Source organism: Protopterus annectens, chromosome 2.part1 (genome assembly GCF_019279795.1).
Source record: "Protopterus annectens isolate FY-2018-M chromosome 2.part1, PAN1.0, whole genome shotgun sequence".
NCBI classification, from domain to species: Eukaryota; Metazoa; Chordata; order Ceratodontiformes; family Protopteridae; genus Protopterus; species Protopterus annectens.
In genome coordinates, this window is record NC_056729.1 from 1123581395 (window position 1) to 1123653483 (window position 72089).

Sequence of the window (72089 nt, forward strand, 5' to 3'; positions counted from 1 at the left end):
TTGTAAATAAGGTAAGGAAGATAATGGATTTTGCATAAATATATAAGTCATATGTCAATATGTAACATGATGTATATATACTTAATGTAACTAGAAATACAGAATTTTACATTCTGAAAGTATTTTGGAGACCATATTACACTGCAGTAGAGTACAGACTCTCCTTAAAGCAAATGTATTATTGTTTTATTTTTGTGGGATAAGGTTTGTTACATAGTACATTGGGTTGAGGCTAAGGAAGACTGAGTAAGGGTCGTAGTACAGTGAGAGGAATTTAGAGGTGATTAATTAAGGATATATTAGAAAAATTGACATTTATATGGTGTGGATACTGTTAAAGATGGAGAAGGAAAAGAGGGCATAATGGATAAAGTCTTTTCCTTACAGACACAAGGTACAGAGTTTGACTCTCAGATGGGGTACCTGGCTAGGATTAAAATGGCCCACGGGGAGTAGTTATCCGAGTTCTGATTTATGAACCTATGAAGATTTATGCAAGTGGAGTGAAACAGTGAAAGATTCAAGTATTCTTGAAATATGATTTTACTAAGGACTTGAAGAGGTTGAGTTTGCTGATCACTCAGATGGCCATTAGTAAAGATTTTAACAAAGTAGTCAAAGTAAAGGAAGGTACCATGTGAGTGATTTGAGGGAGTGACATATGTAAAAAAATTATAAGAGGAACAACATTTTCTACTGGTACTATACTATTGTGGAAAACTATTAAAGGATGGGCATCATCTGTGATGTATAAAATTTTATGAATTATTTAGGGCTGACAGTAGTTGAGATAATTTGATTAGTCAAGCCAGTAGAATTATTTCGTGGCAATGCAGTGGTGGGCTGTGTTTGGTCAAGAACTTATCAACTTTATTGTAGCAATGTTCAAGTTTTGCCAGCTAGGTTGAATGCAGATTTATGAAAATGGGGCAGTATATCAAATTGTGGGAGTAGGTAGCCAATTATGCATTTGTCAATGTACTCTCTTAAATAGGATTTTGCCCTGTATAGCAGCTGAAATGAAATTTTGGGTTTATTTTCTTGATTAACTGTTGGACATGAATGTCAAATTTTTATCAATGATGACACCTACAAACTTTGTGTGGGAAACAGATTCAATGGTTGTACCACTGGACAAAAAGAAGGAAAACGTCACATTTTATGTCAGAGTTCAACTTGGGGATAAAACAGCATTAAATTATTTTTCTTTTTAGGCTTTAGAATAACATTGGCCTGTTTGATTCATTATTCAATGGAGGTGAAAGAAAGTTGGCTGATGTTCTGAAACTCAAGGATTGTTTTGACTGTGCAGATAACGGTTAAATCAACATACTGGATATTGGCTGAATTTGTTAATTAATTGATTAAAATGCTGCTTATTAAATTGTCATTTTGAATATGAACTTCATCAAATAATTTTATAAAATACTTTTAGAAAAAAAAAAGAAAACAGTTCAAATGGAACAAATGTTTACAAGTTACTTAATCTATGAACTCACATTGATAAAATAGGATTATTGCAATCTACATAAAATATACAATGTTTAGAGAGCTCCTAAATGAGGAACCAGTGCTGTTTAGGTTTTTCGAAGATGGAAATTCTTGACTAACTGTGAAATTAATAGAACGTTTCCTTTGTAGGGCCAGTGTGTATTGAGTAAGGGTATACAACATGCTAGCATGACTTGGGCATTTTTAGTTATGCAGAGTTAAGCATACTTACATCATCCCACTATAACAATCATTACAGGAGAGCTAAATAAGCTTTCATTGTTCTCCAGTAACATTAGTTACAGTTCAGTGAACAAGTGTACAGGCACATAATGGTTGGTAAGGCTTATCCCCTTGTTAAAGTATATCATACTTTTCACTGAGTGATGATCCATTGATGCGCCATTTTATTAACAGTTAACAGAAAGAAAATAATGTATTGGCTCTGTCTGAAGTTGAAAGCAAGAGGCCACACCACTATTTAAGGGGCTTAGCCCCCATACATTCTGGCTTAAAGTAATATCTTCTGCAGTCACACACCCTAGGTTGAAGTTTGTTAAATTTGGTAATGCAGTCAGTCAATGGATTGGGACTTTGTGAACTGCATAGCTGCTGATAGAAAAACACATTATTGCACAATCCATGTCATTAAAATTATAAATGAATCACAAGTATTCTGAGGCTAATTATAGCCTTCTCCTTCATCCAGCCCTGCACTTATTTGTTATCGTGTATGTACACATGCATGAAAACAGGTTAATGTTGTACCTTTGAGCTTTGCAAACAATAGAGTTGCAAGCTGCTTGTTGAGCATTCATATTCAATTGTAAACATTCTGATCAGTAAACAGATTCCCATGAGTATTGAGGGCTTTCCTGATTTTAAAGACTGAAATATATTTTCATTTAGAATGCTTAGAATAAATAATTCATTTTTGCAATATATCCTTTATTCATCATCATCATCATCATCATCATCATCACCATTATTTTCAACCCCTTTTTCCCCATTTTCTTCATGGAGTTGGGTTGTCATGTTAAGTGTCCCTGTCTCTTTCGATTCAATGCCACTGTCCTACCTTCTTTGACAGTCATGCCTGACTGTCACAGGTATCCTCTCACACAATCTAGCTATCTCTTTGCTGGATGCCCTATTTCATTGCCTTCTTCACATCTGTCCCAAATCCTCTTCACTAGATTACCTTCTGTGTTCCTGCACATGTGCCTGAACTACTGCAATCTGTTCTCTTTAACCTTCTCTGCTATTGAAGCTACTTGGACATCTACTCTGATGTCCTCGTTTTTTCATCTGTCTAATAGTGTTCATCCTACCGCACATTTGAAGCACTTTATCCCCATCAACTCTAGCTTTCTCAGTTTCTCTGCCTTCCCTTCCCAGATTTCTTCTTTGACATTTTTATGTCTCACTCTACCCTTGACATGCTATGCCAGATGGCTTCAGCCCAACTGATTCTATGTTTGACCTCCTAATTCAAACTTTTTTTTCTCCTCAGTCACTCCTCCAGATACCTGAAGCTGTTAAAGTGTTCCATTATTTGCCCTTATTTCTCAGATGTCAACTTCTTCTGATTTTTCCCCATTTGCTGCCATTACATCTGTCTTACCTGTACTCAATTTCATCCTGTATACCTTCAGCTTTGCATTCCATTCCCCTGTCATTTGCTCAAATTCTTGTTCAGAGTTTGCCAGTAATGCCACATCATCTGCATACAGCATCTTTCTTGATCTGTCTCCTCTGACCTGTTTGCTAATGTAGTTTAGCACCAGTATGAATAGCAGTGGGTGCAAAGCTGAACCCTGGTGCACACCCACTTCTACCTCCACTTCCAGTGGGAACCCCTCGTTGAGTCTGAATACTATACATACTTGTGTACTTGTGTCATTTGGTCTTTGTACATAGTCTGCACTAATTCTAACATTATTTCTGGGACTTTGAACAATCACAGGACTGCTCAAATCAGCTTTCTTGGGACCCTGTCATATGCTTTCTCAAAATCTAGGAAGGCCCATTTGGACTCTTTCCTCATCTCTAGCTTCTTTTCAACTATCTGTCTCACTGAAATCATTGTGTTGGTTGTACTGCATCCTGATCTGAATTTAAACTGCTCATCGCCTGTCTCACTTTGTACTAGAAAGCATATTCTTTTTTCAGTGACACTCTCCAGGTCTTTCATGCAATGTGGCAGGAGTTTGATATATTTGTACTGCCCACAGTTGTGCATGCCCCTTTGTTTTTGTACACTGTGACTAGAATGCTCATTTTACAGCCATCTGGGATGCAGATTTCTCTTCATACTGCTATGAGTGCCCTCTGGATCCATTTCCTCCACACCTCACCCTACATATTTATCATATCTGCTGTGACCTCATCTCAGCTTGCTGCTATCTTTAACATCATTTTTCATGATGGTTTTCTTATTTCTCTTAGGATTGGCTCCTTCTGGGGTAATACAACTTCCGTGGGATTTTCTTAATTTAGAAGCTGTTGAAAGTACTCATTCCATCTACCTTTGATGTTCTGTGGACTGTTGAGCAGATTGCTGGTGGCATCTCTCAGATGGTGCAGTGGTAGCGTTCTTGCCTCACAGCCAGAGGTTCTCCGGTTCAATCCTTGGCTAGGATGTCTTCTGTGTGCAGTCTGCATGTCCTCCCTCTGTTTGTTTGGGTTATCTCTAGGTGCTCTGGTTTCCTCCCACATTACAAAAATATGCATCTGGAGCATTTCTCCCTGGGCCTTTGCTGAAAATTGGCTTTGTTCCAAGTCAGACTTTCCCAGTTAAACAAATGTTAAAAAAATAAAAATATCCTAAGCAGGATATCTGGTGATTATCTTCTTTATATTTCTGTCTTTGCCTTACAACTTGATAGAGTTTCTTTGTATCATCTTCTGATTCCCTTTACAGAATCTGGTAGAATGCCTCTGATGCCTTGTTCTTTGATATTGCAAGTGCTCTCTTAGTCTTTTTGATAGCCTATCTGTATTTCTTCATAGCCTGTTTTTTTTTTATCTATCTCCCACATTTTATTTACAGTCAATTCCAGATTTTCAGCCTGGTCTGTATTGACCTTATCACTTTCTTGACCACTGAATTCAGCTGATTATGGAAACCAATGGTTTATCATGTGTTCTAACTGTTGCACTGGGGCTGATTTTGCAACCGCTGAAATACTCCAATGCCATCTCTTTTAGGAGAAAGTCTACCTGTGTTGCTGGCTGGCCTCTCTTGTATATCATCTTGAGACTGTCTCTCTTGCTAAATCATGTATTAATCACCATCAAGCCATTTGCCTGACAGAGATGTAGAATGGTCTGTTCCTTATTCCAGTTGACCCATCCATGTGGATGCAGGCAATCCTCAAATCCTGTTTTGTCTGTCTTAATATGTCCATTCGGCTCTACTATTATCAACACTAGCTCATGTTGTCCTGCTTTTTTTTGTAGGTCCTGATTGAATGTCCTCTTTTTTTCACTATCACAACCCTGTTGTGTGGCATAGGCAAAGTTTATGAATAGTGCCCTAGCCTTACAGTGGAGTCTAGTCTGATTACTATGACTCTATCTGTGATTCCTCACCACAGTTTCCATACAATTTCTATTCTATCCTCACCCTGAGTAATACACTGTTGGTTCCAAGCAAAGTGGCACTGCACTGCCCTTCCATCTTGTCTCCTGAATACAGAGGATGTCCTGCTTCATCCTTAACATAATGCCATCCACGTCTAAGCTGCAACCTGTCAGTGAATCAACAATTCTTAGTTCATGTTTAGATAAGCCAAGCTGGGCAACTGGACACCAGCTGGCCAGTAGCTTATTGACCCAGGGTTGCTGAGTTTTATGGCCAGCACACACCTAGCCAATAAGATCACATGGACCTCTTCCACTGTTATCATGGGTCCCTTGCTTAGATAGGCTGGATTCTCAACCACATGAAATCTGGACAAAGCCATGAATAAAAGTGGGACAAAGGCCCCAAAATAGGGACAATTTTGAAATGTTTCTTTTACAAACTTAAAAAGTTGATAGAGTAACAGGTTTTGCATTAGCATGAATTTTCTGAATGGTATATAGTCTGAAACTCAAACGTCTGTCATTATTTTCTAAATTCACTCTTTAATGATTTGTGCTAATTTGCCAGAAAACCACACTTTTATGAAAAACAGACCAAAAATATGAGACAAAAATCTGGACATTATGTAAAAATCTGTATAGTTGAAAGGTATGTTCTCAACCCACTTATCACTGGCAAATATCTGTATATTTTTTTTTAAGCAAAATTAGTCAGTACAATCAAATCAACTTAGACCCAATTTTTACAACACAGTGAGTAGCAAGTTCTGCCATGATGTGCAGTCTGTGATCCATGTTCAGCTAACTATGCCCAATGCGAATGGTCTGTACAACTCTTCAGTTCCCTTGATAGGCATTGTATAGAGCCTGTGATGCTGTCATCCACATCTCTAATCTTGGGTAAGTTTGGTTCAGAAACAACCTGCATATTTTTGGAAGGAACCCCCACAGAGACTCAGAGAGAACATGCAAAATTCACACAGGCAATGGCCAGAGGTTACGAATGAACCTTGTACCTTACACCTTGTATGTGAAAGGTAAAAATATTATGGATTATTTGTGGTTTTTCCAGAGGGTAGGAGGATGGCGTAATGGTTAAAGTGTTTACCTTATGAACACAAGGTGCAGGGTTTGATTCTCACATGGGGTAATTGGCTAGGCTTGAAATGGCCCACAATGGTAGTTAGCCTAGTACTAACCTATGAACTGTGTCTTCTTCTGCATTGTCATTACTTTTTTTGTTTCTATGTTCATCAGGGCTTTTTGTAGTGTGGATGCTGGAGGTCTGGAGGACCTCCTGTTGTACATGTCAGAGGCTGTGAAAACTCCCCCTTCTGAAAGAAATCTGATCAGCTTGATTGGAAACATAGTGCTTCATTAGCTAAGACACCTTTTGCTTCTGCAGATGAGAGAAAAATTGTGAGCGATAAAATTTCTCACTTGACAGTAAGAGTCTATGCAATGCCAGAAAAGCTTCGACTTCTGGAAAAACCACAAATAATCCATAATGTTGTAGTCACAACAAATCACTTCTTGAAAGTGCAGTGCAAGTTTGTTTTCCAGGTTATGTATCTACCCTGCAGAGGGAATGAGCACTTATCACTGACTGTGCATATAGTGTAGTTTCGTACAGGCTTCACCTTGTGAATATCTGTTATTTCTTATTGGGTTTTGCAGTAGAAAATTGAGGAATTCTTCTTTCTGCCTTTAGTCAAGGAAGTTTGTGGTACTATACCAGTGGTATTGCAGATTAGACTTTCTTCCATGCAGCATTCTGTGCATTTCTTCATGCTGACCCTTGTGTTTTACACATTAGAGATTTATAACATTAAAATACACACAGAGGAGATGCAGTTCAATACCTCTGGCAGGTTCAATAAGCATATATTGCTCTGACTTCTCCACTTTCAATGTCATCCTCCTATTGCCACAAGCACTTCAAAATGTCATTCTATGTCATTTACTTAGCTGATTATTTTATGGACAATAGTTTTCTTTTTCTGTACCCGAAACTGTACGCGAGACTGGAGTTTTAGCTAGTGCTTTGCATTTATTCTTTGTTGTTTCCACTTTTGAGCCTGTCAGACTGTTTTAGACTCTATCAGCACACTTTAAACTGGTGCTGATAGGCTACTCAGGGTTTCAATGATTTATTCTTCTTCGGATATTTTGATATGCATGCCGAATATCATGGTTCGGTAGCAATTCTCATACCACCTTCACACTTCATAGGTTAAATTCAAAACTTAATTTTTAAGGCAGGCCATTTGTTTATTGTATTTGGTTAGATTGCTCACATTAGTTCAGTTTTTAAGTACAGTTCCATAGAGTTATTTAGTTAGAAAGCCATACTCACCCACAAAATGTTATCATCTAACCACTTACACAGCATGGTCTGAATGGAGAGATGATAAGTTAGGAAGCTAAGGAGAGTAGCATTGCTGAAATTGAATTTATCCTCAAGTCTTGGTGAGTACCTTCACAAGGCGGACCCTCTTTTTCACAAAATCTCACCAAGATGACACTAATGTATAGACTGTATTTTATATAGCATATATCATGGACAAAAGTAGGTCAAAAATAAAGAAAGATAGCTGGGTGCAAAAGACAGAGGATAAAAAAAGTGCCCAATCCTGATAGGCGCACTGGTGCCAGGACTGAAAAAAATGACAGTGTAGAATGCTCAAAATATGGAAACATTCCTACAATGGGGCTAGGCCAGGCCCAAGGGGAGGATGGCTCCCCTGTTATAGAAGGAAGTAGCAGTCCACAAAAATCACAAAAAAGAGCCATAAAGACGATAGCGTGAATTATTGAGGATAAGAAAGAAATTATGTACTATTACTATTAACACTGGGCGGCACAGTGGTGCAGTGGTTAACATTCTCACCGCACAGCAAGAGGTTCTCCGGTTCGATTCTCAGCTGGGGTGCCTTCTGTGTGGAGTTTGCATGTTCTCCCTGTGTTCGCGTGGGTTTCCTCCGGGTACTCCGGTTTCCTCCCACATTCCAAAGACATGCATCTGGAGCATTTCTCCCCGGGCCTCCGCTGAAAACAGGCTCTGTGGAACCTAGTCGGACATTCCCGGTCAACAAATAATAAATAAATAAATAAATAAAAATTATGCAAAAAGCCCAGAATTTCCAGACATGATATATACAAAAAGATTAACAGAGAAATTGGAGGAAAGAAAAATACTTCCACAAGAAAAACTGTCAGAAGCCTCAAATAAAATGTTGTGTTCATTAATACAACAGATTTGTGAAAAACATTATGTAGACCAAGAAACGTTGACCTGTTTGGAAAAATAAGCATCTGAAGTGTGAAAATATAAACAATAAAACTTAGAGATTTTTGAGAAGTATAAAAAACAAATATGAACATGGAAAAGAAACAGAGATTTGATATGATGCAATATTTATGCAAAGTTGAAAACTAAATTAATCAATACAAAAAATGCACCCCCAAAGATATTCAAAGAGAAATACAAGTGAGTGCATCCAGATATGGAAAACTTCACAATAAAAACATAATATCACGAAGAAGAATGTAGAAAAGAAGACTAGTAAAGTAGGCGTTAAAAAATAGAAGCTGAAGTTATGGAATGCCTGTGAAGTGAAGGATTTGGTGTAGAAAGTCTAACACAGGTTACATCACAGCATGATGGAACAAGTCCCCAAAGTAAGAAGAAACAGGGAGATCAGGAAATATCTGAAAAAGAAATATGGACATAGGAAAGAAAAAGAGATTTAATATGGTGTAATATTAATGCAAAGGAGAAAGCAACATTAATCAATTCAAAAAGAGCAACACCAAAGATATTTCAAGAGAACTGTAGGCAAAGGAATCCAGACATGGAAAAGTTTACAATACAAAAAACAAGAAGACAAAGAGGAAAAGTAGAAAAGAAGATTAGTAATGGAGAAGTTAAAGAAATAGAAACTGAAGTTATGGAGAACATGTGAAGTGAAGGAATCAGTGTAGAAAATCTAACTCAGAAAACACCACAGCAGGATTGAGCAATATACATCCAAATTAAGGAGAAACCAGTGGAACAGGAAACAACTAGGCAGTTGCCATATGAAGATATTTAGGAGCCTTCCACATGGAGCCATTATAAACATTCATTTGAAGCTGGACAGCAAGGGAAGGAAAAGGAAACTGTGGCAACTCTGATGCAGTCAATGTTGGGGAGTGATAGGTCAGTGAGTTCCCATATAACCGAGCATCTTATGACACAAGATGAAATTGAGGAGAATGTGCTGCAGGAAAATGCAATAGAACTCCCTATAGAATGCCTGCAGGAAATGGAGAACAAAGAATGTACCCTTAGTTTAGAAGAAAATGAGCTAAGAGAAGAGCTGTTTGATTTAATAGAGATAGACATATTAAGATCAATGCAAGAAATAGGTTGCAGAAGGTCAATAAAACCCAAAAAGTCTGATAAAGCAAATTAACACAGTAATTAAGACTGTCCATAGAGATCCATGCAATATAACAGAAGTAAACAGGATATATTATATTACTGTGCAGCTAAATTAATAACAGATACAATTCTACTACATGAACACAGGGTAGTAAGGGAAAGGAAGGGGACAAATCAAATACCATCATGGAAGTACCGAACAGAGAAAACTATAAAGCAATTAAGACAAGAAGTCACTGGTAGAAGAGTATAGAAGAGGGAGCAGATCAAAAAAATACTCAGAAAGATAAACGTGACAAATCAATGTGCAGTATTATAATGGACCAGGATCTATCTTGCACTATTGCAAATAATAAACTAAAATTTCAACACAGGCAGAAAAAAATTAGAAGATACACAGATAAATATAAAGGAAAAGTACAAAATAAGCACTTTATTGATGACCCCAAAAAGTTCTATATAGACTTGGGAAACAAGGCAAAAGGAATTGAAAGACCACCCTTAAAAGAAGAAATAGATACATTTTGGATAAATATATATGAAGATACTGTGGAACATAACAAAGGTGCTAAATGGATAGAAGAAGTAAAATAAAGAATAAGAAGTTCAAAGGTATAGGATGTGAAATGGGATGAGGTAACAGCCAGAGAGACTGAGATAAAGTTAAGAAAAGCCTCCAACTGCAAAACTCCTGGCCCAGATGAAGTACCTAACTTGTGGCTAAAAGTATTAACATCTTTACATGAAGATTTAGCCGTGAGTAAGAACTATTTATATGCACACCCAGAATAGAGACCAACCTTGGTAATAACAGGAAAAGCAATGCTGCTACTTAAGAGTGAACCTGCAAGTTACCATAAAAATTATAGACCAATAACTTGCTTTTCGACGACTTATAAACTATATACTGGAATTGATGCCGACAACGTTTATAGTCATTTAGAAGAAAATTCAATCATGGTAATGAACAAAAGGGTATTAAAAGAAAGTTATATGGAACAAAGGATAATCTGTTGCTAATTAAAGTCATAATAGAGAACTGTAAAAATTGGAAGAGTCCCCGGGATTCAGCAAACTTCCATGTAGGAATAGTCTATTCTTGCATGGAAGGGACTAAACGAGAGCAGCACCACAGCGCTCCATGCATATGCATGAAGGCATGCTGCCATGCTGCAATATGTACACAGAAATGTGTACAAGCACAGGGGGCATGTCTGAGAGCAGTGCTCTCACAAGATACACTCCCCCTGCCCACCAGAATTGCCATATGGCAATGTAAAAAGAGTGAGATTGCTCTTTTCACATAATGTAAACCCCCAACAGGAGAGATCCCCAGAGAATGTCCAGATTCCTGCCGTATAGTGTACGGCCATGAAATAAATAAGTGGCCACTGCCAAAGTAGTGGCATGTCATTAAAGAATGAAGTCAGAAAATAATTACAGAGCTAAGTTTTAGACGTCATGTCCTTCAGAAAATGCATGCGAATGCAAAACCTGTTATTCTAACAACTGTCTAAGTTTGTAAGAGCAATATTTAAAAAGTGTCGACAATGTTTTTTTTTTTCACATCAGCAGGAAAGTTTAAGCATATCTGTGTGGGTGTGCACATTGGTTAGCTCCGCTTTGGCCAGCTTTAATGGCCCAGGAAGTTAAATAGCAATAGACAGCCACCATAAGCAATAATGTAATAGCATAGTGGTTAGAGCGTATGCTTCACATGTAGTCAGTCAGGGGTATGACTAGTATTCTAGTTTGTATGTGAAATCACCACAGGTGTAATATTTTATTATATTTATGCAGTAAGTAACTTATATTTCCCAACCAGAGCAGTGTATTAGGGTCAGATGTGAGGTGTCAGTGTACTGAAGTTGTGAAACCCCCACATAAAAACAAGTGTCCCATACATGCAGTCACACAAAATGTAATATGTCAGAAAAGCACATGGGGGATGTTACGGAAGGTCAACATACATATCATAAGCTATGCTAAATGATGAATGAAACCCACCATCATGATAGTCCAAAAAATGAAAGGTAAATAATGCTACGTTATGCTTAGCTAAGCTGAGGCACTGCAAGCATTGCTAAAATGTAAATGCTAAGCAGAAAGTACTATAGCTAAGTAGATGTGTACACCGGCAAGCTATGCTTAGCACCTGCCCCTTTAAGCACTGCCAACCTTAGCTAAGCAGGTTTGCCCGTACCTTAGCATATTCAAAACTATCCAATCATGGCAAAGGGTAGAAAATCAGCCATATTTAAACCCCGCAGGTAGGAATACAATTCATAACTGGTTGCATCTCCCCACTGTAGGCAGTATGGCAGGTGTTAGAGAGGGCATGTGCTTTCGGGCACAGCGTTGGGGCATACAGGAGTCCAAGGTCATGGTAGGACTCCTGGTAAAAAAAACATGATGTGAAACTGCTGCAGGACCAGTACTGGGGCTCCCAATATAAAGCGGAAGCCTGGGATTGTCTCGACCATGATCCCACCAGTGCCATTGGTATCCCTCGGATTGGTGACCAGGTCCGGCAGCACTATACAGACTTGAAGTGGAGGAAGAATGAGCTCTTGGATGCATGGGGCCAAGAACCAAGACAGAGGGGTAATGTCCCAGCAGTGCGTCAGTATTCATAGCAATAACTGCTTACCAAAGTCCAGCCTGTGTATGTGATGAATAGGTATGCCTAAACGTTTCTCTATTTCCATTGCAGCTGCAGCTGAGCAGGCTGTGGATCAGAAAGACCATGCCAGTAGGTTGCAAAGGCTGCATCGCGAAGCTGGTGAGTAACAATCCTGCTTGTTGTAGTCATACTAAATAAATATAAAGGAGTAGAATGTCACCTGGTGGTATAAAAATGTGTATGGTTTGTACTGAATAAACCAGACAATATGACAGTAATAGTCCCATATAGGTCATACTTAAATAAAACTGTAACTGCCTGGCAATAAAGTTCTAAATCCTGGACTGGTTGTGTTTACTCTGGTGTTGTATGGCTTGACATGTTGCATTTACCAAGATCTAATATCTGAATAGTAATGTTGTTCCAACCACTGTTACCCACACTGTGCTACATAAAAAATATGTCTAGAATAATGTTGTAATTACAAGGTCAGATTGTACAACCAAGAGAGACTTAGACAGAAAACACTGAAGGAAGAAACAGCAGTTTTGCCATAGCTCACTCTGATGAAACATAAATTGTTGTATTTTTAGCAGACACAGCCATGGTTCGAATCCGGGGAGTGGTAGTAAGCTGTATGCATAAATAATTTTAACTAGGAATCTGGGAATATGTGTAGAAACAGTAAGGTAGTGCTAACAAACATTCCCCCCACAGGTCTACCAGGTAAGAGAAGTAGAATGTAGCTGTAAGACGGTTGAAGTATACACTGTGTACAAACATACCACTGCCCAAACCAAGACCATAGGGTATTGTAATAATACCTGTAGAGTAATGATTAGAGCAATGATCATTAACATTGTGAGTACTGCAAGGATATGCAAGTTGTTAATTGACAGCTCTCACTCCCCCCACCATATCTGCAACCGTAATCTAAACACACAAATCAATGGATATGTTTTACGCCAAACCTACTGTTGGGACATATGTCCTATTGTTAAACAAATACTGAAATGTGTTTCTATTAATGTTCCATGTTGAAATACTATCATTGGTGGCTTGTTGCTATCAATGAAACCTGCATGCCATTGTAATGGCTACTGTGGTTCCATATATGCATGTGTTCTGTTTGCTATGCAACTGTTCAAAATCTGTTGTTTGGGGTTAATGGGAATATCTATGCATGCTGTTATAACTAATCCTGGATTGCATTGACTATTACTAAATCACATATGTTCTAAAACTGCAACATCATAGCAAGTTTGAGAGGACCCACCTCTTCCACCTCATCTGACCATGGCACTGGGCCCCAGCATGTCTGGGACCCACCCCGGGACCTCCTCATCCACTGGTCCTGCACCACCTTTGGATGGAACTACCTCAGGGGATGAGGCTCGTCCCCCCTGGGAGTGGGCACAGACAGGATGCCATCACCGGAAGCCAGGTCCGGGGAGTGGTGTGTAGCAAGCTCCAAAAGGAGTTTGGAGATCTTCTATGCCAGCTTGAGGGCCGTGTGGTGCAATTAGAGGGTCAGCATGCCCCTCCTGCTCAGCCCCAGTACAGCTACCTTTGGGACCATGAAGGTACAGTGGTGACTGCTGATGGGTGGGGACCTCAGTCCCACTGTTTCCATTTGGGGGCTCATGGGCTTCTGATTTACAAACACCCCTCCCCATCCAAGGTATTTACCCCCCACATGTCATATACCACCCCTGTATGCTGTCTTGTCTGTTTTCCTACCCAAGCTACATCCCCAAATCTGCTTACTATCCTTCCCCAACATCCCATTCTCACCTTAAAAAAAGGGCAATCTGTTCCCCAGAAAAATAAAATCTCGCCCCATACATAGCTTTCCATTTCACACATGTCCACTGGACACATGCAATCTGGGCTAATTGGCTTAACAATACATTATCATTGTCATCACCCCTCTCTCAGGGGTTTGAGTGTCCAAATTTACGTACAAATTCAGTATATATGCACAGCTGTTGCTGTAGAAGACATGGACAGCTATGGACCTTCCCAACACCCATCCTGCATATCCTAGCTATCTGTCATATTGTTTTACCCCTCTTTGTGCCCCATTTTTCACCACTTTCCTATCACCCATTTTTCCTTTTCTTTTTAAGAAATTAGCGTGGGTTTAAGCAGTAAGCCTGTTTGCATGGTGCTAAGCGATACCTACATAGATTAAGCACTTTTAAAGGCTAACTGTCTGTAAGCCTATTTAACTGGAAGTTAGCATTACTTACCACCTCACAAACCTGCGCAGACCCGCTAATAATTGCTTAAAAGTGCCTTAATCACTCTGTATCCAACAGTCCTTGTTCTGCCCAGCAACAAAGTAATCAGCCCTTGAAAGTCTTGAACCCAGGACCCTGCACACCATAGCCACAGCAAGTTGCCACTAAGCCATCTGAGCTGCAAAGTGTTGGGATGATTTTTTCCAACAAATCATTCAGAACAGTCAGTCTACCATAGAGAATGTACATTGTAGAAGCACTAAAACATTCAAATGAAATACACACACATACACACATATATAAATATATACATATATGAATACTTATATATATATATATATATATATATATATATATATATATATATATATATATATATATATATAAAGAGAGTATATATAGAGAGTGCACAGGGTATCAAACAGGCATCATTCCTACAGTTGCCACCTTCACAAATGGCCAGAGTATCTGATTCTTTCCTAGAAATGAGAATTATTGCATTAGAACATATATCCACACTCGGTGCAAAGGACATCACACCACATCTTTTGCATAAATATAAATGTTTATTTGTGTATAATTTATGTTGTGTATGACATTTCTTATAGCATGTAGATGTTTGAAATACAAAATAACTGATTAATGCAACTATCAAAGTAAACATATGATACAATAATCCGCAAAATATAAGATACTCTGCTGTCTTGGTCAAAGCCTTCAAGTAGTACAACAGTAAAAACTCACACATGCCTTGAAGACAAAAATCAATCAACACTTAAGTACAGCCTCCAATTGCACTATGTAGTTAACCCCTAGGGGTAAAATTAGCAAGTGTTACAATGTAAATAGATCCTTTACATAACAATGCTTGACTTCAAACTGTACTATCACACTGACAAACAGAACTGTATGCAAAACTGTAAGCTCTAACCCACCACTGTCCCCATTGTGAAATGTATGAAAATACACAGCCATATACCTTTATGTTTCTGAATAGTAATATCCCTCACATTTTCTAACACCCTAGGTTGTAATACCCCTCCCCCATAAAATATATTACAAGGGGATATAACAGCGCTCTCTATAAACTGACCTCTTGACTGAACAGGGTCACACATGTTGTCCAGTTGTAGCCCTCATATATATGGCACCTACCCCATAACATGTGTGGAAGTCCATACTATCACTGGAATGATAGCAGGAATGTCAGCACTAAATAATGATAGACCATATACCTATCAACCTCTTACTGCAGGACATCTGGTCAAAGTCTGGTATATAAGTGGAGGACAGAGGCCAAAACACGGGGCCATAGTTGAAATATTGCTGTAATACAAGTTGCTGGTGTTACAGGATTGGTTGCAACATACCCTTTCTGAGGAATATGATGTCAGAAACACAAATGGATGTTGCCATGTACTGATAGCAAGCAACAGAGACAATATCACTCATTTGTCAAAGACAACACCTGTGTGGTGAACAGGCAAAGCATAACAGCCAAATCTCTGGCCATCATGTGGATAGCCCCACAGTTGAGAGTTATGCAGACAGACTGCATTCCATGCAAAACAAGCACATACACACAAACCCTGTAAAACGAATAGTATTCAAAGCATATAACAGCAATGTTCATACTATGCCCCTATGTCTGGAACCTTATACAAACATGTAGTTGCCCTGTGTCCACAAGTCTTGTTGTAAGAGGTATTCCTACCTGCTGTCTGTAACACTGCTGCCCACACTCATGAAGGATGTCTTCCATACAGGCAAGGTAAAGGGAGAATGCCCATATGATATAGTAATTTATAGTACTGGGTTGCTATGACATTGGCTATTGGAAGAACTACACAGCTGCCTGCATGCAATTAACAAGTGGGGAATACCAATTGGTGCAGATTCCATCACTTGATCAGGACCATCACCTACAAAAGCCATGCTGCAACATATTCAAACCAGCTCAATCCCTCTAGTGGAGAGGGAGAGGGAGAGAGAGAGAGAGGAAAGAAAAAGAAAGAAGAAACAAGCATATTACTAAAAAAGAAAAAAACAAACAAAAAAAGGAACACATCAACAGGAACACAGAAGAGCATAATAATACAAGAGGTATGTGAAACATGTAAGCATGTAAATGAATGTAGCATTCAGTCTGTAATAATGGGAGAGATGAATTTGAAAGATTTATATGTGCCATCAAGACTTGCTGTAATGATGTTCTGCTGAACAACTGCTATGGACATAGCATCTGGCTCTGTCTTCAGTGGGCCATACCTGTCAACTGTGCAGATCTTCACAGAATGTCAAGATTTACCCATCATAGTGTTTGGTCTGTTCCTCCTAACATCTGTATTAGTCTGGCAAATAGCTGGAGATGGAAGTCATTAAGTAATGACAAACACTTGAGATCTAGACCCCGCCACCATCATAACTGTCATGGTAATGCAAAATGTATTACGTTACAATCTTCATAGGTTTGTAACAGGCATATTTACAATCTGTCCCTATATATCCACCCCTAATGTTAGGCTTTGTCCACATGTGATGCTCCAAGAGGTGGAGAGGTCGGATCACAGCTGAGGAGCCTAACTCACCCTGGGAAAGGACAGCTCACATATGGCAACCACTACAGTGTCTGTCAAAGAGTCGCGACTGTGCCACTGCTAGGCCAGTTAATGGGATGTTGCCCATATCCATATGTTACCTGTGAATATGAGTATTATAGGTTCATAGGTTCATAGATTAGTACTAGACTAACTGCCCCTGTGGGCCATTTTAAGCTAGCCAATTACCTCCTGTGAGAATCAAACCCTGTATCTTTTGTCTGTAAGGTAAACACCTTAACCATTATGCCAGCCTCCCACCCCATTATACATGTTTGTGTTGTAAATCTGAGATACCTGTATAGGGCATGTGCATAGTACTATTGCAGATATGTGTGTTAAAATGTATGTGATATATTGAATTAATAATATTCAACTGTACAGTGTTCTGCTGGACAATATTCACAGTTGTGACTGATATCTGTAGTCACATACACATATATTCATGTTATGTCAACTCTATTATTAAGTTATCAATATTGATTTCCCTGTTGGCACCCATTGATGTAGACCATTGCCCAGAAGTCTTGGTATAACAGGTTGAGACGTATGATTGAGCTGCAAGACTGTATATACAGTGTGCCATACTGACATAGAACACAAATGTATACCAGTTATCCCCTGAACATGTGTATGTATACGTATGTTCAGCTGAAAGCCACAAAAGTAATAACATGTTGCACATGTGTATAATATCAGTTTCACTGCATACAACAAAATAAAATGTGTACAGCTACTGATGGTTGCATTGCCATGACACTGATATGGGTACTACAGTAGGCATGATTAGCAGGTAGTAATCAGAGAAATGTACAACTGTGTTATGACCCACTGTCCATGCCTACCACTAACAGCTATATCAACACACATATACATTGGATATCCAAAGTGTACACAACCCTGTTGGAATGCCAGGTTTGTGTGCTGTATGCCAATGAGACCACAGAAGTAATTTCAAAAATGTTCTCACCTCAAATGTGACCTGTAACCCATACAATTCCATTGAAAAGGAAACAAAGCTGTTTCATGGAGGGTGAGCAGCCATTGCCGAGTGAAGATGTGACATGATGTTAGAATACAAACCAAGACAAATGGATGCTGTAATCATCTTAGCAGGTGTTTACACAACATATCCCTTTAAGTGTGTGCACACACATTCACCTGGCTTACTGTACTGAGTATTATCTCCCATATGTGTCCACAGGTCAGAGTATGTTCTCTATTGAACTGAGTAGGCTATAGGTCATATTACAGGGGGGATTGTGTTGACTTGAGCTTTTTTGGGGTCATGTTTCAATTGCACAACTAGCAGGCATTGTAACAGGGTTGTGTACACTTTATATCCTCTGTAGCTATATGGAATCAGCAGTACCTGACCTGTACAACAAGCCTCCACCAACGATAAAGTAATCCCCCTTGGTGAACAGCAGCAATACACAAAGCACATACTAGGTTGCTATAGTGGCTATACAGGGACACATAGGTGCAGACCACAACTTGGAAGCAAGTCCACCTCTATCTGAGCAAGCATGTAGGTTCACAAGTGAATTCTTGTAAGGCTGACTAACTATAAATGTGACATATCCACACCACCAAGGTAAATTGCAACAATGACTCTGATGTCTCCGCATATGTAGTCAGTCTTAGAGGCAGTAACACAATTCAACCTGTACTGGGGGTAAACCAAACCTCATACACACATGCTATGGATACAGACAACCTGCAGCAGACAGGTTAGGTGGGAACAGTGCCACCCTGTCCACAACATTTGTACAGGGGGATATGCACATAATCCACACCCTTGTCTGCATCATTGGTGAGCATGTACATAATGCCGACTGATGGCAGCAATAGTAAGTCTCCATGGGGCATAAGAACATCACAGTCTGCCACCTACATGAACCCAGGCATGTGCTGTCAGCTCCATCACACACTACAATCATACACAGACTTGCCACTATCCACTCACCATCCGCATGAAAGATTAGGTTCATAGGTTCATAAGTTCATACTAGGCTATCTGCCCTAGGGCATTTATAAGCCTAGCCAAAGTGTGTTTGGCTTTCGCCACCCATTTTAAATTTATTTTGCTATGCCCTTTTTTGAGGTTAGTATACTGTGCCTCTGTCTAACAGTGACACAGAAGTGATACCCAGGGTAAACCTATGGTCTCCCATCCACTCATCAAGATTCCTCTTGAAGAGAGTCAATGAGGGACTCTGCCTAACCTGGACTGGGATTTTATTCCAGAGTGAAGGGAGCCTCTGGGTTATGAATATGTCCCTCCAGCATGTCCTATTTATTTCAATGCTGAGGTTCAAGTCTCTCGAGTGCGTAGCTCGATGGGATTTGGATTTTTTGAGGTGCAGCATGTCCATTAGTTCCGGGTTGGACATGGCTTTATACGTCAGGCACAGATTGCCTCTGAGCATAAGGTATGCCACTGAGTAGAGCTGGAGTTTCTTTAACCAGGCAGCATATGGCATCTGTTTGAGCCCTTTGATCCTCTTGGTGAGGTACTTTTGGGGTCTTTCCAGTTGCTGCAAGTGTCTGTTAAGGTACATCCCAAAAGGGGCATTGTACTCAGTTATGGGCCTGATGAGGGATGAGTAAAGAGGCATGATGACCTCCCCTGATCTAGATGTGAATCCCTTCATGATTAGGTGGGCTATATAAAATGTTTTTCTAACCATGTTGGCCACGTGGTTGTCAAATGAGAGATTGCTATCAACTTGGGTCCCCAGGTCCCTAATTACTTCTTCCGTACTTAATGGATTACCACCTATGTGGTAATTTGTGGGCACTTTGTTTTTACCAAAGGGGATGATTACACACTTTTTGGCGTTTAACTTGAGGCCATGGCTCTGGGACCAGTTGTCTGTTTCTATGAGGCCCTTTTGGAGGATGCTTGTGTTGGCTGGAGAGTTGATTATGGCGCCCAGTTTGCAGTCATCTGCGAACTTGGTCAGCCATAGTCCTTCCATGTTGGCCTGTATCTCCGATAAATATATACTGAACAAGAGAGGTCCCAGGACTGAGCCTTGCGGGACACCACTTGTAACTGGTTTGGAGTCTGACATGGCTCCAGCAATTCTAACCATGTGGGTTCTGTCCTTGAGCCAGTTTGCAACCCATCTAGTGACAAAGGGTTTTATATTTAAGCTGGTGAGCTTATCTATAATGCCCGAGTGGGGTACTGTATCGAAGGCTTTTGCGAGGTCCAGGTAGGCTGTGTGGACCACCTTCCCCTCGTCAATGGCCTTGGTGACTGTTTCAAAGAAATTGACCAGGTTTAAGAGGCAGGATCTGCCCTTAACAAAGCCAAACTGGGTAGGATCCAGTGTCTGTAGGTCCCCAATATTTTTATTTATGAGGTCCATAATGATCCTTTCCATAGCTTTGCAGACCAAGCTAGTCAGGCTTATGGGGTGATAGTTTCCAGGATCCATTGAAGCACCACCTTTGTGGAGAGGGACCACTGTTGCTGTACGCCACTCTTTGGGTACATATCCTGTAGTAAGGCTGTGATTGAACAGTAGTTTTATCTTTGGGTTTAGCTCTTCTTGGAGTTCATGTAGGACGCAGCCCGGGACACTGTCTGGTCCCATTGATGTTTTGCTTTGGAGAGGGCGGCTGTTACCTGAGCATCTGAGATGTCAGGGGGGCAGCACTCTGCTGGGATAGATATTTGCCCTTTTGGTGGGAGGGGAGAAGTTTGTGCTGAACCTGTCAGCTAGGATGTTGGCAATGTCTGTGGGTTCAGTGTATTTTTTGTCATTTTGGACTAATTCTGAGCATATCTGGGAATTACCACCCAGGTTCCTAACATAACTAAAGAAAGCCTTGTGATTATCTTTAGTGTCCTGTGCAATTTTTCTCTCGAAGCTGGCCTTAGACGATTTTATGAGTGCCCGTAGTTTTTTGCTAATAATGATCAGAGATGCCTTCCCTTTTTGGGATTTTTTTCTATCATGTAGTAGCTTCCTCCTTCTATTGTATAGTTTGTTTATGGCTGGGGTCCACCAGACAGGACGTCTGCCTTTGGAGGATTGGGTCTTGATTTTATTTGGGATTGCATGATCCATGCATTCCTGAAGGTGTTCATAGAATGCGTTTATAAAGGATTCTGCGGTCTGGGCCATATTTTCCACAGGCCCGGGGGCTTTGAAGGATTCCACCTCGGTTCTGAGGAGTGTGAAATTTGCTTTAGAGAAGTTTTTCACTGTGGTTTTCTGGGCAGGGGGTGGGGTCGGGATGTGAATATCCAGTGAGATTAGTTTATGGTCTGATCTTACCAGTGAGGGATACACTTCTGGTCTGGAGCATAGAGTCCCCATGTTGGTGATGATCAGGTCCAGTATGTTTTCCCCTCTTGTGGGAGTGGTAACAAGTTGTTCCATAGCATTTGAGTTTATAAATTCTAGGAATCTTTGGGCTAGGGTGTTGGAGCTAGAGTAATGCTCCCAGTCTATGTTTGGGTAGTTGAAGTCTCCCAATATAATGGTGTTTGGAGAGACCTTCATAGGTTCATAGGTTCATAGGTTCATAGATTAGTACTAAGCTAACTGCCCTTGTGAGCCATTTGAAGCCTAGCCAATTATCCCTTGTGAGACTCAAACCCTGCACCTTGTGTTTGTAAGGCAAACACCTTAATCATTAGGCCACCCTCCCATTTTCCATTGTTCTCAGGAAGGCTGAGTGGGGTTCCTGGGTTTGGGAGGGTGGTCTGTAGCAGGCTATAAACTGGAAGGCAGTTTTACCCACTGTTAGTTGTACATGAATAGTCTCCTATGTTTTGTGCTGTGCCACCAACCTGGAGGTGTGGGTATCTTTGACGAATATTGATACCCCCCTCCTTTTGCGGTTCGGTGCAAGTTTTGGGGTGAAAAGCATGGTATGAGGTATAACCTGGTAGTGCTGGGGTGCTCTCGGGAGCCTTGAACCAGGTTTCTGTTACTGCACAGATATCAATGTTCTCCATGCTAAGGAGAGTTTCGAGTGCGTGCATCTTGAGGTTTAGACTTCTGGTGTTTAGTAGCATTACTCTTAGTTTCTTATCCCTTGTGATACCTAGGGAGGTGGGTTTGTCTTTTGAGCCTTGCCTAAAAAAGGCACTATGGGGGTAGCAAGAGCCTTTGCCAATATCCGAAAGCCCAGGGGTGACAGGTGCAAGCCATCCCTAGCGAAGCAACGTGGCTTGTCAAGCATGTCATCCCAGGCTGACAGGCATTGGATCCACTTTGAATGACACCAATACTTAAGTCAATTGTTGAAATTGATCATCTTGTCTTCATATTGTGGCATCATTCTTGGTGACGGTAAGATGCTACTCAAGGCCAGCGTCATTCCGGCCTGGGCTACATGCTCAGAGCGCTCCTCTATGTCTCTCTTCATGTAGTCCAGGGAGGTACGTCTCAGGTCATTCACACCAGCATGGACAATGACTGAGTCATATTTGTACTTGCCTTGGAGTGACCTGAGTGCTTGTGTTATGTGGTGGATCCTAGCGCCTGACAGGCAGCTCACCGTGACCTTCTCCTTGTTCAGCCTGGTGAGTGGGACGTCAGTGTGCCTGACGATAGAGTCACCTATTACAAGTGTATCAGGTGTGTTGTTTAGCCTTAAGGGCTGTGACTGTTTGGCACACTGGCTTTGTGAGCTATGTGTTGCACGTGTTTTGTTTTGGGGTAGCGGTTGCTTGGGTGTCTGCTTTGGAGGTCTCTGCTGCTTAGGCAGATATTTATTTAGAGCCTCTGAGTATGTTTTTGTGTTTTTATGTGTTTGGTTTGCTGTCGTGGTAGGTCTATGTGAGACTGGAATTGTAGTGAGTGTGGTTTCCTTCTCCTCCTGACTGGTTATGCCAGTACTGAGTTGAGAGAGCTTAGCCTCCAGTTTGGCTATATGGTTGAATCTCTCACATGTGTTGGAATTTGTTGGGAGGAGGAGAGGGTTGTCTGTGTACATGAGGCAGTTGTAACATTGCCTCAAGATTCCCAGATTCACCAGCTGGACCGGAGAGGAGATTGACAACTGACCTTTGGACATGCTAGAATAGTATTGGGAATTCCTTTATAATTGAAAAAAAGGGCCAGTGGGGAACAAGGTACTCAAGGGGAATTTGTGAGGGTGTAGTGCTTTTAATTTTTTAGTGCTGACTTATACAATTCCTTTAGTGAGCAAGTGCCAGGTAACTTAAATGCAATGTGTTACAAGTAACTTAAATGCAAAAATGACAAACAGTAACTTTCTTTCAAGTGAAACAAGGAAATAAGTACAGTAAGCAATGCAGATATCACTAAGGATCCACAGAGGCGCTGAAAAGCTGCATTTTAGGTGGAATTAGTGTTTCAGGGAAATTACAAGCATACAAACAAAGCTAGATTCAGCAGGCCTGGATCTAGTCTATGCTACAGCAAACAAGGTGTACCAATTTCAGTAAGAAACAGTTCATATATGCAGGCACTATAAGCCTCTAACCAGAAATTCCCAGCTCAGAAGGGCAGAGTCCAGCCTCTCCTCTTGCCCCTGTCATCCCGCTACACAGAAATGAATGGAGATTAGTGTATTATGACATTAAGTGTCCAACATTGGGGGAACTAGACAAGTCAGGGCCAGGAGTGTAATGCAAGATGCCAAAGCCTTGATAGCTTACAGTGTTATGGTATAGTCTGGATGAGTTGCAAGTAATATCCACTGTTGATGTGCAAGTGGACAACAATATGAGGTCCTATGACCATTTATCCTGTTTATGTCTTCCAGGTAATATGGAACATCCAAAAAACCAGCTGCAAAACGTGGAGCAAGTAACACAAACTTGTAGGAAAAACCACCTTTAATAACAAAGCAAAGCTTTCGGGCAGAACCCTTCTTCAATACTAATACAATCAAGTCTGCATACTAGAAGCTTATATACAGGTCTAGAAGTCACATGATTAGCAGCCAGGGATCATGTGACAAACAAGTCTTAAAGTGCAAACAACATAATAAAACTTTAAAAAAATCAATTAATAATATTACTAATCTAGTTAAAATTGGTTTTAAACTAACTTTGCTGTTAATTCCTGGATATGAATCAGCAGCTAGTCTTAAAATCCATTCAAATTCCTTAGTCTCAAGCGATTATTCAGATCTCCACCTCTGGCACTAGGACAATTAAAATCAATAACTCTAAACTTAAAAGAATGTTCAGAGCCATGAATACTGATATGCTTATATAGTGCATTATTTTCACAACACTGTCTGATTTCTGAATTATGATCAATAACACGATCTTTCAGCTTACGAATAGTTTTTCCTACATAGAACGAGGTGCAGGATTTACATGTAGCCAAATAGATAACACCTGAAGTGTTACAAGTAGCTGAAATTTTAAAATTGAATACTTGACCAGTGCTAGGGTGTGTGAAAATATCACTACCATTACCAAACATCTGTGTACAAGCAATACAGTTAAAACATTGAAAAGTTCCATGCTTAATAGCAAACATCATAGGCTTAGGTTTATAAAAATCTTTATAACACAATAAGCTTTTGATAGTCTTCATATTTCTATAAGAAAAGCATGGTTTATCACCTACAATAGCTTTCATTTCATCTGAAGCTAATAAAATTTGTACTTGTAACACTTCAGGTGTTATCTATTTGGCTACATGTAAATCCTGCACCTCGTTCTATGTAGGAAAAACTATTCGTAAGCTGAAAGATCGTGTTATTGATCATAATTCAGAAATCAGACGGTGTTGTGAAAATAATGCACTATATAAGCATATCAGTATTCATGGCTCTGAAAATTCTTTTAAGTTTAGAGTTATTGATTTTAATTGTCCTAGTGCCAGAGGTGGAGATCTGAATAATTGCCTTGAGACTAAGGAATTTGAATGGATTTTAAGACTAGCTGCTGATTCATATCCAGGAATTAACAGCAAAGTTAGTTTAAAACCAATTTTAACTAGATTACGTAATATTATTAATTGATTTTTTTTTAAGTTTTATTATGTTGTTTGCACTTTAAGACTTGTTTGTCACATGATCCTTGGCTGCTAATCATGTGACTTCTAGACCTGTATATAAGCTTCTAGTATGCAGACTTGATTGTATTCGTATTGAAGAAGGGTTCTGCCCGAAAGCTTTGCTTTGTTATTAAAGGTGGTTTTTCCTACAAGTTTGTGTTACTTGCTCCACGTTTTGCAGCTCGTTTTTTGGTCTATATCTGTTGCTGTTATTGGGAATACCTACTTCAAGTTCTACCTCGCAGCCTGTAGTCATTTTTGGCATCAAGAAATGGATTTAAATTCCCTCAGATCTCTTATTGATGTGGAGAATAACCCTCTACTGAACTTTACAGAAACAATGAAAACTGCATCTGAACCTACAGCAGACTTGGATAATGTTGCTGAATTTAATAGAGTATTACAACTTCTGGAAAGAAAGGTAATGGCATTTAAGAGGTTGCAATGGCAACGTTTTAGTTTTTTAGCATATCTTGATAAAGGTATTGTCCCACGTGGACTCAGGATCCTTAAAATGCCTTCATATGGCAATACCTTTCCAGAACTACTCAAATCATGGCAACAATTGAATATTAAGCTATCTCTAGACTATATGTCTTTAATGAATGACTTTTTTATAAAAATTGAGGACGAGTACAAGCGTGAGATTTTTTACTTGAGAGTACTATTTTAGAATTTACTGTATTTCCTAAAGTTACACCTGTATACCAGCAAATGCTTGATAAGATTCAAGCTTTTGAGGTCAGGATGGAAGCTACCAGAAAACAGAAGCTCCAACGCGACATAGGTGACTTCCAAAGAGGGAATATCTTCTCTTGGCCCAGAACTGAGAATTCTCGTACTACTGCTTACCATAAAGTTCCTGCAAGAGAAGGACTTGATTCCCTGGATACTTTTGACAACATTTCTTTAAATAATAACCCGCCCTCTACACCCTTGACATCTGAAACTCCCCCTGCACCAGCTACGAATGAGCCTGGCCTTTTGGTAACATGTTCCTCATCCCAAAGCGCATGCGCGCCTACAGGAAGTAAGAACAAGCGTGATGGCAACCTGAATGTGAATATGAACGCTATGGCTATTAAAAAGACACAACAACTAACTTTAAATTTAACTAATAAATGATTCCAACTGGAGCACGCTGAAACCGTTGTGAATAGATCACCCAGGTCTAGAGGTTCACCTGCAAGGTCGTATGCAACACAGGCAACCATAGCAAACAAACGTAAAAACGAGAGCCCTTTAGGACTCAACAAAGTAAGTTGCAAGTAGTTGTGGCATTAAATTTATCATCTTTTGAGTTAAATCCTGCTCATCTCTCTCTTTAAGATAAAGGATTTAAATTCATACCATCCTGTAGTGATAACGTTGTGTCTGCTTTAACTGATTTAAAGTTGTTTGTTCGTAACTTGAGTTTAAAACTAATGTTTGGTAAATCTAACTTAATGGGAGACAGTCTAAAATGACGAAGTACTTTTATTCCACTTAATGCACCCATATTGAATGCATTGCATGATGTGCGAGAACTACAGATAAGAGAAGTATACCTACGGCCCATGAGGAATAAGAACTTTAATCTGACTTTTGCAGAGTATGAAGCATTAAAAAGTCTACAAAATAATAATGACATTGTAATAAAGCAAGCGGACAAAGGTGGTATGCCTGTTATTATGGACAGAGATAAATATTTTTCAGCTGTTTCTCTACTTTTGAATGATGAGAGTGCATTTAAAATAGTTACACATGCTGATGTAAAGAAATGTGTGAGTTATGTCAACATGGTAATATTTGAACTTCAGCTTAATGGTGACATCGACCTTGATTTGTTTCATTTTCTAACTGTACCTTGTCCTTTGATACCTCATTTGTATGGTATCCCAAAAATACATAAGTCTATGGATAACCCACCAATGAGACCTATTGTCTCAGGTGGAGGCTGGATTACAGAACCGGTTTCAGTTTACTTGCACAAACAGTTACAACCACATCTACTTAATTGTAATACCATCCTGAAAGATACACATGATTTGTTATCTAAGCTACAGCAATGGTATACTAGAAATGAGTCTGATATAAAAACTAAAAGACATTATTTAGTTAGCTTGGATATTGTATCCTTATTTACCGTCATTCCTAATGATGCCAGACTTGAGCTTCTGAGGGAATTTTTAATAACACAACCTAACCCTGATTTCAAATCCATTGACAACATTTGCTGTCTTATGGATGTTGTTTTGAAAAATAATATTTTTATGTTTAACGAAACTTTATATTTACAGTTAACAGGAATAGCTATGGGTACCTCAGTAGCTAACACATACGCTAACCTAGTCCTTTACCAATGGGAACATAAACATCTGTATAGTAATAGGAATCTTTCTACCTATATTAGTTTTTATCAAAGATTTGTTGATGACTGTTTAATTGTTTGGAATGGTACACTTCATGATCTGGATGTTTTGTTGACTATTTGAACTCCACAACTGATTATTTGAAATTTAAAATGCAAGTTTCTGAAAATACTATGTGTTACTTAGATGTAAAAATCCAGCTGAATGATGGAATTCTTAATACTTCTGTATATAAGAAGGAAGTTAGCTGTTGTAAATATTTACATTACAGTAGTATGCACGCTCCACATATTTTCAGAAGTGTGGTAAAATCACAATTTATTAGGACAAGTAGGCTCAACACAGATGATGATGTATTCAAGTTACAACTGGATGATTTGATAGTCGAATTTACCTCGAGTGGTTATGATGCCCACCTACTTAATAAGTCAAGAATTGATATTTTAGAGGCTAGGAAGACTTATTTGAAACCTATCAGCTTTAATCAAGGGCAGGATATTTCGTTAACTACATCCCAGAAAAATAATAACAGCAATAAAGAGATGACTTCAGTTAGATATATGACCACTTTTAATAGAAGAAGTCACCTGGTTAAACAAATTATCTCAAGAAATTGGATAATTTTATTAGCTTCAGATGAAATGAAAGCTATTGTAGGTGATAAACCATGCTTTTCTTATAGAAATATGAAGACTATCAAAAGCTTATTGTGTTATAAAGATTTTTATAAACCTAAGCCTATGACGTTGGCTATTAAGCATGGAACTTTTCAATGTTTTAACTGTATTGCTTGTACACAGATGTTTGGTAATGGTATTGATATTTTCACACACCCTAGTACTGGTCAAGTATTCAATTTTAAAATTTCAGCTACTTGTAACACTTCAGGTGTTATCTATTTGGCTACATGTAAATCCTGCACCTCGTTCTATGTAGGAAAAACTATTCGTAAGCTGAAAGATCGTGTTATTGATCATAATTCAGAAATCAGACGGTGTTGTGAAAATAATGCACTATATAAGCATATCAGTATTCATGGCTCTGAACATTCTTTTAAGTTTAGAGTTATTGATTTTAATTGTCCTAGTGCCAGAGGTGGAGATCTGAATAATCGCCTTGAGACTAAGGAATTTGAATGGATTTTAAGACTAGCTGCTGATTCATATCCAGGAATTAACAGCAAAGTTAGTTTAAAACCAATTTTAACTAGATTACGTAATATTATTAATTGATTTTTTTTAAAGTTTTATTATGTTGTTTGCACTTTAAGACTTGTCTGTCACATGATCCCTGGCTGCTAATCATGTGACTTCTAGACCTGTATATAAGCTTCTAGTATGCAGACTTGATTGTATTAGTATTGAAGAAGGGTTCTGCCCGAAAGATTTGCTTTGTTATTAAAGGTGTTTTTTCCTACAAGTTTGTGTTAATATGGAACATCCACGGCTTCCTGCCTTCACTGACATGGAGAATGACTCCATTATACAACACCTCATAATATAACAGCGTCTTATTCAGCCACAGAGCACAGGATCTGCAGGAGAGGACCACCCTGTGGAATGAGCTCATCCACAGGGTAAATGATGTCGGTCTGCACAGCCGAAATTATGAGCAGGTGTTGCATCATTGCACAGACCTCATCCACCATGCCTGTCAGCATTCTGCTGCCATTGCGAGGGACTGGTTAGCCACAGATGGGGGTCAGGCCATCCAGGCCCCACTGACACATGCTGAGTAGCTCCTTGTGAGTCTTAAAGCACCGGCCCACCAGACAAACCAACAAGCTGAAGACAGCATTGTGGAGGTGGGAGCCACCCACACAATGGACGAGGAGCATGCAGGTAAGGCCCCAGTGCACATTACTAGAGCACTGTTGCTTATCCATTTGTATTTGTAAAGTATCTACATGCATATGGCAGATAGGAAAGTCTGTTGCTGGAGTGTAGTAGTGCACAGATGTGCATAATCCATACTATTGGGGTTTGTACTGTTGATGTGCTGATATGCTGCTTCCACCCTCTACCAATGCCCCAGGTGTGGCTACTGATATTAGTTCTCTCACACAGCTATTTAGGTCCCTCTGGTATACAACTGGGACAGCAGCCTGTAGCTGGTGAGTATGGAGTTGTTATGTTCAGGTTTGCCAATACACTGGCCATGTTAAGGCCATGCTATTTGCCATTTACACATTTAACACACCTACCCATAATGCATGCTCTACATGTTCATTTATGTTGTTGTTAACTGCACTGCATGACAGTGCTCCACCCCTCTGAAGGGTATGTGTGGGTCCTGCAGTATACCTCACAACCTGTCAGTGCCAGATGTGTGGACAGAGATAAACAAAATGGTGGGACAAATGGCCTACAGTAGGGACATATATTAAACATTACTCTTATACAGTGGATACAACCATGTACACACCACTATTACAATGGCAACTGTTCCTGATATACACAATGGAAGACCACAATAACACATTCCACACCTTTTACAACCTGTAATATGATCCTAACATGAACAATGAATGTGTAATATGAAAACCTATGTTAGGACAAGAAATATGGGGAATACAAACCTTACAAAACACTGGAAGCATATGTGTGCACACACTCCAAATAACATATTGTGGAGGCAGCTTGTGATGTACTGACAGCATTCACTCTTCTTGAGTACACACCTGCCATCAAGTACAGGACCTCAATGTCACACCAAGTAATGGTCTGCTGTCCAAGAAGTATGTCCATGACATTTGCCCAGTTGCCTGCAACACAGGCAGCCATGGCTTGCTGACATCTTACAAACACTGAAATGGATCCCATATCTGAAAGGTAACAGTCAGGAGTGGGAAAGGTAACCTTACCTCACCATTGCATATACCATGGCAAACAGTGAAGACAGTCATCTATAGGTGTATTGTAATATGGGACAACAATGATGTAGAAAATAAACAGATGTCCATCCAAACCAGATGACAAAACATGTTGCAAACTGGTCATGGAGGCTGCCCAGAGACATGCAGCAACACTAAGGGGGTTGCAGGAATGTCTACCAAGTACTGCCTGTGCAGTACCTGTGTCGACAATCACCTGGATTCAGCATAATTGTGGCCTATGGTGTAGTGTAATCAGATGGACAATTTGTCCCACATGAAACATCATCCAGAGCTCTGTACAGGTAGCATAAGCATAACATCAAGTCTCCCGAAGACATGTGTTGCAATGTGTGATGGTGTCATGAGACTAAGGCTCAGCCCTACAGACAGTATCCATAAAGATACATGTGTTGCACAAGCAACACCTCACTCCACCTCAGGGCCACCATCCCCAACATTTAGCTTGCTGGTGCCAGTGTACACCTTTAGGGTTGCTGTTCATTAGCTGGTACTAGTCCAGTAGACATGGTGGTTGGAATTTGGAACACTGCAAAATAACACCCATGTGTGGCCCATAGTTGTCAGGCATCTGCAATAAGGCTGAGGATGGGGAGGAGTGTCAAATTTGAACACAACAGTGAAATGAAGCATACATCCAAAGCTAAATAAGAATGGCTGTATCAGAACACAGTCAAGGTTATGAATTATGACAGGCATAACCCAAAATCTACAGCAATAGTGAAGCCACTGTGTGACCTCCAAGGGCTATGCACATGAGCTGACCATGCAATCTGGCAGAGTTGGGGACCTTTGTAGGGCAGACAGACCACATAATACCAAGTGAAGAAGGCCCATGCTAATATACCTCTTCCAGGAATAGTTACTGCTGTAGTTCACTTAACAGGTATTTCAACAAACCATTGTGTTAAGTGTGTGCACACTTATGCAACCCACATATTGTATACATCTCATTCAGCATCTTCACGACCAACACATTTGTGTGATACTGCATTGGATTGCCCAGGTCATATGTCACATATCAGTTGTGTATAATGTTAACACATTGTGGGCCCATTGCATATCATAGAAGATGCTGGCATGTCAACAAGGGTATGTAAAACTCCTCTTATCCAAATTAAGCATTGAAGTTTCAGGCCATCATAGAGGCACAGGCATGTATGGAACATTACACCAGAGATAGTCTGAGGCTACACTTCCTGTTGTACATGACTACATCCGTGATCATGCAGGTGTAAATGGATATTATTGCACATACGTGCACTGCTGATGATGAGATCTGCAAATCAAAGGTCAAGCATAAACTATTAACATCAGTCCTCATATCATCCCAGTTATGTGTCAGACAAACACATAGGGGCTGTGAGCAACAGAGCAAACATAACTGCCAGACATATACACATTCAGCAATGGTCTGTACACATGTGAGGTATGGTGCACAGTACATGCCAGTGTGCTGTACAGGTACACAGCAATAATGTGTACATGGGTGCATTGTGTTCCAGGGGAAGGAGCATCACCTACTAACACAACTCATGCATCACAGAGATGTATAATGTTGGTAACAAGGATTATGAATGGCTGCAGTGCATGCTGTTGAGTGCCTTATGTCATGCATGTCGACTGTTGAGTACTGTGAGGTCTGTGTAATATTTTTGTGCCACCTCACCTGTAAGTGTGTGTGTGTGTGTGTGTGTGTGTGTGTGTGTGTGTGTGTGTGTGTGTGTGTGTGTAGAAGTAAACCATAATGTACAGGCCTTAATTTACATTTCTTGTCTGCCCCTCACAGGTGGCAAGGTGGGTCAAAGTTCCTCCTGCAGGCAAACTGATGTTAGTGTCCATACAGACTCAGGCAATGATGATAGGCATAGTGAGGCACATGCAGGGTTGCCAGGGGCTGAATCTGTGCCATTGGTTGGCATTCCACTTTTATCCACCCTATCCCTGCACACAGTCACAATGCCCTCACATACCCCATTACCAGTGGCCATAGATGAGGGACAGTTGGCGATTGGTGGCATGAGACACGAAAGTGTGGTGACTATGGCAAGTGTGTCAGTACACAGCAGCCACAGCCAGATGACCAATGAGGTCCCACACAGGCAGATGTACAGGGGTGCAAGTAGGAGGCTACTGACCATCATGCTCCTGGCAGAAGTACCACAGCAGGTGTCACCAGATGCATGTTTCAGGCCATCATAGAGGCACAGGCATGTATGGAACATTACACCAGAGATAGTCTGAGGCTACACTTCCTGTTGTACATGACTACATCTGTGATCATGCAGATGCCCACCATTATTTTGCAGAGGTCATGGATAAATGGTTGGGTGAGATGGTGGGAATCCTCGACCTTGTGGTGTCTGTGGTAAAGCATGTGGTGGGATTAGGGCATCAGCCACATGGACGTAGGTCAGCAACTCCAACAGGTGGGGATCTACATGGATGTGCGACATCTCACGGTTGCTCCAGTAGTGGCAGTACCAGCACCAGCACTGTGGAGGGGGGGGTGCTATCCACACCACAACACAGCATTCCAGATGCATGTGGTCCTGGCCAGTCCCAACAGGAACCCGGATTCAGCAGACAATTGTCATCGTTAGGGGAGAGTACCATGTCTTTGCCTTTGCCTGGTAGTGCCGTGCAACCCCTGGTAGGCGCAGTTCCCATCTCCGTGGCCAGACATGGTGAACTGTACACCCTGCCATGTATAGTCTGCAGCTGTCCAACATACTCCTGTATAGGGCAGCCACATGGCAGAACTGTGTGCATACGTACACACACACATCACCAACATAGCTAGGGCACTTCCATACCTACACACACTTCACATCTACACAGGCCATTTAATAAAGAACCCCCCTGACCCACACACATGATGTCAACCAAACAGCTTAGCCTAGGCCTCTGGCAAACCCACACCACACCCTGTGCATATGATGATACCTGTGCCACATCCCTGTCATCCATACCATCAATGCAGGGACATGCTAACATAGTTCTGATGCACAGGGTGAATGTACTAAAGTTTAGCAATGTACTGCTGTTTAATGTGTTGTCAGCTGGAATGTTTAATGCTTATACATCAGGGTGTGTAGCTGTCCAGCCATGATCCATTATAGCTGTTATTAACATTGACTGGTTGTGGTCTCCATAATGTATTCTGTTTGTGTTCTAGGTGTCTGTGTGTCAGGTGGATGATGGTCTGCTGTCTTTTCCTACTAGGGGTGTAGCACTGTGGTAACACATTGACTGTGTCATATCCCAGATACAACTGAACACAAGTAAAAGGTCTGTATAACAGTTACTGCATGTGCTACATGGCTGATAGGTTTGAGGGGTATATACAGGTGAATGCATAGTGGCAGATGTAAGCAGATCTTCTATAGTGGAAAATGGTAAGTGTACTTGGTGGCACACACCAAATGTTTGTGAATAACACACACACAGATGCAATACATAGAGAATACTGTTCACATGGACGCACTTCATTTTGCAGAGAGCTCATTTTGGCCTATGTAAGTCCACCAAGACCAAACTGCCAAAACATCAGTCTGCCAGATTTAATGTCAGTGAAAATGGTACTAGCAGGGTATATGTCCTTTTACCCAATGTAATGCAGTCATGGAGGTGATATACACAGGTGTGCTGGTGTGCGGGCACAGCCCCCCACTTCAGAGGGTGTGGGGTGGCGTAGAACCACACATAGTGTGATTAACTACTACTTAACCTCTTAACATGAACTGTACAGTATAACAGCACTGTAAGCGGGGGGGGGGATACACACAACAATAACCCCAATGTGGGTGGCTGTGACCACAACAACCACACCCAACTATATATACCAATTCCAGTATTGACGTATAGCTGTACAGTGAGAAGAGGGCATTTACACATCCACTACTAGTTTGATGGAATGCATTTCCACAAGATGATTACTTTGAAATGTTACCTTTTGCCAGTTAGTTCTTGGACAACTAATCTCTTGGGAAATATATTTTCTGTAAACTGAAGTAGATCCTGTCACATACACATACACTTACTTGGCAACACTGAGATTAGAACCCCTACCTAGGTATGTCTAGCTACTAATGTGTTTGGCCTTAACTGCACACACCACAGAGCTTGCAGGGTGAGGTGTATCCCAAGCTTCCTGTAAAGGGAACAATAGCACCAGGCCTTGTACAGTCTGGTAATGGCCGATGTACTGGGTGTTAATGGACAATACATAGTATAACATACTGTCATATACACATTGACAAACGCATACAGTCATAAACACATTTGACAGACCTGGGTTTAGCAGTGCTGACTACCTTGTCAGTTAGCCCATACTGTTACAGAGTTCTTGCATACAGCACATGCATCATTGGGCTGAAGAGTATCATCAGTTACCTGTATGGCTGATGGTGAGAGCAGTCCTCATAGAGTGGACCTTGGGACATGTACTGGGGGTACCAAGTTGTAAAGACAGTATACCCAGCACCCCCACCCCACATTGGCTATTGTAACCACTGAAACCCATGATAATGTTCCGACATACCCACAACCACACATTTATCAGGACTGCAATACAAATCCTTGTCTATCTAATTATTGCTACTACAGAGATATGCATTTATTGCGCACACCACAAGGATAGTAGGGTGAGGGCTTTGTCGTGGCTGTCCTAATATCAGCAACATCACCATCCCTTATAATATATGGCAAGGTTTAGTTTAGAGAATGTGGCCTCAAAATGCTGTCTCCTACTAATATGCATACAGACACACAATTGCACACACACACACACACACACACACACACACACACACACACACACACACACACACACACACACACACACACACACACAAACACACACACACACACACACACACACACACACACACACACACACACACACACACACACACACACACACACTGACATTTACCAGGACTCAGAGGGTAACCCGCACCTATCTACCGATTTGCAGAACAGTGTTATGCTGGTAATGCAAGCTCCAGGTAGCCCATAGGATAAAGAGTGTCACAACGTGCATTCAATGTGAATTACAGCAGCAGCAGCCTTTTCTAAGTTTTGCGATGGGGGCTGTAGTGGGTGAGAAGGCCCTTAGAGTATTTTCAACTACAAGTTTACAAACACACAAACACTGTTATACTCATTAATGCACACAGACAGATTTGTCAGTACTGAGGACCATAGGTGCAGGTGTTCCTAGGTGTGTGTCAGGTTAATGTTCATGGAGAGATGAGAAGAGTAGGGCATGTGAGTACACTGGCATCATGCCACCTGATATTTGACAGGAGGCCATCTATCAAGTTATACCACTTGCGTGATCCCCAGGGTGACAGTTACATTCAACATCCACTCATCTGGCTTTCTCTTGAAGAGGCCCAGTGAGGTGTTCAAATTGACATGCATGCAACATATATTGCATAACATGGCCAGTGTCTGGATTAGGGACCTGTACCCAAACATGTTCGGTTGACTGTGGTAGTCTGGTTGAGATATCTATTGCATGTGGTGCATACAGAGTGGGGTTTTCGAGCTGTGGCATTCATAACACAGCTGGGCAGACATGTCAGTGTTAGGCAATCAGAGATTGCCTGTAAGCAGCCAAGATGAATACCTGACATCTGCACATCTGTACAGAGGACAGACAGAAAGTAGTTAGCCAACAGTTTATGCATTATGTCCTAAAAACATGGTAGTCTACAATTAATATCAAAATATTAGATCATTATCCAATAGGAGATACATAAAAACATACAGCTCAAACACCAAGAACACGATAGTCAGTACTCAGAGCACAGCTTTGCTTGCAGGGGTGTACGGTTCCACTACTACAATCTGCAATTAACTCTTACTTGGAAAGGCACTGTTAAAAGTAGTCCCGTAATGAGACATTACAAGCATATGTGACTGTATATGACCTGGGATACTGCCCACGTATGTAACACATACAAAGAGAAAAGATTGTGGTACTACCCATGTATGCTCAGGTGTCCCATACCGTATACTTACACCCCTTGCTACTGTAATGGCAGTACATAGAAGCATGTTATGTACATGGAATTAAATAGCCTTATTAAAGATGTCATTACCCTGCTATTTGATCAGACTGGAATGTGATCACTGGATACTAGGGCTGGGCTATGCTTAGCAGGTTTAGGCATTGCTTAAATGAAAATGCTAAGTGGATTGGTGCATTGGTAAGCAAAGCTTACATGGTATAAGCACATATCCATTTAACCATACAGTAGCAGCGCTTACCATCATGCAAACATGCACAAACCCGCTTAAAGCCACTTTAAAGCAACTTAATCACCCTGTCTCTATCAGCTCTTCTTCTGCCCAGCAACAAAATGAATAACCCGTGCAGGTCTTGAACCCAGGACCCTGTACACTATAGTCCCAGCTCTTAACCACTAAGCCATCAGAGCTGTATGAATGCCTGTTGTTTTTCAAATATATTATTCAGTATACATACTGAATTGTAGTGAACAACTGCTTTGACTACAACTGTTCACCACTTGTTAGTGGAAATACTGTGGTATCAGTCATGTGTTCATATCTAAATATACACATATCAGATAAATATGGTAAGACACATCTGAGAAGGAATATACAATACTCATGTTCACACATAAAAAGGATATATATATATATATATATATATATATATATATATATATATATATATATATATATATATATATATATATACATACACATATATGTATATATATACATATATATATATATATATATATATATATATATATACATACACATACATAAATATATAGATATGTATATGTATAACATATGACCATGACATGTAGTGGAGTCATACCTCAGCAGCATAACTCTCAACCTCTTAGTGCAAGGGAATGTACTGTACATACTGCAGTTATAAATGTAGAATGTTGCTACAGTAACGGGTTGTGTCAACATACATGTTGTGAAAGAAGGCTCTCCTGAACCTGACATATACGCCATCAGTTACTGACAGACATCATAAACTCATAATAGTGAAGTACCACACAAATCACAGTGATGATCCTGTGGAATAAAGCAAATATATGAGAAATAAACGTGGACAGTCTGAAACAATCTGGTCAGTCGAGAGGTATACACAGAACACTTTAGTGCAAGAAATGTGGACCAAGCCTGACAAAGGGGATGTTTAAAGCCATGAAAATGGGGATATATCACAAATACTGATGTAGACGGCCATGGTGGTGCAGCGGTTAGCATTGCCACCTCACAGAAAGAGGTTCTCCCGTTCATTTTTTGGCTGGAGTGCCTTCTGTGTGCAGTCTGCATGTGCTCCTTGTGGTCATATGGCATTTAAAGACAAGCAGGTAGGTGTGTGCGTGAATGGGTATGCCTTCTTTGAAGGCTTGACATTGGGCTGGGAACTCGGCACCGTAAAAATCCACTGCCAATCATTGGCGGTCTGGCATTCCACTGTGGCGACCCCAAACCGGGAAAAGCCAGAAGAAAGACTGGAGTAGATAGGCTCACACAGTTAATGCATTCACACCCTCCTGTCTGTCCTAACATATATTAACTGGAGGAGCACAGGTCCCAAGACCACATACTTCCCAGTAGTCAGTGGCATACACCTTCACAGCATCCCACTACTTTGTTAGTAATACACAACATGTATGGTGGCCAGGCAACAATACATCTGACAAATGTCTGGACATAACACCACATTAGGGTATATACACTGAGCTGCTAGGCATGTCACCAAACACTGTCTAAACTACAGGCAGACTGCCGCAACACTATTCCTATTTTTGTATGGGGCAATACATATGTAATTGCAAATATAGCAGGCACTACAGGCATGTAACAGCATAGAGTAACAGACATCAGTCTGAAAGTGCATACCCACAACCAATCTCAGCAAAGTCAAGTCACATAATAGCAAGTCTAATTAATAGTACAGTATGTGGACTGTGTGAACAAAACCCATCATCATATTTGCCACTCATACACTAATCCTACATATACTGTCCCAATTCACAGTGTAGTCTGATGCCTGACTGTGGTATGGGACATGACTCAGTCAGGCCCTTCAAACATATAAGCTGATAGGGTACCAGAAACTGGAGTAGCATGCAACGTCAAATAGAATAGGACCAAGAACACTGACATCTACCCCAGTCTGTACATAAGCCAAATAACATATTCACAATACACTGCTACACATTACTGGTACACTGTCAACAATCACCATTAGTACACAGACCTCACTGCTGTACAGACTACAACAGAATGTCCAGGTTTTGTCCTCAAATATAAGGTGTCCTATACATAACATGTCTGGCAGTCTGATATATCACTGGCCTGATATCAGGAATGATGTCAGTAAATAAAGATATACTGTACATATCCACCTCTTACTGCATGACATATAGACAAAGGTGACAGACTTGGGGGACAGAGGAACAAACACAGGGCCACTATTGACATATTGCTGTTATAAACTGAGAAAACTGCTGGTGTAACAGGGTTTTTTGTAACATGTCTCTTCAGAGAGATATGACGTCAGTAACACACATGGATGCTACCATTTACTGACTGCAATCATCAGAGTATGCTACTGCATTTATAGACAGACAATATGTGAGTAACACAGCAAATCCAAGACTTCAAACTCTGTCCAGTCTGCAGATAGCCCTACAGGTGAGAGTTTTCTCAACCACATAACACTGTCATGCCAAACTTTACATCATGCAGGACAGCCATATCCACACAAACCCTGTTAAAACCGACATTACTTTATATGTTGAACAGTAATACTTACATTCTGTCCCCATGTCTGGAACATCCCCCTCCAAATTTGTTGGCATGTCTCCACAGAGTTTGTTGTAAGAGGTATTTCCAACTATCCTCTGTGATGCTGTTTGTCAGACACATACATGAAGTCCTGCTCACAGTGAAGGAAAAAGGCCAACACCCACATGAAGTGCTTAGTTATAGGAGTGTGTTTCCATGCAGTTGGCTATAGGAATGATACCACAGCTGTTCCACGTGCAGTTAGCAAGTAGGGGACTCCAATTCATACACAGGCCATCAGCTGATCATGAGCATTACCTACAAAAGTCAAGCTGCTGCCTATGCAGAACAAATGTATTTTTCCACATCTACCAGAGAGAGGGGGGGGGGGAGACAGAGAGAAAGAAAGAAAGGAAGAAAGACAAAGAGAGAAAGCACCAAGGGTATTTGTGTATGATCCGTGGGTGGAGAGTGGTCTCTGAGTATTATAATGGTTACTTATATTGTTCACTAATCCATACTGTCACATAGTCATTGCACATGGCGGTAGACATTTATGGCTGTGGATTGTCTACACCACCCTCTACGGTGTTTGCAACTGTTGGCCTTGTAACGTGGACATTGGGACATATAGGTCCTCAATATAATAATGTAGCAAAACCCACTCTGCAATGGATCCTGTTATTACACAATCACCCCAACACCCAGGCAGGATACTGATAACAGACACACACACATACACACCTGCCAGTACTGAGTTTTGAAACCCTATCTAGCTATGTATTGCTACTACAGTTCTACGCATTTATCACAAGTGCCATGGAGTTTATATGTTGGAGAGCTGTACAAAGGTATCTTTGAAGGTCAGTGACATTAGCAGCAGTGCTAAGGGATGGGTAAGGGGAGAGTAGTAAGCATGAATGTCCACAAAATCAGGTGTCATCAAAGAAACACACACACACACACTCTCACACAAACACACACAGTTTCACAGTTCCCATGTCTGGGTTAGAGCTCTTACCTAACTAGTATGCTATACTATGGTATTATGCAGTTATAAAAAACAAAACAGCTGGCGGAAAGCAAGTTCAAGATTTACTGTTAAACGTTTACTGTTGAAATACAATAAACACGATAATCCAAAGCTTGAAGCACAATGTAAATACAATGGTGCAAACGCTTTTCGTTTGCACCAAAGCAAACTTCCTCAGAAGACCTTGTAATTAGAAACACTACAAGTTTAAATTAGTTTTACTGATGACATCACAAATATGTTACTGTGTTGCTGTTCAAACATTAAAGTTGTAGAGCTTAAAAACATAAACCACTCAACTGAATCAGAACACACTTTAAAAATAACATTTGCCAAATGTATTTTACTTATTATTTTAACATGGTAAGGATAACATTAAATATAATGTTTAAAATCTATTACAAAATGTATATGTGTATAATGTATCCATCCATACATATATACATAAAATTATAAATATAAATTATATATAATAAGTCCTTCACCTAATTTATATGCAATTTTACATATTAACAATACCTAGTGGTGAAATTCAACATGTTTAAGCCACAATTTCCCACTATATACTGTAGAATAAAAATACTATCTGCACATATTTCTGTTTTTTAAAATACAAGTGACTGAACACATGTCATTTAACCCAGGTAGTCTATATGCATCAGACAAACCCACCTCCATAGGTATCACAAGGGATAAGAAACTAAGAGTAATGCTACTCAATGCCAGAAGTCTAAACCTCAAGATGCATGCACTCGAAACTCTCCTTAGCATGGAGAACATCGATATCTGTGCAGTAACAGAAACCTGGTTCAGGGCTCCGGAGGGCACCCCAGCACTACCAGGTTATACCTCATACCATGATTTTCGGCCCCAAAACTTGGACCAAACCACAAAAGGAGAGGGAGTATCGATATTCATCAAAGATACCCACACCTCCAGGTTGGTGGCAAAGCACGAAGCATCAGAGACTATCCATGTGCAACTAACAGTGGGTAAAACTGCCTTCCAGTTTATAGCCTGCTACAGACCACCCTCCCAAACCCAGGAACCCCACTCGTCCTTCCTGAGAACACTGGAAAATATGAACGTCTCTCCAAACACCATTATATTGGGTGACTTCAACTACCCAAACATAGACTGGGAGCATTACTCTAGCTCCAACACCCTAGCCCAAAGGTTCCTAGAATTTATAAACTCAAATGCTATGGAACAACTTGTTACCTCTCCCACAAGAGGGGAAAACATACTGGACCTGATCATCACCAACATGGGGACTCTATGCTCCAGACCAGAAGTGTATCCCTCACTGGTAAGATCAGACCATAAACTAATCTCACTGGATATTCACATCCCGACCCCACCCCCTGCCCAGAAAACAGTGAAAAACTTCTCTAAAGCAAATTTCACACTCCTCAAAACCAAAGTGGAATCCTTCAAAGCCCACGGGCCTGTGGAAAATACAGCCCAGACCGCAGAATCCTTTATAAATTCATTCTATGAACACCTTCAGGAATGCATGGATCATGCAATCCCAAATAAAACCAAGACCCAATCCTCCAAAGGCAGATGTCCTGTCTGGTGGACCCCAGCCATAAACAAACTATACAATAGAAGGAGGAAGCTAAAAATGATAGAGCAAAATCCCAAAAAGGGAAGGCATCACTGATCAGTATTAGCAAAAAACTACGGGCAATCATAAAATTGTCTAAGGCCAGCTTCGAGAGAAAAATTGCACAGGACACTAAGGATAATCACAAGGCTTTCTTTAGTTATGTTAGGAACCTGGGTGGTAATTCCCAGATATGCTCACAATTAGTCCAAAATGACAAAAAATACACCGAACCCGCAGACATTGCCAACATCTTAGCTGACAGGTTCAGCGCAAACTTCTCCCCCCCCACCAAAAGGGCAAATTTCTATACCAGCAGAGTGCTGCCTCCCTGACATCTCAGATGCTCAGGTAAGAGCCACCCTCTCCAAAGCAAAAAACACAGCATCAATGGGACCAGACGGTGTCCCGGGCTGCGTCCTACATGAACTCCAAGAAGAGCTAAACCCAAACATAAAACTACTGTTCAATCTCAGCGTTACTATAGGATATGTGCCCAAAGAGTGGCGTACAGCAACAGTGGTCCCTCTCCATAAAGGTGGTGCCTCAACAGATCCTGGAAACTATCGCCCCATAAGCCTGACTAGCTTGGTCTGCAAAGCTATGGAAAGGATCATCATGGACCTCATAAATAAAGATATTGGGGACCTACAGACACTGGATCCTACCCAGTTCGGCTTTGTTAAGGGCAGATCCTGCCTCTTAAACCTGGTTGATTTCTTTGAAACAGTCAACAAGGCCATTGATGAGGGGAAGATGGTCCACACAGCCTACCTGGACCTCGCAAAAGCCTTCGATACAATACCCCACTCGGGCATTATAGATAAGCTCACCAGCTTAAATATAAACCCCTATGTCACTAGATGGATTGCAAACTGGCTCAAGGACAGAACCCACATGGTTAGAATTGCTGGAGCCATGTCAGACTCCAAACCAGTTACAAGTGGTGTCCCACAAGGCTCAGTCCTGGGACCTCTCTTGTTCGGTATATATTTCACGGAGGTACAGGCCAACACGGAAGGACTGTGGCTGACCAAGTTCGCAGATGACTGCAAACTGGGTGCCATAATCGACTCTCCAGCCGACACAAGCATCCTCCAAAAGGGCCTCATAGAAACAGACAACTGGTGCCAGAGCCATGGCCTCAAGCTAAATGCCAAAAATGTATAGTCATCCCCTTTGGCAAAAACAAAGTGCCCACAAATTACCACATAGGTGGTAATCCATTAAGTACAGAAGAAGTAATTAGGGACCTGGGGACCCAAGTTGATAGCAATCTCTCATTTGACAACCACATGGCCAAAGTGGTTAGAAAAACATTTTATATAGCCCACCTAATCATGAAGGGATTCCCATCTAGATCAGGGGAGGTCATCGTGCCTCTTTACTCAAACCTCATCAGGCCCATAATTGAGTACAATGCCCCTTTTGGGATGTACCTTACCAGACACCTGCAGCAACTGGAAAGACCCCAAAATTACCTCACCAAGGGGATCAAAGGGCTCAAAAAGATGCCATATGCTACCCGGTTAAAGAAACTCCAGCTCTACTCAGTGGCATACCGCCTGTTCAGAGGCGATCTGTGCCTGACGTATAAAGCCATGTCCAACCTGGAATTAATGGACATGTTGCACCTCATAAAATCCAAATCCTATCGAGCTACACACTCGAGAGACTTGAACCTTAGCACTGAAATAAGTAGGACATGCTGGAGGGACAGATTCATAACCCAGAGGCTCCCTTCACTCTGGAATAAAATCCCAGTCCAGGTTAGGCAGAGTCCCTCATTGACTCTCTTCAAGAGGAATCTTGATGAGTGGATGGGAGATCATAGGTTTACCCCGGGTATCACTTCTGTGTCACTGTTAGACAGAGGCACAGTATACTAACCTTGAAAAAGGGCATAGCAAAATAAATTTAAAATGGGTGGCGAAAGCCAAACACATTCTGGCTAGGCTTATAAATGCCCTAGGGTAGATAGCCTAGTACGAACCTATGAACCTGATTTGCCATGCTAATTCTAATTCTTGCAAAAGGATTGATGTTGGGCCCCCTCTTGGGGATGTATTTACTTGATCTATTGCCATATATGTAAAACTATGGCCGGGGAAGGAGTGTACGTGCTTTGCTAATGCATTGTCCATTTTATTTTGTTTATTGCATACTGGTGTTCATAGACTCTCTCTCTAAGTTTACATTCCGTTTTTCCAATGTAAAAACCTTTACACTGTTTACACTTTGCAAGGTAAACTATAAGTTTAGACTGACAATTAAATTTGGGTCTCAGCTTGTATTTCAAATTATTTACAACAAAGTTGTTGGAAGTTTCCATATACTTACAATAATTGCATGCTTCACATTTAAACATGCCAGTTACTTTTTTAGCTTGAAAGTTTACTGATTCAAGGACATTTTTCATGTTCCTACCCCTTCTAATGATTGTACGAAGTGTATCACCCAATCTGTCCCATAACATTGGAAATGATTTAAATAAATTCCAATTTTTCTTTAAAATACCTATTACTAAATGGCTGTCACTAGTAAATGTGGTAATACAATTCAAGCAATAATTATTGGTACTACATGATGAACCATTGTCATTTCTGTATGTGATAGTTACTATTTCAAGTGGTTCACTTAATGTATCCATTTTGGTATCACGTTGGACTTTCACCGTTAATAACGGAGAATAAATTCCATTCAACCTTTTGCCTATAACCTCGTCAGTCAACCTATCGATTAAATCTTCAGAGTATCCTCGATCCAGAAACATAAGCTATAGGCGGTCGCACTCAGCATAGAAATCACACAATTGTGTGTTAATGCGAGCCGCTCTTACTAATTGGCCTTTCACGACCGAACGTTTCTGGTGAAGGGGGTGGCAACTCGAAAAATGGAGAAAATCATTTGAATATGTCACCTTCCTGTAAATACTTGCCTGGTAACATTGTAAGGCTCTGTTTTTTTTAAATCAGTAAATCAAGGTATGCTATTTCTTCTGTACTAAACGCCGAAGTAAACTTGAGAAAGTCAGTTGTACCATTAAAGTAATGCAACAAATCAGACTCTACCTGGGCTGTACCCTTTACCAAGATAAAGATGTCATCCAAAAACCTGGTATAGTAAATGATTTTGTTGGTTACATTGGGGTTGTTAAACACGTACTCCCTGTCCCACTCGGCCATGACAATATTGGCAAAAATCCCCCCACAAGGGGATCCCATGGCAATACCAGATGTTTGCAAGTAAAATGATTCCTCAAACATAAAATAATTTTTTATTAACACCAGATCCAACAATTCATTCACTAAACTGATCTCGCAATTAGATGCACCATTCTGCTTTAGTCTAGAAACTGCCCAATCCATACCCACCGAGTGGGGAATACAAGTACAGAGGTCCTTGACATCTATAGTTAAAAAGTTATAGTCGTCGCTGTACTCAATTTTATTTAAGTCTGCAAGAAAAGACCATGAATCCGTACACACTTGGACCTCTGGCAGTAAATACTTTTTTAACAAGTCATCCACAAATTTCACTATGGGGTATGTGGGTGAGTTTCGACCATCAACTAATGGCCTCAAAGGTGGTAGGGCTATGCTTTTATGTAGTTTGGGAATCCCAAACATGTAAGGATAACGTGGATAAGAGACAGAAAGGTAATTATAAATTTTCTGGTCAATACTACCATCAATAAACAAGTCTTTAATACATGTGTTAATGAACTGGTAAGCTCCATTCACCTCTGAACGTGAGCTTGGCTGGTAAGCTGATGAATCGAGTAACTCCTCCATACGTGAAACATAATCACTGATGTCAAACATTACTAACCCACTGCCTTTATCTGGTTTGCATATCCTAATTCTCTGGGTTTTTATAAAGGTTAGGATGTCTTTTTCATCACTAGAAATATTAGATTTCCCCAGCCTTTTACTGAGACGTGGGATCTGTCTGATGTCCAGCTCGCAAATTTGCTCAAATGTTTGTAGAACTGGGTTCAAAGGTGGATTAAACGTACTTGAAACAAGAAAGGGGTCAAAGTCAGATATGGATTTACCCATCATCAAGATTAAATTCAACTTTCTCACAAGTAACTTGACATCAATAATTGTTTTCACTACGTCTAATTTCTGAGTTGGGACAAAAGTGTACCCCTTTGACAACAAGTCGGCCATATCTCTAGTGATGTTAGAAATAGAGTAGTTATACATTTTAAAATCACCCCTACTATTAGATATTACCAGTGGGTTACGGGGGACGTTACAAACTGCTCCTTGTCCAGTGGAAACAAACTCATCTAACTCACCCTTATCACCATTAACTGAATAATTGTTAATATTAAAAACATCATTCACAGTAACGGTGTTGGTTTCAACAATAATGTTGTTTTCGATATGTGTGCTCATGATATCCAAAGCAACAGTGAGGCTTTCCTGGTCAAATGCATAATTGACACTGCTACAACCGAAATTTGGAAATAATTCCAATGTTATTTTCTCCATCTCTTGTTCCTGCTGTTTCTGTTGTTTTGATTGTTGTTTGAAGAAAAAGTTCTTTGCTTCGGTATTGCTCCCGAACGATTGTCCCCTTAAAAAAATGAATTTTGATTTTGTTGATGAAAAGTAGCTTGAACCTTGGGGTTGCTAGTATTATTAAGTATTCTCTGACTACGTCTGACAGCTGTATCGTCATCTAAGGCTGACTGGTAACTACTCTCACCAGGCTCTTCACCGGCAAGCAGTACTTCAGTACTGTCATTCGAATGGTTAAGGTTTGAATTAGTGACGACATTCTCCAAACCTGCACTGTCCATTGTGTTGCCATGTATGTTAAAATTGGATTTAAACCACACCTGGGCTGAAGATGATTTGAGATAAGCAACACCCTGTTCATAAGCTTTTAAATCTCTATCCAGTTTTTTAATTTTGTTAGATTTCAACTTAACCATGTGGTCATTTATACTTGAAAATTTACGACCGTACTCAAATTTGTACCGGTCAAAATTTAAGGTCTTGTTTGATTTTATTGTCCAAGTCAATCACAAGTTTGGACAGGTTTTCTACCCACAGGTTGTAGTGCTTGATAATGACCTCTAAAAGCTCAATGCCCTTTCGATCAAATAGATTTACTAAATCCACATGAAAAGATGACCCTGCTTCCAACCCCGTTGGAAAATGGTGGCACCTAAGACCTTTTTGTACCACTTTGAGTTTTAAACATTCTTGAAAATAAGCAATTTCAAGTTGTAACTTTTTAAATTTTACCAAATAGGAGTCAAACAATTTCAAATCAGTAACAATGGTAGAAGAAGTATTGTTACCTCAGTCCATTTGAGTTGTTACTGGCATGGCTTGAGAAACACAAGAAAAAGAGATTTATTTCAGCTAACTAGGAATCCAATGATGGCTGTACAGGACTGGCGTTATTTAACTCCTCAATCCTATTGTTACCATTATTTCCAACTGAAGATATTACTACAGTCACCAATGCTGTAGAAACAGGAGTACATTGTTGAAAATGGGTCTGTTGCAAGTTGGCATGTCCAGATCCTATACTGGCTAGCTTGATAGGAGCAGGTATCTGTTGTTGCAATTGAGTATGCAACCAAAATGCATGGCCAGGTTCTAAATTAGTTGAACGAGTAATTGTTGTTGAGTCATATGTCCGTACAGGCATTAAATATGTTTGAACTTGGTTTGTAGCTGGTGAGCCCTCACCTAGTCGACCACTACTAATAGTAGCAGGCATAATTGAGAAACCAGAGCCAGGTACACTGTTGTCCGGACTGATAGAAGAGCAGCCAGGACATTGAGCTTGATACTGCTGCAAATAATAACACCCAAGGCAGTTCTAATAACGGCAATGATAGTAAAAATACCGGTAAAGCAAGAACCAGTAATGCCGGTAATAACATTGAGTCCTTGTATGATTCTTTTTCCACTCAAATCGAGTCCATCATGAAGAGACTCGACCAAATGGACAAGAACCAATGGTTCCTGCACAGTCAAATTCAGCCGGTGATTAGAAATCTGGCGTGTCAGGAGCCAGCCCTGACATATTCACAAATACACACATTTTCCATGTCTGGGATTAGAGCTCCTACCTAACTAGTATGCTACACTATGGTATTATACAGTTATCGCAAGCTCCACTGAGCATATATGTTGCAGAGCTGTCCATAGGTATCTTTGAAGGTGAGTGACATCAGCAGCAGTGCTAAAAGAGGGGTAAGTGGAGCATAGCAAGTGTGAATGTCCACAAAATCAGGTGTCATCAAAGACACACCACTATCTCACACAAACACACACAGTTTCACAATTGCCATGTCTGGGATTAGAACTCCTACCTAACTAGTATGCTACAATATGGTATTATGCAGTTATTACATGCACCACTGAGCTTGTATCTTGAAGAGCTGTCCAAAGGTATCTTTGAAGGTGAGTGACATCAGCAGCAGTGCTAAAGGAGGGGTAAGGGAAGAGTAGTAAGTGTGAATGTCCACAGAATCATGTGTCAACAAAGACACACACACACTCTCTCACAAACACACACAGTTTCACAGTTGTCATGTCTGGGATTAGAACTCCTACCTAACCAGTATGCTACACTATGGTATTATACAGTTATCGCAAGCGCCATTGAGCTTATATGTTGGAGAGCTTCCCAAAGGTATCTTTGAAGCTGAGTGACATCAGCAGCAGTGCTAAAGGAGGGTTAAGGGAAGGGTAATAAGTGTGAATGTCCACAAAATCAGTTGTCAGCAAAGACACACACACTCTCTCTCACACGAACACACACAGTTTCACAGGTGCCATGTCTGGGATTAGAACTCCCACCTAACTAGTATGCTACACTATGGTATTACATAATTATCGCAAGCACCACAGAGCTTATTTGTTGGAGAACTGTCCAAAGTTATCTTTGAAGGTGAGTGACATCAGCAGCAGTGCTAAAGGAGAGGTAAGGGAAGAGTAGTAAGTGTGAATGTCAGCAAAATCAGGTGTTATCAAAGACACACACTCCCACACAAATACACACATTTTCCATGTCTGGGATTAGAGCTCCTACCTAACTAGTATGCTACACTATGGTATTATACAGTTATCGCAAGCTCCACTGAGCATATATGTTGCAGAGCTGTGCATAGGTATCTTTGAAGGTGAGTGACATCAGCAGCAGTGCTAAAAGAGGGGTAAGGGGAGCGTAGCAAGTGTGAATGTCCACAAAATCAGGTGTCATCAAAGACATATATACTCTCTAACACAAACACACACAGTTTCCAAGTCTGGGATTAGAACTCCTACCTAACTAGTATGCTGCACTATGGTATTACACAGTTATTGCGAGTGCCACAGAGCTTATAGGGCTGAGATTTACCAAAGGGTTACTGCAAGGTGACTGACATCAGCAGGAGTGTTAACATGGGCAATGGGAAGTGCAGTGTGTATGAACAGGCCATAAATCATTCCTCTGAAAACACACACCCACACAATCAGTCACACACAACTTTACATTTGAGAAGATTGAGTTTACAAATTCTACATGAATACTTATTTGTACTACCATGTTACACAGTTATCACAAACACCAAAGGCACTATAAGGCTGAGGGCTACCAAAAGGAATATCTACTGTAATTGACATAAGCACATCATGTGATATAGGCCAATTGGATGTGGAGTGTTTGGGACAGGGCTCATAATGGAATTTTGTCCGTCACTGTCCGACTCTCCCTCTCTTCCCCACATCTGTCTGTGTATGTTTGACATATTATAGTCTGTTGGCCTTAGATATGTGTGAGTATTCATATCCAATGTGCGTGTGAAGCATAAATGGTGTGCAGTTTGGTGAGTGTCCACAGACATCTGCAAATGACAGATATGTATAGTCCACTGTGTTGTCAGACATAGCCTTCATTTCTCTAAATATATGAGCATGCCCAGTATGACCTTCTGTATTGCGCATACTAACCCATTCCAGGTAGGGTTGTACTCCACTCCAGGGTTTGGTTTCTACACCTCCAGCTAGCAACCCGTTTCTGCAGAATATCTGTAGATAGGTGGCAATATGCAGTCACAATGGGTGACAGGGGTATACTGTAACTATTGCTGTCTGTGCTGCTTGTATTACATGGTTGGCGTTAGAAGAGATAGTCAGACATATGTACTGTTTTACACTGTGATGTATTATGTTTTCAACTACTGACATATAATTATTTGCTCACAGTTATTTACCAGGAAATACAAGATGAATGAAGCTGAGTCCAGTATTGTGGGCCGCAGCCTACACATTCTTGCACACTCTTGCCATTCTGGAGGGGTAGCTCCAGACACTTGCTTATGGGTCTGTGTAAATGGTCCAGCACCTTGGTGGCATGGTGTCTAAGGATCCCCTTCTTGTACATATATCGACTTAACAGAATGACCATATCCTGCTGTGTCCATGCCTCTCAGCTGTACAGATTGACCCAGGTTACCCAGAGGCAGGACTCATATGTCTGGTCAGTTCTCCTTCACATTGTGGTTTACAAGCAGGTTTGTAGCCACCCATTAATGGTTTTGCAGGCAAGAGTGGTATGGGCATACATCAGGGTTTCAGACTTCACACAATCCATAACGTCTATGCTTCTACACCCCCCCCGTTATTCTATCCTCTTCCTAACATTATGCAAGCAATACCTGAGAAGTATCTATAGTTGGCCCTTTTTCCCAGTGGTATTTATGGATTGGTCCACAGTTCTTGCAGAAGGACATGGGGGCATGTTACTGGCATTTGTCAACATGGCCTTGCATTTGTATTCTGTTGACTGTGTTAGGTTGTTAGGACCCCATGAGATACCAAACATTGGCTCTACGGGTGAGGCACAGGCCTTTGACAGAGGACTGTAGGCCCTTTGGTAGTGATGCAGGCCATCTGTAGCAAGCCAGTGCATTCTGTCACTCCTGCATTCACAGCCTGCGAGCCAGTGGATTCCCCTGGGGTGACAGTGTAAGTTTGAGAGATGTTAATGGCAATACTTCCTGTCTATATTGATCCATTGATCTGGATGCAGGCAGGATACTGCTTGCAGCTTGGAGAACACCTACATAGGACACCTCTTCAGCATGCTGCATTCTGTGGGTATTCCCATACAGAAGTGGGGTCTTACTGTACTCATTCCCAACAGTGAGGATATGACCTGTGATAAAACTGTGGCTGATGGTGGGGTGAGTTGAGTGCATGTGTGGTATGGCAGCTACTTGCAGCTGACCCACAGTTATACCTGGGATATTCCCCTTATTCTGCCTTGTGCGGGGACATAGACAGTCTCTCATTACATCATAACTGTGCCTTTTGTGGTCTGCCAGTGATTGGCCAGACTCCACCAGTATTCTATACTACACAGACAACTAATGTGTGCAGTTGACAGTTACATTTTATGCACTCTTCCTAGGGTACTTCCACCTGTGTACTGTGTGTATTTATAGGCCCACATTCATGGCATGTCCATCTTTCAGACAGTGACAGATATTGACATCTGGACAGTGAGTATGGACGACTGCTGACATGGGTATTGCTGAGAAGCATTGTGGTTGGAACTGCAGTTCTTGGAACATGGCCCTGTCAACCACAGTACTGCTCATAGACCACCGAGACACAACCCTCCACGCCTACATGCTGACCACTTCCAGACAATATTGAACACACAACAATATAACACACAGAACCCTACACATTATACACATGCAACAATCTATCCTGTAGATTGGGCCAGCTCGGGTAATCTGCTCCACTGATATTACTCCTCACACTTACATGTTACTGCATTTCTACATAGGATTGAGGGGGGCACCCCTTATGACTTTAAACATTTGCTATGACTGTACTGGTATTTCAGGTACTCTGTTGGCTTCCATTTCTTATTGTATTCTGACCTATCATGCAGACTGGAGGCATATCAGTAGAGTACAGATCTTAGGTTTTATTGACCTACATTTCAGTTTCAGACTTCTTACCCTTCATAACTTACATACAACTGCCAGACCTGTTGTACTCTGTCTGTGTAGGTCTGAAGGGGGGCTGTTCACCATTGTCATTAATTGGAGGCCTTAGCCTAGCCTTTCTTTATGGTCATCTACACCTGTACTGCTAGCTGAGGCTGGTGGTGGGTATGTGAGACTCACTGAAATGCATGCATGTGTACTATGGACACATATATTTGTGCCACCAATGTACTGCAGTGGGATTTGTCACCTTGTCTAGTTCTGCCTAGTATGTTGACACCAGTATTTGTTATGGATTTCATGCTGCCCATATAGGTGTCAATTATCTGCTGCCATCCCATTCAGCCACCCGATTCCCTTGCATGCTCATGTCCATACCATATATACCACTATCAGAACATACTACTCCATTCAGTAATTGATAGAAAGGGTGACTTACCTTATGGCTGGGCCAGTATTGAGAATGGTGCTGGAGGCCTGACTATGTTGGATGCACATAGTACACTCCCTATACATGGTAAAGCACAGGTAGTGTCATGTTTGGCATCCCTTTTACTGTATGTGAGAGTCAGAGAGAGGTGTCATTACCTGGGTCGCTACCATGTCAGTGTATGTGCTATGTGTTGCCACTTTGCCAAGGCCTGGGCATTCTGGGCACACCTACTTCTACCTACATGGGCAGGCTCAGGTAGTTCCTCCTCCGAGTCACTCTGTGACTGTGATGGCCTTGGCAATGGTGGGAGGCTGTGTGGCCTTGCCCCATTCTGTTCCTGCTGCAGCTGTTTCCACAGGATCATATTGTGTAGCATGGCACATACTGTGAACATTTGTGTACATGTAGCTGGAGAGTACTGCAAGGCTCCACAGGATATGTCCAGGAGGCAGAACCGTGACTTCAGCATCCCAAACACACGCTCTATTATGATTCTGGTTTGTGCGTGTGCCTCATTATGGAGTTCTTGTTCAGGTGTGTGCATTTCTGAGGGGTGTCATCAGCCATGGCTCCAGTGCATAGCCCTCCACTGGGTGGCCCATATGGGATGTCCCCACTGGCAAATGACTGGTACATTTGTGTCATATGCCAGATGTGGGAGTTGTGATAGCTTTCAGGGCTACCAGCACACACATTCAGGATAATGCCCTGGACATCACACATGACCTGGCAGTTGATGGAGGGGAAGCCTTTGCGGTTTATGTAGACCCTACCCTCACTCACCGGGTGTGCGTGCAGTCTATAGCACCCACTACCTCAGGGTATTCTGCTATTTGGTGGAAGAGATGCATATTGCTGGTCAATGCCTCATGGGTGTTAAGGAAATATATGTGCTCATCGGCATGTGCTGACATGGCATCCAGGAACTGGTGGAGTACCCTGGATGCTGATGCCTGTGAGATCCCCATGATATCCCCAGTTGCCCTTTAGAAGGTACCTGTAGCTAGTATTCTTAAGCCTACACATAACTTGGCATCCACTGGGGTGGGTTCTCCTTTGTTGGTTCTGTGTGTGAGGCGGGGCCGGCATAGCTCAACAATTTGCTGTAGTATGTCCCTGTCCACCCTATAGCGCTCCACTATCTCCAGCTCATGTAGCCCCTGGTAGGTTACCCTGGGTCTGTACAGTCTTCTTCTCCTCCTCACTGTGGGATGGTCATCAGCATTCATATCCTCACCACCCTCAGCCTCTTGTACATATTAATGTAAGAGAGCAACAGCAGTCCCTAACATTTTGTTAGTTTTGTCAGGTAAAATTTCCCCGTCTGTGTATACCGGTGGTGCAGAGTTGTGGGAAAAACCAGACTGAAAGGTGTTTGCATAGTTTATAGTAGTGTGCTGGGCTGCTGCCTGTGTAGTTGGCTGATTCTGATACATTTCACCTGCCAGCTATGCTAGTTCTCCTTGATTGCCTTCCTACTGCTGTTTTCCCTTCCCATTGCCTTTCTGTTTAAGCCCCGAGGCGTGCCGCACATACCCAGTACTCAGATGTGAACAGTGCTGCTATTTCCTGTTTTTTTTTTTTTGTTTAAAACCCGGTGCGAGGCACGCACACCCATTAAGGCAATGTAAATACTGCTAGGCAGCCTCAGATATACCCCCTTCCTTAGCTTAGCTTAGCTAAGGGCAAAAACACACCACAGAGCTCCAATAAGCTTACATGATGCATGACACACCCCCTTATGAGGTCATCCACCTCTTATACTTATACAATGATGTTGCTGCACCTACATGGTTGGGTGCAAGCTAACACTGAGAGGAAATCTGTGATTCAGTATCAATCCCCTCATTTACATAAACCAGAATGCTAATTCATGTTTACCACACTCACACTGAGCCTTCCTCCTTAGCAACCACTGTTCCCTGGTATTGTTGTCTTATGCATGCCATTGACTGTTATGGCAAAATGCTGATTTGGGTATAAAAGCTTATTTCCTCCTTTTTTTCTTATTTTCATGGCGATCCCGTTTGCGTACCACTGCCCTACGCTTAAACAGCAGAGATCAGCCAAAAAAAAAAAAAACTTGTTTTTTTATAAAATTGCAACTATTTTTCATGACCTCCTAAAAAAACAAAGCCAGCACCAATGAAGTGTATGTAAACTCCTTTTATTGTGGTAACACCTTACAATTCAGACTGGTTTCGGCAACCCTGCCTTCTTCAGTGATAAAATCCATAGCATAAGTAACCAGTACTTATACCATGATTAATCATCATTAATTATACAAGAATCAATACTTAAAGCAACAACAACATTTTGTCAGAGCCTTATTCATACAGATTATATGGTCATTCAACCCTGGGGAAAACAAACCCACAAGTCTGATGATCCAACCCTTTTCCTTTCTATTTAATATAGCATACCATCCCAATTTATTCATCCTATCCCCCAAACTTTATAATTAACCATAAAATGAAATTTGGCATTATTATGTTTCAGTGTATGTTTGTACAAAGCATTTGAAATACATTTGGTATGAATGTCACTAAGATGTTCCGATATACGTACACATATAGATCTCGAGGTCTGCCTAACATAGAAGGCGGCACATGAACATGTCACTAAATATACCAGCCAATCTAACCCACAATTTGCAAAAAATCACATATCATAAACCTTACTAGTATTCTTGATGGAACTGTTTGGTTTTTTACATGTGTTTACATGATGAACAATGCCCACAAGGGTATGATCCAAAAACTTTGTCACCAGTTAACGTACCTTGATGTGAAATATTTAGATTTCTATTGCCCCATTTATAATGGTTGAAATGAGAGCCTAATGTATGACCTCTTCTATATGAGAATTGGCATCTAGACATAAGTAAACTGGACAATTCATCATTAGCTAATATAATGTTCCAATTTTTCTTTATGATCTCCCTAATAACATTAATGCTTCTGCCTTATGTAGTGACGAACCTAATAACATTCTCATCATCATGCTTTCTATCATGATACTTAAGCGTGTCCAACCTATTTTGGCCAGCTACCCATCTTTTAGCTGACCTGATATTATGAGGATGATATCCCCTAATCAAAATCCTTTCAGTAAGGTCATCCTCAAAATGTTGATAGACATCTGGAGAGGAACAAATTATTTTCACCCTTAAGAATTGAGACTTAGGTATATTTTCTATAATGTGGTGGGGATGTAAACTGGTAGCAAATAAATTATTATATTGTGGATATTTGTGATATATTTTGGATGCCAAAGTATTGTCACCATTCCTTGTAACTGTCACATCCAAAAAATTAGTCTGCTGTATATCCACATTCAGGGTAAATTCTATGCCCCATTTGTTTTCATTCAAATAGTGAACAAATTTTAACAAATATTCTGCCCCACCCCGCCACACTAACCAACAGTCTTCAAGAAATCTTCTCCAGATGTCTTTCTCAGACAAATACATATTATGCAAATTGTCGTATATAAGCAGATCCTCAAAGTAGCCCATAAAGAAATCAGCATATATGGGCGCAAAAGATGCCCCCATTTCTGTTACCTGAACCTGCCAGTAGCAGTCCCCTTGAAAAAAATATAACATTTTTGGTTAGAACATGTTCTACCATGCACAATAATAAAGTGTTAAAACCCGGGGGATAAATATCCACTTTTTCCAGCCAATATTTAACAGCTTCCAATCCAGCCCAATGTGGAATGCTGGTATATAATGCTGTTACATCTAATGTGCATAGTAGCCAATGTGACTTCAACTGAGAATTTTAAATAATTGTCAAAAACTCTGTAGTGTCTTGAATTCTGGCTTTAACTAACCTTAATAGGGGCTGCAAATGTTCAGTTAGAAATGCTGATAATGCATCTGTTAAAGAACGAATACCAGACACTATCAGCCTACGAGGTGGTTTGTTTAAATTTCTGTGAATTTTGGGCAAAAAATAAAGGATCTGCTTCTGGGGGTCATCCACTATGAAATGCTGTTTAACCTGTGGGGAAATAACTCCTTCAGGCCAAATCCAAAAAAGTACCAATCTCCTTCTTAAAACGAATGGTGGGGGTCAAATGGCATCAGCATATAGTGTCTCACATCCCTCAACTGTCTATGAGCCTCCAATATACTCTTCAGTGTCCATAACCACTACCACCCCACCTTTGTCCGCTGGAATGATGACAATGTTTGTATTATCCTTTAGATTACTAAATGCCTATTGTTCATCCACTGTCAAATTTTGATTCAAAATTTTAGCTTTACAGTTCTTAAAATGTAAATCTTTTATAACTGAATCTTGAAATATGGCCATGTGTTTGTCCATTGGGGCATAAATTTGGATTTTCGAAAATGAAACGCAGTAGATTTTTGAGCCCTATTCTGAGGACCAAAGTATAATCTTAAATTAGTTGTTCGACAAAAAGCCAATAAATCATCCACCACACTGTCTTCATTGACAAAAAAGCCAGTTACATATTTAAGCCCTTTATTGAGCAATTGTTTTTCTACTTCTGTTAGAGTTACAGAGGAGATATTATGGACATTGTACACCGTATTTACCAATGTCCCAGTGTCTGTTATAACATTTGTACATTGTTTATGTTTTTAATGTTTTCTGCCTCCCTGGTGTCATCTGAACCTAAAGGGTCGTCCATACCCCTTTGCTTCTTTGTACTAGGTGACCCCTGAATGAATATTTGCTCAACATCCATGGCTGATGAGTCTTCCCCTGATGTACTACTATGTTCTGCACCTGACTTTTTGAGAATCGACCTAGGTCTCTTTCTTTTTGTTCTCACCATATTACCCCCTCCCTCAGAAAACTTAACACTCTTCCTAAGGTCAAAGGGTTTCTCTCTCTCATAGTCTTTGGTATCTCTGTTAAACCTTTGAAGCTTTTTCAAAGATTTCTCTATAGCTAATAAATCTTTAGACAATTTGATTAAACACTCTTGATATTGAGCTTGTCCCTCATATGGTTTTAAATCCTCACATAGCTGTTGTACTTCTACACAATTTTTGTCAACCATCTGTTCATAATATGAGGACAATATGTTGACAAATGTCACTGATGCATCCTTTTGTGCTTGTGCCCATTCATGAGTCAATGTCTTATCTGCCAGGCTTACATATGGCACTGTCCGAACCCTAAGGCCTCTAGGTGTAATGTTTTTGTATTGATAGGCCTTAAACAATTTCAGATGCCACACATTGGTACATAAAGTGATCATACCCTTAGTTAATTTATTAAATAGTTTGCCTCATTGATCAACCATATGATGGGTATCTACATCACTCATATGCCCCCCAGACCTGTCAAATCCAATTGCATGTAAATCATGCTTATCTGCAGACAAGCCTTGCAATATGGTAGCTAAATCCATCATTTACAAAAAAACTTGTTATATTTCACCCACCTAATGTAAATTATTATAGCTCAATTGTTTCCCTAATAACCTCAGAGCCTACCATCAATCTTAACTGGCAATCTGCAACTCAAATAATCTATACCCTGTTTACTTTCCACCTAATATGGAGACAACCATAGGAGCAGTTTCAAACAAAACAATTCGCCCCAAACTTATTTCAGTTTGTACACTTCCACCTGATACAGAGACAACCATAGGAGCTTTAGTTTCAAACAGCGCAATTTGCCCCAAACTTATTTCTGTATATGCAAATGACCTAAAGCTCTGACTACTAGAAGATGCTTATTGGATTTGTTCAGACTGTGTACATTCAGAAAAGAACTCTTGAATGCTGTTGCCCCCTTTAAGGTATTAATTCAAGCCCATATAAATTGAGCTAAATTAACCTACACATTCACAATCTTCCACCCAATAAAAAGAACATCTCCTATAACATTCCACCTTTTAGATATAACCGCTAACAAGAAATTATGTTTGAGTTACTACAAGTATTGCTCACACTCGAACTATTACAAAATATTGTCCGAACAACTAACAGTAAATGTCCTACAGATAGGTATAGCTTTTAGTACCCACATCTAATGCATGAGTCATACTCATATCCCCCATTTGGTGTGTCCAAAACACAGATAAATATCAAAAATACAAATAAATGTCAAAGAACATTTGCTGTTTATGGCACACCAAATGTGTTCATAATAGCTTCTATAGTACCCATAAACCGGTCAAGAACAAATCATAAGACCACTCAAATGCTAACAACTAATTATACTGTCACATACCCAAGCCCAAACAGCTTTCCCCAATATCATCACCCTGCAATTCATTCAACACTCAATGCCATGTGTGTCAGTCCAATCATTTTGTGCTTTTCACAGGAGTCCAATCATTTTGTGCTTTTCACAGGATGATTCAAAACATGCTGCATATAACAAATATATATATATATATATATATATATATATATATATATATATATATATATATTGCATTTATCTAAATGTAATCAATATACCTGACCTACATTGTCATCCCCTCCATAACACACACAATTCCGAAAGGTTATTATACATGGAAAAACATTTGTTGAACTCAGATTATGACATACAATTATTCAAATGTTGTTGACCCTCAGGCCATAAGACAATAGCTTGTATAAAAATACTCTTTGTCCATCCATCCAAAATCCGTCCAGCCTTCACCGTATCTTCGGCTATCAGATTTTAATTCACTTCTACCAATATTCTGTCAATCAAACAATGTTATACTACGTCCCCACGATCATTTCCTAAAAATCAGTTGTAGGCCCCTAAATTCTTTACATTGATGTGGGATGAAACAACCACAAATGATGGAAGGAGTTACTCAATATGGTGAACACATACCATATTCACCACTATGTTACAGACGAAAAACTGAATTACATCAGTAAATTAAATTACAACCTTGTCCCATAACAAAACAGAACATACAAATTCTGATGTCCCATAGTAATCATTTTCTTCTGAACATAGTGAGCTCAACACTTCTTCCCCTTCAATATAGAAAGATACGTTGTTCCGTAGGCCCTTAAAAATGGATCGTACACTTGTTAACAAACAAGTACACATAGATAGCACCATGAAATTTAACACTGTCCCATACCAAACAAACAGTACTTACATGTTTCGATGTACCATACAAGCTTGTTGAAAACCGCCCGAAACAGTTATTAGACTCAACCCTGATGTCAGCAGAAATTAAATCCTCCAGATAGAACACAATACGGGACCAACCCGCTCTATAAACCACATAGTCACAGTACTTGAATCTTTCGAGAAAAACTTCACAAACATACTCAGTCACAGCAGTATTGCAAGTATTCATGAACAAATTCTTAGACATGCACCGACAAATTAAAGTTGCTAGCATCCACTGGATAACATACATCCACACACGAACGACCCTTCGGTTGTGTTCTTTCCCTCATGAAAAATTCACTGCTCACCACTGAAGTAATACCGTTAAGTCATTTTCTAATTACCCTTCATGGTTGTAATCACATCAAAATGCCCAGCTATACAGCCAACCCTGCTCCACACTTCTCCAACAGCAGCAAATGACCATATCAATGCACATACAAATCTTTCAGTCCTTTCTCCAGCTAATATTGACCAACCGATGCCCTAATAAAAAAGAAAGGCACCTCATATTTTGAACTTGATACAGTCCCAACAAAAATAGATAACATCAAGGTAATTCAGCCACGGATGTCAAAAAAACGCTCACTTAATGCTCACAGCAAGAAGAGAAACTTATGAGTTCCAAAGACACATCCCACACATTAAGGCTGATGCACAGACCCAAAACTCCAATACCACCAGAAAAAGCAAAGCCAGCACCAACGAATCATATATAAACTCTTTTTATTGTGGCAACACCATAACATTCAGACCAGTTTCGGCAACCTTGCCTTCTTCAGTGATAAAATCCATGGCACAAGTCCCCAGTACTTATACCATGATTAATCATCATAAATTATACAAACATCAATTGTGGGTCAGATTGGCTGGTATATTTAGTGACATGTTCATGTGCTGCCTTCTATGTTGGGCAGACCTTGAGATCTATGTGTGTACGCATATCAGAACATCTTAGTGACATTCATACCAAACATATGTGAAGTGCTTTGTACAAACATACACTGAAACATAATAATGCCAGATTTCATTTTATGGTTATTGACAAAGTTTGGGGGATAAGATGAATAAATTGGGATGGCATGCTGTATTAAATAGAAAGGAGAGGAGTTAGATGATCAAACTTGGGGGGGTTGTTTTCCCCAGGGTTGAATGACCATATCTAATAGATTTGTATGAATATGGTTCTGACAAAAAGTTGTTGTTGCTTTAAATATTAATGCTTGTATAATTAATGATGATTAATCATGGTATAAGTACTGGAGACTTGTGCCATGGATTTTATCACCGAAGAAGGAAAGGTTGACGAATCCGGTCTGAATTTTATGGTGTTGCCACAATAAAAAGAGTTTATATATGCTTTGTTGGTGCTGGCTTTGCTTTTTTTGGAGGTATTGGAGTTTTGGGTCTGTGCATCAGCCTTGATGTGCGGGGTGTGTCTTTGGAACTATTTTTCATGCCAATGGCCATATAGTTGGTCACTGGCATGCCTACTACATTGAATACATGCTTTCTTTTGAGCTGTCATGCCTCAGTTTTGTAATTTGCAGAAATGTATTCAGTTAGTAACCGAATACATTTCTGCAGGTTATACTATTCCTGCACGGATGCCTGCCTGCTTCCTGGATCACTAATTCACCTGAATTGCATGTTTTTCACCAGCAAATGAGGTAATTAGCATATGGCAGTGGTGTCTGTGCAGGAATAGTGTAGGCGCACTGGTTCACATCTCGGGGGCTCGTTCCTGGATCTCTCGTTGGCCATATTGCATGCAGCAGCTCTGACACTATTCATGCACTCCATGCAGAGCTTGCTGAATCTGGGGGTCTAAGTATGGCATGGATTGACTACAAAAAAGCATTTGATAGTATCTCATATTCATGGATAAAAGAGTGCTTAAAAATGTATAAGATATACCCAAGACTGATCAACTACATTACAGTGACCATGAAACAGTGGCAAACCACTTTACAATTAAGCCTTGAGAAAGGAAAAATTATTATTCCCGGGATAAAAATTCAAAGGGGGATATTCCGCGATGACTCCGTGTCACTGCTGCTATTCTGTGGTGCTCCTAACGCTTTAAGTTGACTAGTTAACAGATTAGGCCATGGCTTTAATTTGCCTCCTAGAAAACAACAAGGTGTAAAGACTTCACATCTTCTCTTTGTTGATGATTCAAAACTGTATGGCTCATCAGATGAGGAAGTGAAAGCACAACTGCAAGTAGACAAATTTTTTTCAAATATAAGAATGCCATTTGGTCTTGATAAGTATGCAAAAGCAACTTTTAAAGCAGAAAAACTGCAGCACCAAGAAAACATCATATTGGGACAAGAATGTGATATAAAAGAACTTGAACAAGAGGGGGTGCATAAAAATTTGTGAACTGATGAAGGATCAACAATAAAACATGAAGAAATGCGAATAAAACTTAGTAAGGAATATTTTAGAAGACTTAAATAAATCTTGAAAATAGTGTTAACTTCTAGTAAACAACATTCAAGCTATAAACCAATTCACACTTCCTGCCCTAACTTACAGTTTTGGTCCCAAAACATGTTGAATAGATTAGACAAGAAAACAAGAAGGATGCTTTATGCCATCCAAATGATTCATAAAAATTGGTGCATACCAAGATTATATATTCCCGAATCCAAAGGAGGTATGAGCCTCCTTGAAATTGATTACATGTGAGATCTGCAATTGTGGGACTGCACACATATCTGCTGACCTCACAAGACTGCAAACATAGGGAAAGTTTTGAAACATGAGGAGAATAAATCTAAGGTGACTTCCCTGCATAGTCTAGCAGAAGCATATCAGCGTCAAGCAGGAATGGAAATAAAACCAGAAGTAGATAACAATCAGGCAGCAACTGAATGTGCCAAAAAACAAAATAAAGAATATAAGGTGAAAGATCTGATGAGAAGGCAAGAAATGTAGAAAATACATAAATATAGTTGCAAGTATGGAAAACTTCTGGAAGAACCTCATGTTTAACAGGATTGACGCAGGAATGGTTAAGGAGAGTTCAAACCAAAAGATGAAAGGTTAATACTGGTGGCCCAAGATAGTGGGCTACATACATGTTGGTCTACAAAGTCCATTGAACATGTAAGAGAAACAGACAAATGTAAGTGTTGTAAAACAGAACTGGAAACAGTCGCACACCTTGTTGCTAGTCATGACATACTAATGGCAGAAAGATATGGCAGGACTATTGCATTGGGGATTGTGCAAACATTATGATACTGAAATGGCTGAAAACACTGGAAAAATGAGCCACAAAGCATCATAGAAAATGATGAAGTCTACATCACGTGGGATCACCCATTACCAACAGTTCAAAAGAGAGATGTGAGAAAACCAGATATAGTGGTCCATGAAAAGAAGACAAAAGTAGCATTGATCATTAAAATTGCTACACCCGTTGACTACAGTGTTTTGCATACAGAGAGACACAAAGTCATAAAATATCAAGATTTACAGGCAGAAAAGAGAGCAATGTGGAAGAAAGATACCCAGACAGTTCCAATAGTAGTAGGAGCAACAGGTTTTATAAAAAAAAGAACCTACAATCATATTTAGATGTGTTACCAATACATGTAATTTCATACAAATTGCAAAAAGGAGTCATTACTGGTCACATTGTGGGTCCTGTGAAGAGCATTCTGGCTGACATCAAAGAGTGAAACAATACTAATTTCATAAAGTTTAATCATACTCTGACTTAGGAATGGGGTCCATTCCAATCATGGCATAAGAATTCCAAAAGATTTGGAGAAATTAAAAGCATGCATCTTAGTTGAACATCATTACATATAACATGAAAAAAAAATCCCCTAGCTTCCCATTAATGATCATCGTACATGGTATTAAACATGTATAGCATGATAGGTGTTGCCAATTGCTTTTAATTTAATGAAAATTAAATATCTTCTAAATGTTCTTTACTTTTCACTTCTATAAGCATCTTTGAATCCTGATATTATCCATCCGGTTCATCACAACACCACATGTGACTGTTACAAACAATATCATACAGCCAGTCTGTGTATGGATTTTCAAGATTTATATTACAATTTTGAGAACATAGCCCTCTGTCTTGAACAACTCTTTTGAAAAATCACAACAAATGAATGACTGGTTTACTAGTATGATGCACTGGAATTACTCCAGGTGCAACTGACAGTTGGCAAGACACCATCCAAGTTATAGCCAGCTATAGATCCCCCTCCATGTCTCAGGACACCCACTCCTCCTACCTGGGCCTACTTGACCTTATCAAGGTAACCCCTAACACCCTGATCCTTGGTGACTTCAACTACCCCACCATAGACTGGGTGAACTATTCCTCCACTAATGCACTCACCCAACGATTCCTTGACTTCATCAATTCTAACGCACTAGACCAGCTGGTCTCATCCCCCACAAGGGGAGATAACATACTGTACTTGGTTCTTAAAAAAACACAAGAAAAGCAAATGTAAAACACCAAACTGGAGCCAGCATACAGCAAACACTTTAATGTCTTCTGGTACCTCGGCTGAACACAGCCTTCAAAGGAATAATCAAAGACATACAGCTGCATCTTTTTATACATTTGCTAGATTGAATAATGAATCAATTGTTTAATTAGTACAAAACCACTTAGCTACAATACAATAATAAGATACTCACATTTTCACTAAATAAGAATATTAAAAGTTAATATTCATTTCTAAATTCAAACCCTTAGGCACTAAAGTACCAACATTAAGAATAAATCTACTTTCTAGGTTCAGAAGTTTTTGTGAGAAATTATCAGGACCTGTAACACTTGGTTTACCAAGAACACAAAAAAATAAAGAATCCAAACAACCAGAATGAATGTTATTAAAATGTTCTGAAATGGTACTATCAGTTCTACAATGCCTAACATCACCAATGTGTTCCATTATACGTATTTTTACCTGTTGTTTAGTTTGACCAATATAATATTTACATGGAGCACAACCACAACCCAATATATAAGCAACCCCACATGATTTACAATTAAATCTATCAGTAGCATTAAATTTTATACCATTTATTTCACTACCTGAAAGATTTCTAACCCTATTGCAGATTTTACATCTACCACATCTGAACATACCATTACCTTCATTAGAATTTTTTATGTTATATTTCAAACTCAAAAGTTCCTTAAGGTTGGAAAATCTACCATAAGAGAAACTAACCCTTTTTGGGAACAAATGTCCTATCTCATCATTATCACAAACAGTAGACCATAAAAAATCTACAATAAATTTTAGTGTGTTAGAAAAAGGGGAATATTTTGTTACAAAAAACATTTTATCACTATTTCCCACATCACCATTCTTAGGAATATTATAACTTTGTTTTCTTAAACTTTTATTACCCAAAACCTTACATTCACTATATGTAACATTATTTTCAGAATAACCCCTGCTTAAAAGTCTATTTCTAACATCCTGAAATTCTTCTTTCAAAAAACTTTTTTCAGATGTGTGCTCAAATATACGCTTAAATTCTCAAAAAGGGAGGGCTTCAATTAAATGTATTGGGTGTGCACTTGAAGCATGCAAAAAAATATTTGTTGCTGTCACCTTTCTATATGGTCTAAACTGAACATTATTACAAGTATCCACATACAGCAAGATATCATTATTGTATTGTAGCTAAGTGGTTTTGTACTAATTAAACAATTGATTAATTATTCAATCTAGCAAATGTATAAAAAGATGCAGCTGTATGTCTTTGATTATTCCTTTGAAGGCTGTGTTCAGCCGAGGTACCAGAAGACATTAAAGTGTTTGCTGTATGCTGGTGTTTTATATGTACTTGGTTCTTACCAACATGGTTGACCACTGCACCACTCCCATAGTATGTTCTTCCCTGTTGAGATCAGGTCAACAGTCTGTCTCATTCGAAGTTTCTGTCCCACCAAACCCCTCCCCAGCCATAACCAGGCTAAACAACTTCTGAAAAGCTGACTACACCCTCCAAAGTGAGGGTATCAGCAGCTTCCCACCACCACCCCCTTCAGAGGATGCAGACAGCTAAGCACTTGTACAACTACATGGACTCAGCCATACCCAAGAGAACTAAATCCTGCTCCTCAAAGAAACACAAACCTGTCTGCTGGACATCCTCTTTCAACAGGCTTCACAAGAAAAGGAAGAAACTGTTGTCCAAGGGTAAAAAGGAAGAAACAAACAGAAAAACAAGCCTGTATCTCCCCTTCCTCAAATTTATTTTGATAGGAGTAGTTTACTGTGATTGGCTCTGGGTTTAAATCAGACTGTTGACCATCCTTGTAAAGTACTTTTTGGTTAAAAAAAAGGGATTCCCCTTTGCCTGAAGAGATTCATGATTCTGAATCTGAACAGGAAGATGCAGGAATGTATTCAGAGTTTTGTACTCAGAATTTTGATTCAGACTCAGATGTGAGCTCAGTTTCTGATTCTCCCTGTGGGGGTAACTTTTTCTCTGTGATTATTGCTAGAATGTGCCAGTATTTTCAGTGGGAGAGCACCAAGGTTTCTCAGTCCCTTAGAAAATACTATGAGTTTTTATAGAAGGATTTTCCAGAAATAACATCCATTCCTCCCATCTTTTCTCCTTTAGAGGATATGCGTCTTACTGCCTGCAATTTTCCTGATAGTCAGCCGGCTATCCCTAAAAAGACAGCTAGGATGTATAAAGTTCCATACTCATTTAATTTTTTATACACTAGTTGATTCCACTTTAGCTAACTACTTAGTTAATTGCAATCATACTCTTTCTAATAAGGAAGAGGAAAATTATTGATAGATATGGGAAAGGTATATTCTTCTGCAGCTTTGATTTTCAGAATTTAGAACTATCAGGCTTATATGTTAAAGTTTGTTCTGACAAATTGTGAAAGGGCGAAGAATGTTTTTGCTACAATTTTATCTTGTGAAGAAAAAAATGCTTTAAGTAACTTTGTTTCTTCTATTGCACTGTTTACTACTCTTTGTTTGCAATGTGTGTATGACTCTGCTGATATTTCTTCCAGGAGTATGGCCACTGGGACTAGTGTAAGGAGGTTTGCTTGTCTGCATTCTCACAGCCTTTGAGATAATGTAAAAAAATGACATTTTAAATTCTTCCTTGGATAGAGATTTAGTATTTGGCTCTCTGTTGCAGAGGTAATTAAAAAGTGTGATGAAAGGGGCAAGCTGATCCAGGGAATCTCTGAGGTTTTTCAACCCTTCTTTTCCAAATTGTCCAAGGAATATTATTTCTCCTCAATTGGCAAAAACAGAATACACAGCCTCAGCAGAATTCAGATAGACATTTAAAAAGAAATGGCAAGGGGGTTCCAAAAAGAAGTCTCAAACCTTACAAAACTAAGGTCAGTCCAACAAGAGTGAATAACTGTTCAAGAGTCCTTGTAACCCCCTTACTCCCGGACCTCTTTTCTCTTCCAGAAAATGTATCTCCATTTTTTTCTTTGGCAAAAGATTGTTTTATATGAATGGGTTGTAAAAAAAATCATTCATCAAGGTTGTAGATTTTAGTGGAATGAAATTCCTCCTTTCCAGGGATCATCTTCATCCTGAAGATCTGACTCTTTTGTTTCCTCATGTTCTTCATCACATGCTGCCCAAAGGAATGATAGAACAAGTTCCTCCTTCACAGGTGGGGAAGGTTTTATTCAAGGATGTTCATAGTGCCAAAGAAATAAAATGCTTGGAGACCAGTTTTGGATCTTTCCTTACTGTGATAGTACCCAAATTCCAAATGTTGCCTCTTCACAACCTGTTACCTCTTTTTCCTCTTTTAAGTTTTCTGGTAACACTAAACTTAAAAGATGCTTATCCTAATACCTATTCATCCAGACTTCAGATGTTTTTAAACTTTTGTGTGTCTGGATTACATTATCATTTCTCTGCTTTATTGTTTGACTATCCACCACTCCAAGAGTGATCATAAAGTGTTTAGCTCTGATCATAGCTCATTGCAGGATATATGGTATCCACATTTTTCCATATTTAGTTGAACTGCTTATCTTTGTAGAGTCTGTTTCATGGTGTCCGGAATGTCTCTGTCTTGGTCAGAGATTTCTTACACAAACTGGGATTCCAAGAGAAAATTCAAAAATCTTTTTTGACTCACTCACACATGATCATGTTCCTGGGATGTCAACTAGACACAGGGGAAAATAAATCTTTATCTAGAGCTATTTCTAAGGTTTTGCACTCAGACTTCAGTCACTGCAAGGGAATACCTCATGATTGTGAGTCTCTTGGCATGTATGATTCTCATGGTACCCCTGGCACACATGAGAAAGGTACAGTGCTATCTGAAATCTCTTTAGTATCAGGACTAACACCCTTTGTCTTTTCATATTCCAGTTCTGGGTTTTGCCAGAAGAGAAATCTTTTGGTGGCATTAACAGATATACTTAAATGTAGGTCTCCCCTTCTCCCTCCCTGTTTCAAAGCAGTCAGTCACCACAGATGCTTCAGACTTTGCTTGGGGAGCAGTTTCAGGAGGGATAAATGTGCAGGGAGTGTAGGACACCAAAGACAGATACAAACAAATGATTATCCAGGTGATGGTTGTCTTAATCAAGACATTCAACTCTCTGATCCATTTTATGTCCCTGGGACCTCTTCAAGTGATTATAGACAATACTGCAGTCATGTGATACATCAACAAGCAAGGGGAAATCAGGTTGTACCCCCATATTCAGACTAACCATGTTAGCTTGGTATGTAGGATTACATCACAGTCTCACACTACAGACATTCTATATTCCATCAGATCAAAACTGTGTGGCAGACAAGCTGAGCAGGACCAGAGTAGACCCTCATCAATGGAAACTATATCAATGGATCTTCCCAGATTTGATCCATCTGTGGGGAATTCCTCAAGTAGACCTCTTTGCCTCCTCCCTGAACAATCAGCTGGTAAAATTCTGTTCCAGGACTCCAGTCAAGAAGGCCTGGAATATAGATGACTTTTCTATTCTTTGGACAGGAATGTTCCTGTATGCTTTTCCACCCTTTCCACTAATATTCAGGGTACTTCTGAAGATTCAGAAGGAATCCCTCAATATCATTGTGGTGACTCCCTTCTGGCCTAGGCAACCATGGTTCTGACTTATTTTGGAAGTGACAGGGGCAATTACCATACGCTTCCTCAAACACTCGATAGTGTGGCACATCCCAACATCAATCATTTTCGGTTGACTGCCTGTATGACAGGGACTTAATTCCTTTTAGGCACCTTTTTTCTGAGAAGGTGCAGCAGGATAATATAGGAGTCAAGAAAGTCTGTTACTAGAAAATCATATATTAGCAAATGGAAAAGGTTTTCTAGTTGGTGCAAACAACATTACCTGCACCTATTCAGGGCTAGTTGTTCTCTGTTTTATATAATATTTGTGTGAGTTACTTTGTTATGGTATTTCTTATTCCTCTAGCATGTTTTATTTATTGGCCATTTCAGCATTTCTGCCTATGGATCCTCTTCTTTCAATGCAATCTCAAGTAAAAATGTTCTGGAAAGGGCTTTTGCATAAGAGGCCTCCTAGAAAATGTGTGTCCTCTCCTCGAGATCTCAATTTTGTGTTACAGAAACTAACACTTGTTCCATTTGAAACAGCTAATTTGGCTGACTTGAGGTTCTAACAGTTTTACTGATAGCTTTGATCTCTGTATGAAGGTTATATGAGTTGCAAGCTCTTATGGTGAGACAACCCTATCTTATTTCCACAGGGACAGAGTTTCTTTGAGCACTAATCCTTCTTTTATGCCTAAAGTGGTATCTGAGTTTAATGTAAGCCAAACTAACCATCTCCCTGTTTTCTTTCCTGAGCCTAAAAATGAGGGTCAAAGGATACTCCATATTTTGGATGCCCACAACTTTGGTACTAACTTGACAGAACTAAATATTTCAGATCTTTGGATCTATTGTTCATTCTTGTGAAGGTAAGAAGGGTCAATATGTGTCAAAGCAGACTATTTCCAAATGTATGTCTCAGGTTTTATTTTTGTTATAAGTCCCATAACAAATCTTTTCCAGGTAGGGTATCACACTCTGCCAGGGCCTTGGCTTCATTGATAGCTTTTTGAAAAAAAAGTTAGATTCCAGCAGTATTCTAGAGGCTGCTACTTGGTCCTTCTCTAGGTCAAGATCTAGTTTAGCCAGGGCCATTCTCTAGGGCCTCCTGAACCCATCTCCATCCACCCTCCCCCAAATATAGGTAGCTGTGGTAATCTACCTATATATTTAAGGCTACTGCAGCAGTGATCAATATGAACAATATAGTACAGCTGGGTCAGTTGAACTTACCATGATAGTAGATGTCCGAATGATCACTGCTGCAATAGCTACTCCCTCCCTCCATACCCCTTGTTTTGGTGTGTTTTTTATACCAGGGTGTAGACATTTGTTTTTTGTTGTTTTGAGCATTGTCCTTTTAGGGTTTAGCCTTCCTCTCTCCGCTGACAGGAAAGCTCTGAAGGGCTTGGCACCCAAACATGTCTTTTAGTCAACTCAGCTCAAGCTGTTTGACAGTTTGGGCACATAGAAGGTGCCCTAAAGTTTTAAAAGCTGGTTGGCCATTATATCATTTGGAGGATTAAATCTGTATAGCTAAGGCTACTGCAGCAGTGATCATCCACACATCTACTGCTATGGTAAGTTCAACTTACACAGCTGTAATTTTTCTTTCTGATGTTCTTTCATTCCAGAATTTAACATATCAGCTACATTTAAGTAAAATCACATACAGTATCTAATCTGCCATGTTTTACCTCATAAAAAACACCTGAAATTAACAGAAATATATTGTTGATTAAACTGAATATGTACAAAATCCATTTTTACAGTAAAATGTTAAATATTGGTATGTTATGTCCTCATCTGCTTAAGTATTAATGTATGCTGCTGAAGCAATCTGTTCTTCAATGCACATGAGTAAAAATACAGACTAGGAGACAGGAGTACAGAAAACTGAGTTTAACAGTGTTGACCTCTGTTTTCCTTGAGATTATAAACCATGTTTTGAAGATATACTTCTTTGCCCATGTGGGGCACCTTATTTTAAATGAGCAAGAGAAATTATTAGGGAGAAAAGCATTGTCATGGGCAGGGAGAAGACATAATTGTTTTTGAGTTGTGAAATGCGGTTAACTGTATTCTTTAAATCTGGATACAGAAACCTTAGTCTCACAAGATTATATTGACTGTTGCTGTCAGCTGTTGACTAAGGGAGACTTAATAAGAAACATACTGACATGAATGAGATATGGCAGCACATTAATGTTTACTAAAACATTTGTTCTTGTTAATGTCAACGAAATCACTTCAAGGAACAGGGTAAAGTCTTAAGGGGGTTGTGCAGGTATAATGCAAAACAGTTAAACATTGGAATGTATTTATATATTTTGCCTTCTGTAAACTGTTCTTCTGTGGCCCATGTGTCAGATTATCCTATGGCTGTCCCATCAGTCTCTGCACTGAAATATGTATGTATCTTATTGCTTGGAGCTTTAGACAGGGAAAAACATAAATGTTATATAATTTTAGATGGTTAAAAAAATACTATGTACAATTTTGCAGCTTCTTAGCACACATTGTATTAAAAAGTACTGCTACAAGATGTTGGAAAAATAGTTCATTGGTACAGGAAATGAGCACAGCTATGCAGAAGTGCAATTCTAGAAGGCTAAGGTTATGGTATGACTAATAAACATTCTGCTCAGTGCAACATAGATCAGTCACAATATAAGTTTATCTGACAGTATTGGTTCAGATAAAACAGACATCTGTCTAGGTAAAGAATCATGTCAAAATGCAGACATGCAGGCATAAAATATGCAGTAGTCCACCAGCTGCCCAAATGGCAATAATCTTTTTTTTACCTTTTATTTACTATTATTTATCATATATTACTGAATGGTGATAATAATTATTTTCTTTGCTATTGCTATATATGATGATTTGTTTAAAATGAGTTTAAATGTTCTGATGAAATGTCTCCGTATGTGACACAATGGGATAAATATCTGACTATGACCTAAACGACTCAAGTTCAAGTAATTGGTCAGGTGCTGGAAGTTGAGGAAGGTTGCAAATGAGGACCTGATGCTACTTCACTCTCAGCTGATCACTAGCAGGCAAACAAAGGCATGCACGGTACTAAAAAAAGCCAGGACTGTGGAAGTGGACTGGGTACTACACATTAGTAATTGTAGCCTACACACTCATATGCGTGTGTGTGTGTGTGTGTGTGTGTGTGTGTGTGTGTGTGTGTGTGTGTGTGTGTGTGTGTGTGTTTGTGTGTGTTTGTTGTGTGTGTGTGTGTGTGTGTGTGTGTGTGTGTGTGTGTGTGTGTGTGTGTGTGTGTGTGTGTGTGTGTGTAAGAGGGTATTTTAGGACTCCATCAGTGACATAATCATTTATAAAATCCACCAGAAGTGGGGTTACGGGTTAAAGCAAAAACGTTTCACAGCTGCCTGGATGACAGCCTGCATATGGAGAATAAATAAACCAGCTAATTATGGGAGGACTGATGGTTGTTAGGGAATAAAACAAAGGCTTCTCTACACATGCTCAAGGTAAAATCGATCACGTCAGAAGTCTGCACAAAGAAAGACAAATGGCATAACGCAAAACGCTTTAAGGAGCTTTCTCCCTTTCTTGAGTTGGTGTGACCATGGAGTTGGTATATATAAATTTGGGAGGGGGTGTGGAGGCTTGCCAACCTGCAAGAAAACACAAATAAAAGAATTTTTTACCTTTCTGGATTTGGAGCATTTTTTTTCATTCTTTTGGAATGTGACATTCAGGAAGCTGACATTTCATAGTAGAACCTAAAAAAAAATATGGCAAAAAAGATAAGTAAAAAAC